Source organism: Salarias fasciatus, chromosome 7, assembly GCF_902148845.1.
Source record: "Salarias fasciatus chromosome 7, fSalaFa1.1, whole genome shotgun sequence".
Classification (NCBI taxonomy): Eukaryota; Metazoa; Chordata; class Actinopteri; order Blenniiformes; family Blenniidae; genus Salarias; species Salarias fasciatus.
In genome coordinates, this window is record NC_043751.1 from 3,149,600 (window position 1) to 3,210,547 (window position 60,948).

At 45.8% G+C, this 60,948-nt stretch overlaps 4 protein-coding genes across 4 annotated transcripts in view; 1 reads left to right on the forward strand and 3 right to left on the reverse strand.

The window, feature by feature from the left end:
- Window positions 1-2,917, reverse strand: part of LOC115391504 (mitogen-activated protein kinase kinase kinase 14-like) — a 6,925-nt gene extending 4,008 nt beyond the window's left edge. Inside the window, exon 1 of the mRNA XM_030095778.1 lies at window positions 2,884-2,917. Within this exon, the coding sequence (XP_029951638.1) occupies window positions 2,884-2,917 (34 nt within the window). The remainder of the gene's footprint in view (window positions 1-2,883) is intronic.
- A 9,761-nt stretch (window positions 2,918-12,678) lies between these two features.
- Window positions 12,679-16,944, forward strand: rnf141 (ring finger protein 141). Its single transcript, XM_030095922.1, has 5 exons — window positions 12,679-12,822; window positions 14,149-14,346; window positions 14,584-14,692; window positions 15,056-15,345; window positions 15,444-16,944. The coding sequence occupies exons 2-5, from the start codon at window positions 14,210-14,212 to the stop codon at window positions 15,592-15,594; spliced, it is 687 nt and encodes a 228-aa protein (XP_029951782.1). The 5' UTR covers window positions 12,679-12,822; window positions 14,149-14,209; the 3' UTR covers window positions 15,595-16,944.
- A 4,771-nt stretch (window positions 16,945-21,715) lies between these two features.
- LOC115391635 (AMP deaminase 3-like) lies at window positions 21,716-41,016 on the reverse strand. The gene is given in 17 exon segments (XM_030095921.1): window positions 21,716-23,423; window positions 23,520-23,630; window positions 23,706-23,879; window positions 23,993-24,113; window positions 24,300-24,463; window positions 24,577-24,703; window positions 24,893-25,056; window positions 25,506-25,637; window positions 26,026-26,220; window positions 26,303-26,432; window positions 26,511-26,730; window positions 26,972-27,023; window positions 27,025-27,138; window positions 27,666-27,819; window positions 27,900-28,121; window positions 38,619-38,683; window positions 40,806-41,016. Coding segments are annotated over 15 exon segments (2,238 nt in total). The 5' UTR covers window positions 28,100-28,121; window positions 38,619-38,683; window positions 40,806-41,016; the 3' UTR covers window positions 21,716-23,243.
- A 13,975-nt stretch (window positions 41,017-54,991) lies between these two features.
- On the reverse strand, window positions 54,992-56,365 carry LOC115391505 (ADM-like). Its single transcript, XM_030095779.1, has 4 exons — window positions 56,263-56,365; window positions 55,959-56,061; window positions 55,464-55,586; window positions 54,992-55,212 (listed from the first exon to the last, which is right to left on the reverse strand). The coding sequence occupies exons 2-4, from the start codon at window positions 56,051-56,053 to the stop codon at window positions 55,014-55,016; spliced, it is 417 nt and encodes a 138-aa protein (XP_029951639.1). The 5' UTR covers window positions 56,054-56,061; window positions 56,263-56,365; the 3' UTR covers window positions 54,992-55,013.
- Between the last annotated feature and the right edge of the window lie 4,583 nt (window positions 56,366-60,948).

Here is a 60,948-nt window from a genome sequence, read left to right on the forward strand (position 1 = left end):
GAAGGAGGAGATGGAGGTCTGGACAGGTTTAGCTGTGTGTCAAAGGGGCCGCATGTTTGCCATGCTGCATTGCACACAAGAATAGGGGACAGAAAAAAATCCCCAAAAAGTGCAGTAAATAATAATAATAATAATATTGCGCATGTTCTATCCGCAAGGAATCTGGTCTTTTCAGTGCAGGAACTACTTGTAATACAGCTTAGCTGCTACTAAGTAAATAAAATGTGCAGAAACGATTGTTCAGTTCTTCTCTTTTACTGAAAAAACGCTGCATCGCATCATTGAACATTTCACCACGTCCTGCCGGCTTTTTTCTCACAACATGCAGAGAGAGTCAGCACTTCAGGGGCCCTTCTTCTTATGTGGCGTCTGTGTAAAATAAGGTTGAACATGCAAACAGCACACCTAGTGGCATGAAGTGCAAATGCAGTCATGGCCCCATCAGGTAGGTTCCCGTCGTGTCATTGTAAATTATACGGGGGATTTCAAGTAGTGTCGCTGATATCCGCCGTCTGCTGGGGCCCCCTACCAGCAACTAACCGGTGAGAACTCGGAAAGGGCTCCGTGCAGGGGATTTTCGACACGCTGTCGTTGCAGCTAGTGATGGCAATCTGAAGCTTTCTGAAGCAACAAAGCTTTCAACACGATTGTATCGAAAAAAGCTTCAGTACTGGAAGCTTTTCAAATCAGAGCCCAACAGGGACCCCTGGTGGTGAAAGTCAAGGGAAGCATGCCATGTGTCAGAGCTGAATGAATGAATGTGATGTATGAGTAATTACATTTTTTAAACTATTGAATGATTTGTCCACATCACTAAAACCTAGTAGAGCTAATATTTTTATGTCAGCATTTCTATTGTTCATAGGCCAACTTGAATAAAGATGGGGATGAAAAAGCAGAGTGTTCATATGCATGACTGAATGTGTCTGAAGTGACCAGTACATTTGCTGTGTCTCACATAACAAGTCAGCAGCAAGCTGACTTATCATTTGAGACACATTAATTATTTAGGTATCATGAGAGATAGTGGAAGTGAATTGACGTTGGCAGATGCTGGCCACGAACTAAACACTGGACCTAGAAAAATAAATTACAAATGAGGGATGTTTTTTAAAGAAGAGATTTGGTCTGACAAAACAATACTTTACAGATGACATATTGTTGCAACTGGCAACCAACCAGCCCAAATATATTTCAAAGTCTAACATTAAGAATGAACAAAATGTAGGCATAACACATTTGCTCATAACACCCTTGTTGGGTGAAATGAAATCAAATCAAAGTGTTCCAAAACTTCAGAACGTCCTCTTTTTGCCACAGGCTCCATATCAAATCTATATTCACTGTCTCACACTCTCTCTCGACTCACAAACCGCCTCCGCAACCCTCAAACAGCTGCAGCGCCTTTTAAACCTGTGAAGCAGCGGCTGAAGCGTCACGTGGGTGTGCGCGAATGAAGCTTCAGACGTCACGGATCACGTGATTGTCAGGAAACGAATCAAGCTGCGATACAAAGCTCCAGTGAGAAGAGGTTCATTTTTTCAACACATGCTTCGAAGCTTCGGTGTCACGGTTAACATCACTAGTTGCAGCATCTAGTGTAGCGCCTTTAATTTGTCATTGAAACAGACTGATGTCAGCCGTCCCTCGGGGCCCCCTCCAGCTCGGGTCCTATGTGTAGTAGCGGTGCCTCTGGCCGGAGAGAAGCAGCAGCTGCTGCTGCGCTCATTCCACCTCGGATTTAAACAAACAAACAAACAAACAAATTAAAATCCTCTGCAGTGGATTTCACCAAAATAGGGCCTGTGGGTTTTCATAACCCAACAACCCTACGTAAATTACGCCTCTGCCTGGGTTACACGTTACACGTTTGGGGGCCCCCTCGTGGCTGCGGGGCCCTAAGCAGCTGCTTAGTTCGCTTATAGGGAGGGCCGGCTCTGAATGAAAAAGCACAATGAAAAGCACACACACAACTTGAAGAATTCTCAACACTTTCTCTTTCTGAAGCCACGCCTCCCCTGAAGCCCTCTGGCGCCCCCCAGGGGAGGCGCACCTCACACTTTGAAAACCGTTCTATACAGTAAGGGCGCCATCTAGTGTCAACGCTCAATAGTGTGCAGCTAGCATCCATGAGCGACAGCTGATCCATGGCAACCACTGCTTGTGACGTAAGCATTAAATACAGCAGTTAACGCTATAATAACGCCCCAGGAGGGGTGGTTCAATGGTGTAGTACATTGGCACGAGGTAGGTCACAACTTCAATACACGGGTTCCAATCCAGCCATGGTCTCACTGTTGAATGTGCTTGTCTGTTCCCAGATGTTCACAAGTGACATCTGGAACAGCACGGAAGATGAAAGAAGAACAAGGATGAGCATCGACAAGCATCAATGAAATCAAGCACATTCAATAAAAAAAAAATAATTCATAGGAATAAGCAGCGGGAACTAAAAAAAAAAATGTATTATGTATGAAAGTGGTACAAGTGTAGACTTTCTGAACAGAGGTTCAGTTCACTCTTAACCTCTGGAATATTCTTAAAGTTCTTCATTGTAGCAGAGGTATTTCAATTGGAGAAGGTTGTTTCAACATTTCAATCAATGAGGTAGAAATATATTATTGGTATTCCACATCAGAGGCAAAACATTACTTTCTGTTGAATTTTTGGACTGATCATCTGTGCTCACAATACTTGGACATTCTTCTCAGTACTCTGGCATGAAAAGAAAACTACAAAACTTCAGTCTAAGTTTGTTCAGCTAAATCAATTAGCATAAGTTAAATTACCGAAGTTAAACAACTCTGCTGTACAATCAACAGATCTCAACATCTTCTACGTACAAATACATGATCTCCGTGTTTCAACTTGGTTTAGGGTTACCTAAGCAAGATGGTGTGATGTGCTGCGGGCACATCGTGTTTTTTTTACGTAGTTTCTCTTTTGTTTTTTTCCGTTCAGATATTTAGTGGATATTTATTCAGTTTTGTGTTTTGTTGCTTTTTTGAAGTAATTACCTTTTTCCTTTTTTTTCGGTGTTGATTGGAGCGAGTCGCGCCGCCGCGCTATAAACAGCAGCGTGGAGGCGGCGCTCTTGGTCGGGTCTCTCACTCTGGGTTTGTCTCTCTCGCACCTCGTTACACCTGCCACGCCAGGTGCGCTCCCCGGCGCGCCTTGGACTCCGGCTCCGTCGGGCAGCATGTTGCTGGCCAGGGCATGCTAGCCAGCTGGCCGGCGTTGTGTTTTCTCTTTCCGTTTTTTCCCTTTTTTGATCGCTGCCTTTTTCCGTCCAGGTGTGACCAGCCGTCCCGTTTTCGCTGTTCTTTTGATCGGGTTTAGTTTGTGTCTTTAGTTTGGACGAGGGATCAGCTTCGACGGCTGCATAGCAGTCGGGCTGTGAACTCGTCTTTTTCTTAAGTTTGGCTGGCGCATCTGGGCCTCCTCTCGTTTGATACTTTGTTTCTTTTTTGATATTATTTTTGGGGCACGGGCGATGAGGGTTCCCTTTCCTCCAGAGCCTCGTCAATTTCCAGCTCGAGGACGGCGTCTCTGTGGAAAGTACTAAATAAATGTTTGAACCCTCATCCGGTGTTTGTCCTGTGTCCTTGAATAATATGTGTGACTCTCTGGGTCATAACAGATGGCGATTTGACCCATCTAAGATGGCGATTTGAAACCCAGCACAGCCAATCCTGTCCTGTTTTCTCTGACATCACACCCTTACACAAGTTAAGCCCCTCCCAAAAGAATGTGCAACAAACGCCCCTCGACCAATCACGGTTAGAGCCGCAGGGGCTCTTCTGATTGGTCAAAGATATTGGGAGCGGTCGAGATTCCTTTTCAGCTCAGAACAGAGACAGATGGAAACGCTGCGCCCTCGCAGTAGTGCAATTATGCGACACTCCGAAAGGATTATCAATGGATACTCAAACATATAATCCAAATAAAACATAGAAAAATTAGCATTGACTAGCAAAATCCTGCCTACAGCACCTTTAAGTCTCGGAGACTTATTAAATATTCATTAAGTTGTAAAACAGGATGATCAAGTCATTTTAAATGTAAAAACGATGAGCAGAAAGAAATCCTCCACTCGCTGTGCACAGTTCAATGTTTATTGAGTTCATGTAAACATGACATAAAAAAGCACAACTTGTAAACATCTCTGGAAGAAAATCCACCATGACACTGAAAGCTGAAATGTAACAGCAAATGTTGGCTGAACAGCCCGAATGAGAGCGCAGGGCGCCAGAGATGAAGGTCACACCTCAATGGCTGATCTGAGGCCGCTGCCGGGCGGAGAGCAGAGCTGCTGGCTGGACCTGGTCTCCAGCACCCCGTCTCTGATCCTCCACCTCCAGCTGTGGCTGGAGTCTGGGGCGGAGACGCAGCACAGCTCCACGCCAGAGTCCTGCACCTCGTCGTCGTGCGCCACGTGCCAGCCGTGCGGGGTCTGCAGCGTGAACACCCTCTCCGAGATCTGGATGGGAGAAACGCACGTGTGATCTCTGACCTCTGCTGACTGATTCGGCGAGACGCGAGTGTGTGATGCTGCCGGTCCTCACCTGATCGCTGATTCCTGTGGCGATGTGGCCCACCCACAGCGACTTGTAGGCCTGTTCAGTCACATGGTAGACATCAGTTGATTGATTGATTGATTGATTAGCCTTTATTCATCCCACAACGGGGAAATTCACATGTATACAGCAGCAAGAAGGGCAACGATTTCAGGCAGTGTTACACTGAAATAATCCTATAGCTCAAAAACAATATCCGACAGAATATAAAAATAGAATATAAAAATATAAAAATATAAAAATAGATTCATATTGCACATTATTACTGCTAAGGTGACTAGGTGCCATTTCACATTGAGTACACTAAAGTGCCAGATTTTCAGACTAATTGGCTGTTGTGGAGTCTGATAGCAGCTGGGATGAACGACCTGCGGTATCGCTCCTTCCTACACCGCGGGTGTAAAAGTCTGCTGCTGAAGGAGCTGCTCAGAGACCCCACAGTGTTGTGCAGGGGGTGAGAGGAGTTGTTCCTGATGGATGTCAATTTATTCAGCAGCATCCTCCCCCCCACCTCCTCTATGGAGTCCAGTGGACAGCCCAGGACAGAGCTCGCTCTCCTGATGAGTTTATTGAGTCTCTTCCTGTCTCTGTCCGTGCTGTCCCCTCTCCAGCAGACCACGGCGTAGAAGATAGCAGAAGCCACCACGGAGTCATCAAAGGTTCTGAGGAGGGTGCTGTACACTCCGAAGGACCTCAGCCTCCTTAGCAGATGGAGACGACTCTGGCCCTTCTTGTGCAGAGCATGGGCATGGGTGTTGTCGGTCCAGTCCAGTTTTTTGTTTAGGTGAACACCCAGAAATTTGTAGTTATCCACTACCTCGATGTCCACCCCCTGAATGTTCATTGGAGTGGGCTGTGATGACTTCCTCCCAAAATCGATCACCATTTCCTTTGTCTTGCTGGCGTTCAAATGAAGCTGGTTTAATTTACACCAGCTGACAAAGTCTTTGATGACCTCCCTGTACTCCTGGTCATTCCCCCCGTAAACACATCCAACAATGGCTGAATCATCTGAGAATTTCTGGAGGTGGCAGTTTGTGGTGAAATCTGAGGTGTAGAGGGTGAACAGGAAGGTTGAGAGCACCGTACCCTGAGGGGCACCTGTGCTGCAGAGCACCACATCGGACACACAGGTCTGGAGCCTCACATACTGTGGCCTGTTGGTGAGATAATCCGTGGTCCATGCTGCCAGGCGTTGGTCCACCCCAGCTCCTTCCATCTTCTCCCTCAGTAGTGATGGCTGGATGGTGTTAAAGGCACTGGAGAAGTCGAAAAACATGACTCTCACAGTGCTCCCAGGGTTCTCCAGGTGTGACAGTGACCTGTGCATCAGGTAGATCACTGCGTCATCCACCCCGATCCCAGGCCGGTAGGCAAACTGAAGGGGATCCATCTGTGTGCTCACCAGGAGTTGTAGATGTCTCAGGAGGATTCTCTCCATGGTCTTAATCAGGTGAGAGGTCAGTGCTACTGGCCTGAAGTGGTTGGGTTCCCTGGGACGAGGAATCTTCGGGACAGGGACCACACAAGAGGTCTTCCAGAGGACTGGTACCTTCTCCAATTCCAAGCTCAGGTTAAAGATGTGCACGACCACCCCACATAACTGATCCGCACAGTCCTTCAGCAGTCTAGGGCAGATACCATCAGGACCTGCAGCCTTCCTAGCCTTGATCTTCTTAAGCTCCCACCTCACCTGGTCAACTGTCAGGGAGAGGGGGTTAGGGGGCTGGTGTAGATCAGGTGATGAAGAGGGCATGCAGTGTGGGGGAGGGGGGGCTGGCCAGGGAAGGTGTGAGGAGGTTCCATTTTGAACTGTGGGGGTAGGCAGGCCTGGCCCAGGAAGGTGTGAAGTGGTGGCAGGGCGAACGATGGGGGGAGGGGAGGCGGGATTGAATCTGTTAAAAAACAGATTCAGTTTATCTGCCCAGTCCTTGTCCCCATTGACTAGGTTTCTCCCCTCACCTCCTCCGTGGCCTGTGATGTTCTGCAATCCTCTCCAGACGTCCCTGGTGTTGTTCTGCTCCAGCCGCTCCTCCAGCTTCCTCTTATTGATGTCCTTTCCCCTCCTGATGATCCGCTTAAGTTCCTTCTGGACACTACGCTGTTCCTCTCTATCCCCCGATCTGAAAGCCTGCTTCTTCTTGTTCAGCATGGCTTTGATCTCAGGAGTCACCCAGGGTTTGTTGTTAGGATAGACCCGCACCCATTTGGATGGCACAGTGTTCTCCACGCAAAAATTAATATAGTCCGTAATGCAATGGGTCAGATCATCAATGTCCTCCCCGTGTGGGCTGCAAAGTGCTTCCCAGTCAGTAGTCTCAAAGCAGTCCCTGAGCCTGTCCCTGGACACCTCAGACCACTGCTTCACGTTCCTCCTCTCAGGTGGCTGTCTGTTCACCACTGGGGTGTAATCCGAGACCAGGAGGACAAGATTGTGGTCTGAGTTACCCAGCGGGGGGAGGGGTGATGAGGAGTATGCATCCTTGATGGTTGCATACAACAAGTCCAAAGTTTTATTGTCCCTGGTGTGGCAGTCCACATACTGGGAAAAGGTGGGGAGGACCAAAGACAGTGATGCATGGTTAAAGTCACAGGATATGAGAATAAGAGATTGGGGGTGCTGAGTCTGCAGCCGAGAGACAACAGAATGGATCTGTTCAGTGGCCACATTAGCGTCGGCCGATGGGGCGATGTACACCGTTAACACGAGGACACAACTTATTTCTCGCGGGAGGTAGTATGGCCGGATGCCAACGGCTAACAGCTCCAGATCTCTGGAGCAGAGCTGTTCCTTGACAGTAATGTGACCCGGGTGAGCCCATCTCTCATTCACAAACACAGCGAGTCCCCCTCCTTTCCTCTTACCACATTTCACAGCGTCACTGTCCGCCTGCACGAGCTGAAAGCCATCCAGGGTGACGTGAGAATCTGGAGAAAGTTCATTCAGCCACGTCTCCGTTAGCATCATCAGGCTACACTGCCGGTAGACTCCCTGCAGCCGGGTTAGCGCCGTTAGCTCATCCATCTTGTTGGGTAGAGATCTGACATTCCCCATGATGACCGACGGTAAGCAGGGTGTATATAGTCTCTTCCGCTGTCTGCGCTTCACACCGGCTCTGCAGCCTCTTCTCCTTCGCCGTATATTCACGGGGATCACCGGTCGTTCCGCATAGTGAAGCCGTGCGCAGCTAAGGGCTAACAGCTGATCCCGGGTGTAAACAATGGAGCCGCGAATGAATGGGTTTCCCAACGCCGCATCAAAAACTCCAAAAAACAGCAAGAGACAAACCGCGATTGCAAAACAATTCACATTCATGGTTGCACACTTGGTAGAAGGCTTGATGTGGCACAAAAACGCAACTAAAAACTACTCATAAACCTACTTAAATACATTATACTGCCTAAACAAGCTAAGTAGCTGCTGCAACAGGCTGCCACTAAGCCGGCGCCAGGATCCTGTGAGTGAGCAGAAACAGAGAATGAGGCAGGGCCGGGTCTATGCAGGGGCAAGAGGGGGCCTGGCCCCCTCAAATAAAAGTTGTGCCCCCTCAAACTAAATCCCCCAAAATATAGTCCCGGTTCTGACCCCAGACCTGAAGGAACCACCGATCAGCTGATCAAGATCCACATTCTCCACTATGAAGACACACATCTGTTTTATTGACAATAAAAAGAATAAAATAAAAGAAATCCATCGGCTGGTCGGTGAGTAAATACCTGCTGGAAGAGTCTAGAATCCTGTCACCCCTGACTGGAACTCCGGCCTCACGTCGGTTTCAGACCCCGTTTACACTGAAAACATTTTCAAGTGAAAACGCAAAACTCCCCACAACGGTGCAACCATAGACAGTAAATAAATGGACAGACCTTTCATGACGTCACCCATATAGTTCTCAACCGCCGTTCTGAAGACCACAAGCGAGTCCAGCAGGACGTCTCCACATTGAATATTTGAAACCGAATGTAAATGTGATTGGTCCAGTCCGTCACGTGACGGCATCACGGGGACAGAGGAGGCGCTGTGATAGGGCGATTTATGCAAAACTTTAACTCGTAATATAAAATCAACAGATGATTTATGTGAAAATCAGAGTGTGGTGAAGCCAACACGGTGATAGAAACTAGTGATAGAGACCAAAATATTTTCTGAAACTGGGCGCTTTATATGTTTATTTGCACTCTGAAAATCGGCATTTTTGAATGGGTTCCAATGAGACCGGGGCTCTTTTTGAAACCAGCATCATCGCCCCCTGCTGGAATTTATCTGGAATTACAGTTTTTTTGCACTTCCGCATTATCTTCATGATTTATGAGCGGAGGTTGGCGCCTGGGTGCAACGGACCTTTTTGGACAGCTGCTCCCAAAGTGCAACTTTTCGAAAATGGTCTGTCTGCATGGGAACGAGGAAAAACAACACTTTGTGGCAACGTTTGGGCGGAGATGCTGACGGCTAACCACGTCGTTTTCAGCGTCTCCGTGTAAACATCAAACCTTACTGAAACAAATAAGCTAAAACTTTGGTTTTCACCTGAATCGTCGTCGTGTAAATGGGACCCTTCCTCTCTTGGTTCTCAGAAATGGACAGTCTGTCAATCAAAAGACGTTTCCTGATTCGTTGCTCCTGACTGAAGGTGTTTTACTCTCGTCAGATCAGACTGAACATTTCAGACTCTGGTTCTGTGGTCCGTGTACGGACAAGGTACCTTTTGTTAGTTTGATTTCCTGTCAAATTGACATCATCAGATACCAATAAATGGGTCATTTTCTCGTTTTTTCGTTTTTGGGCAAAAACGAAAAAACGAGAATTCAACTCGTTTTCTCGTTTTTCCGTTCTCACTGACAAAATGGATTTTCCACTGTTTTTTTCATTTTTGACAGGGCGGGGCTTAGGCCACTCTCGTCAAAGTAAAAGTCTTCTCAACACAGCGGTAAATGTCTGTCTGCTGGAGGAGGGTCCAGCCTTCTGTCAGGACTGTAAATATTTCATAGCAGTAATAATACTACTACGCACACATGATCACTCTGTGCTTCACTGCTCTTTGCTTCTAATTGTCGGACAAAAAAACTGAATTTTTTTCGATTCACGACTTCATGAAAGTAGTTTAAAAAAATGACCAGCAGGGGTCGCCCTGTATTGATCTCCTCATCACATCGAATGTATAAACTTGATATCTTAATAATCAATAGATATGCTGAAAAATAAAAACATCTCCTGTGGTTATTTCTAATTAATCCAGCCTCACTGGACTGTAGCCTTCATTTGTGATCAGTGGAGTAACACAGTTTATTGTCATATTTCATGTTTTTACCATGTAAATATCATAAAACCAGGACAACAGCTTGCTTCCATACATATTTCAAACAGTACTTCTGACAGAAGTATCATAATTCATTTCCACAGATGACATGAACTCTGAAACTGGAGCCATTACAGTCAGAATGGTCTCTTTGTTGTCACAGTGTACAATGAGATTGGAGAATTTCTCCTTGCAGGCACAGCAAATATTACAAATGTAAAAAATATACAACATAAATGTCACAAAGGATTAATATTCTTTTTTTAAGTGTGAAAGAATTTTGAATAACAATGTAAAAAGGTGAATTGTACACTTTAGTGTGACTGTATTGCAGGAATTGAGTGGATGGGACTCAGTGAACAGCAGCAGAGACACAGCTGCATTATATTGTTGAGCAGTTGTTTCATGGGAGAGTTTAGGATGGCGATGGCTCTTGGAAAGAAGCAGTTTTGCAGTCTGTTTGTCTTCACTTTAATGCATCTGTAAAGCCTCTCAAAGGGCAACAGGTCAACGAGCTGAGAACTGGATGTAGTCTGTCCCTGATGAGGTCCTGAGTTCTGCTGAGGCACCAGGTACAGTCGATATGAGGGAGGGGAGGGGACAGCCAGCAGGCCAGTGTTACTGATATATGCCATAGAGGTTTTAGAATATACAATCATGTTAACCCAGATTACCAGTATTTTTGCTTAGAAATTAATAAATCAGAGACCCCATGTGACCAAAGATCAAAACCAACCATGAACCCAACCTGGACGAGCAGTTCCTCAAATCCTCACCAGGTCAAACTGTCTCTTTTAACCAAGTTGAAACTAAGAAAAGGCCGGTTGTTTGCAGTGCTGTCAACAAAGCAAATGGTGCAAACTTTGAGAAAAGGAAAATATAAAACATGCTTTGTCTTATTTCACACTCCATATGTATTCATTCATAGCTTTGATACCTACACTATCATGTAGACAGTCATGAAAATAAAGAAAAGAAAAAAACACTGAACGAGAAATGTGTCCAAACTTTAGACTGGTCGTGCTCCTCAATGTCAAACAACCACTGCAGCTTCCTGTCTTTGTTGTCACTACTGGAAATATCCTGATTAGTTATATATCAAAGTTTCAGACTTTGCACATGGCAATTTCTACATTTAGACAAACTCCATAACTCCTGTTAGAGCTTAAACTCTTTTTGCAGGCAACTGACACTCCAAAGGAGTGAGATAAAAGATAGAATTTATTAATTTATTGAATGTTCATGTGATTAGAAATATGCAAAAGATAAATAAACACATGCAAATTGGTAGGGGAGAGTTTGGGATTGAGTCTTTCACTTTAGAAAGACTCCATCTACATAAATCCATACCACCACCCTACACACCACCAGTATGACACAGTCTGAGAGCATGGGTTCACACTGCTGACATGAGACGACCATCAGAATGGATACTGACCATTCCCAAGCACATTAAGAGGACTAATACTGACTCATCCCAGATATTATTATTATGGTCCGGAACAAGGGAAATGTAGTACTGTTATATTTGTTGTGCCTGCACTGGTAAGAAGAAATTCTCCAATCTCATTGTACACTGTACAACCACAAAAACGAATATTGTGATTCTGATGGCTCCAGTTTCAGTGTTCATATCTGTGGAAATGAAGAATTCTACTAGAAGTTCTGTTTGAAATATGTATTGGAGACAGATTTTGTACTGGTTTAATGATATTTATGTGGTGAAACATGAAAATAAAAATATAACAATAATCTTTTTTTTCATTTTTAGTGTATCTATCCACATTTCTATTGATTAAGATATTGATCACGGAACACGGAGTGATGAGGAGATCCACGTAGGGCGACTCCTGCTGGTCATTTTTTTAACTACTTTCCTGAAGTCAGGTGTAAAAAAAAAAAAAATGCAGTTTAGCATCTAACAATCAGGACAAAAGAGCAGTACAGCACAGAGTGAGCTTGTGTGTTTAACACTAATGCAACTGCAGTACTGACAGGAGGCTGGAGCGTCAGTCAGGCAGTCATACATCGTTTTAAGACAGACCTTTACTCTGAAGAGCACGGTGCAAACATGAGCCAATCAGGAGCGAGAAGTGTTAAGCCCCGCCCACCTGTCAAAAATGAAAAAAACAGTGGAAAATCCGTTTTGTCAGTCAGAACAGAAAAACGAGAAATTGAGTTGCTGTTCCTGCAAGACAGGAGACAGGAAATCAAACTAACAAAAGGTACCTTGTCCGTACACCGACCCTGTTTGAGGCTCAGCCTTTTTTTATTTCAGAATTTTTTTTTAATCAATATTTGTACTGCATTCTTGAATAGTGCACCGGGCCGAATTGGTTTGCTGGGAAGTACTTAAACTTTTTCTTCTTTTGAATTTCTTGAATGAAACACACTGAAAGTGTTATTTAAGTTGCCTGATTGAGCTTAGAATTTATTTTGGACGAGACGTCCTGACTGAGCTTCATTCATCATTAACAAAAATGTGGATTTCAGATCTTCTCTCAGCGTTTTCATTTGATGAGTCCTGCACTACAATTCTGTAACGTCCCGGAATTTGAATTCTTCACTTGGGGACCTGAAGCAGATATGAGATTAAAATGCGATTGATTAGATTAATTAATTACAAATCCTGTAATTAATTAGATTTTTTTTTGATCGCATGACAGCACTAATATATATTATTTTTATTGAGGAATAAGAAACTAGGAAAATTATTTCTCGTCGGACCGATTATAGAAAAAAAATAAAAAGAAGTACAAACAAACATGTTGTCGACGCCGCGGTGACGTCATAAATAAGCGCCGCTGTCGTGTCAAAACATCCGCAGCAAAGTGAAACAAGCCGAAGCTGTCTGTGAAGTTTAGCTCCAAACCTTCTGCATCGATGAGTTGTGCAGGCTGAGGACCGCGGCCCCGCCAGCGGGACGCTCTGCTGCCGCCCGCAGCTCGGTGAGTCTTTGGTTTGGTTTAAACGGAGCCGCCGCTCGTTAGCTCGCTGCTAACTGTAGCTCCGTGGTGTCTCTGAGCTGCTGCGGTATGTGGCGATGGAGACTGGTACAACACGCTTTTCAGAGGTAGGATGCGCACGTACCACAAAAAAAAAAAAGAAAAAAAAATGCTGAAAACACACCTAAAGCATACTGAAGACATGGTGAAAAGCAGCTGTGGACATGGTGAAAACACAGCACAACAACACAACACAACACAACAACACAAACAGAAACGGTCTGCGTGTTGAAAACTGTTAAACTCATGTTGAAATCCTGTTCACCTGGCTGCTCTGGCATCTGAGTTTCTGTTCTAGAAACACATGAATCATCAACTGTAAATTAAGTTTATTCTTACTGACGTTTCTCTCTCTCTCTCTCTCTCTCTGTGTGTGTGTGTGTGTGTGTGTGTGTGTGTGTGTGTGGACACGTCAAAAGAGACTGAAGAGTCAGCATATGTTTGCTGATCACTGACGGTTCTCCTCTTGAACTGATTATTTTTGTGGTTAACCATTAACTTTAACGATAACTGGGTGATTGTTAAAGCCTCCACGTGGTGACTGATTCTTCAGGATGTTGAATGAAGGATCTTTGTGTATTGATTTATGTTCATTAAGAGCTGCTCGGTTGTGCAGCTGTTGGAGGTGTGTTCGTCTCTGTTCTCTTGTCAATGAGGTTATTGTGTGCTGGTGTCCTCTATCCCGGCGTTCCCAGCCCGGTCCTGTCCGGCCGCCGTGCCAGCTCCCAGTGGAAGCTGCAACAGCAGGACAGTCCCAGTCCTTATTGAAACAGCAAAAACTGTTCTCAAACTAAAATGTTCCCAATAATGTCATGTTGATCACCTGAGCTGCAGAACAGGGCAGGGAAAGAAGGTTTACATGATGTTTTCCCGTCAAAGACCACAAATGTCTGTGTGTATGAATGCTTATAGCATGATATTCTGTGTACGTGCATCATGTGGTTCAATGCAAAAACCACTGATGGCTCAACATGTTGAGTGTTTCTGTCATTTCAATATGTTGACAGGCGAAAGCCAAACTTGTCAGAAGTGAAAATTCAAAAACGATGCGTGTTTATTTGAAACGAGGCCAAAACTTTGACTGCTGCCGTCCCTTCAGAGGATGTTTAACCTTTTAAATGAGCATGCAGAGCTTTGTTCCATCACAATAACTGCATTTTAGGTTGAATTTACGAGGTTTTGGATTCAATTCTCTCGCCGTTGAAGGCTGATTTCGTGTTTTCAGCTGTTCGTTTCTCACTGTTGAACCAGCTGTTTCTTGGCCGTCAGGCTCCACAGACCTGAATGAGGAGCAGCCCTCTGCGTCTGCCGCTGCGTTCCCGCCGCCGCCATGGGCCAGCAGCTGTCAGGCCAGGCGGTGAGGAGCCATCTTCCTGAGAAGCTGGTGAAGCACGCCGCCCTGGTGCGCGACAGCGGCTACCTCACCTACGAGGAGTTCCTGGGAAGAGTGTCGGAACTCAACGACGTGTGAGTCAGACATTCACAGGAAACTCCACGTCTGTCCGGCAGTCAGTCCTCTGCAGCAGACCAGTGTCTTCAATCCAGTTTTGTGAACTTCTCTCTTAGCTGGAATGTAATGTCCTGTAGTTTGACACCAGACTCAGACTCACAATGTGACATGGCACAGTGTTAGAACTCAGCAGGTTTCCTGAGGAAACAGAGAGTGGTGTGTGCTGAAGGGTGTGTGTCTGCTGTCTCTGTCAGGACGGCGAAGCTCGCCGCTGGGCAGCAGAAACACCTCCTGTTCGAGGTGCAGCCCGGATCGGACGCCTCGGCGCTGTGGAAGGTGGCCGTCAGGATCGTCTGCACCAAGGTGAGGAACCGGGGGAATTCCCATGGAGCTCGGCAGGTTCAGACGAAGTGACGCTGTCCGTCCTTCTTAAAGCTCCGGCACTGAGTGAAGTGTCCTGGTTGGAGCTAGCGATGTCCTCTGAGTGAAAGCAGCTACTCAGTGTCGATGTGCTCCAGGACAGAGGCGTAGCGGGGAAATACGTCACTGAAGAGAATACGATGCTCTGAGTTTCAGTCTTTCCAACAGCTGTTCCGTGCCTCCGCCCTGTCAGCAGTGTTCACTGTGTTCAGTTTGCAGTTGTCCCGTCTTCACTTCCTGCCATGTTCTCTGGTGAGTTAGAGAGAAGTGTCCTCACAGTCAGACCGTCGATGCTCCTGCCCTCAGATCAACAAGGAGAACGGCATGGTGGAGGCGTCTCGCATCATGAACCTGTACCAGTTCATCCAGCTGTACCGCGACATCACCAGCCAGGCGGCCGAGGTGCTGCCAGCGGGGGGCGCCAGCGAGGGCCCGTCCAGCCAGCCCCCCTCCAGTGACTCCTGCCAGGCCAGCATGTGGATGGGCAGAGTGAAGCAGCTGACCGACGAGGAGGAGTGCTGCATCTGCATGGACGGCAAGTCCGACCTCATCCTGCCCTGCACGCACAGCTTCTGCCAGAAGTGCATCGACAAGTGGTGAGCCTCTCTCTCACACACACACACATACACACGCTCCCACACACGCTCTCACACACACTCCCACTCCTCCTCACCCGCCCCTCCCCCCCCTGCAGGAGCGGCCAGAGCCAGAACTGCCCCATCTGCCGCCTGCAGGTGACGGCGTCCAACGACTCGTGGGTGATGTCCGACATCCCCACCGAGGACGACGTGGTCAACTACATCCTGAACCTGGCGGATGAGGCGGGCTGCCCCCACCAGCCCTGAGGCCCGGGCCGGGGCCGGCCGCCGGGACGCCTCGGTCGTCCTCCAACAAACCGATGGAAATCAGACGGTGTCCGGCGCTTCCAGAGCCTCATTTCCTTATTTTCAAGGTGCAATATGTGATCTGTAGAGATGAAACTGAACGTTCTAACCCTGATCAGGCCCACTGCGCTGCTGGCGCTGGTTCAGTCCCCGTGTGGTGAAATCTATTGAACCAGAAAGGAAAAATATTCTTAAAACTCAGTTGATGTTAGCACTTATTTAGCTCTGTTGTATTTTAGCTTCTAATGTATGATAATAAAGCTGTGAGTTCCTGCAGTACTAAGCTTTAGCCCCGGCAGTGCAGCTGATCCTGACGTCACGCGATCGATGGGATCGGTTCTCTCTGGGAACATCCACGCTTTATTCAGGCTCCCAGGGGAACCCGCAGTCTGCTTCCAGCACAGAGAAGCATGCAGGCCTTCAGCCCAGCTCCACCTTCACCTTCCATGATTCCACACGGACGCTTCTAATGCACAAACTGACTACAAATGAGTGAAACATTAATGTTGTACAGCCACAGGATGAAGGTTTCCCCAGAGGCGTTCATTTCAAACTGACAGGAAGAGTAAAGAGGAAGCTTCATGTCTTTACTGTTTAAAACACACTTCTGATTTCACCTGAAACTGAAAGCTGGGAAACACTGAGGCTGTAGGAGATCTGACACAGTCTCTCTCTCTCTCTCTCTCTCTCTCTCTCTCTCTCTCTCTCTCTCTCTCTCTCTCACACACACACACACACACACACACACACACACGGCAGCAGTGTGGATTAGAAACCAGGGCAAGCTCTATTTTGCACGGTTTGACCTGAGATGGAACGTTCCGGGTTCCGAGTTTGTTCATGTAGGGAATCTGACCCGAAACCCTCTGACCTGATGAGGGGATCCATGCTGGTAGACTGTGACACATTTATTCTCCACCAAAATGTAACTTATTTGAAATTATTTTAAGAGCAAAAGTTATTTCTCTATTTTTTTGTTCGGGCATTGAGTTCAGCCAGATTTTACTGGACCTGCAGCTCGTCTGGGGTCTGCGCTGACATGATGATGATGAAGATGGTGATGGTGATGGTGAACTCCTCACAGCTTTGTGTCTGCTGGAGCCATTTAAAATAATTTTAAGATTTGATAACAGTATAAGTTTGATAATCCCTGAGGGTAAGCTGCGGTGTAGTGACTGGACTCGCCCCGCAGGGGGCAGCACCAGCTCACTTCTGTCAGAAATGTTTGTTTTTCTCAATGCTGATTCCAAGGAGGTATTTTTTTCATTCTTACTGTAATTTCTGAAATAAAGACATGCTCACTTTTTTGCACTTTATTTTTTTTTAGTCTCTTATTGAACACTTACATTTATCAAAGAAATAAGAAAATAGAAACCCCACCCCCCCAGACATTACTGTACCACTCAGTTTTATAAGTCTGTTTGCAAATTATAGTCGTATAGAAAAAAAGAATTGTAATAATTGAATTACACTGGTACAGATTCAAAATAATATAAATAAGTGGAAGTCAAGAATATGAGACTCGAAGGAAAAAAGAAGCTTGGATTCTTGAATACATACAGGAGAGGCTCAATCATAAAAACATGTCGGCTATCCTGGTTTCTTTATGTAGCTTCTGGACGGAGTCCAACAGGATCAAATTGTTGAGGACAGCTCTGGGCAGAAAAGCAGGTTTTCACGGTCATTGATCGCATCTTTAAGGTTGGAGGGAATTGATCCCTTCTTTTTCTTTCGAGAGACCCATCAGGTTGACAGTGTTTCTGCAAGATATTTTTCCTTATTCTTTTTTGAATTTCATAAAAGTCTTAATATCAGTTTATTCACATCTGTTAAGAAGGATTTAGGTAAGCATAAATGGATGCAATGAAATCCATCCATCCATCCATCCATTTTCTACCGCTTATCCGGGGCCGGGTCGCGGGGGCAGCAGTCTCAGCAGGGATGCCCAGACTTCCCTGTCCCCAGACACTTCCTCCAGCTCCTCTGGGAGGATCCCAAGGCGTTCCCAGGCCAGCCGAGAGACATAGTCTCTCCAGCGTGTCCTGGGTCTTCCCCGGGGTCTCCTCCCAGTGGGACATGCCCGGAACACCTCCCTAGGGAGGCGTCCAGGAGGCATCCTAAACAGATGTCCGAGCCACCTCAGCTGGTTCCTCTCAATGTGGAGGAGTAGCGGCTCTACTCTGAGCTCCTCCCTGGTGACTGAGCTCCTCCCCCTGTCTCTAAGGGAGCGCCCAGCCACCCTACGGAGGAAGCTCATTTCGGCCGCTTGTATCCGGGATCTTGTCCTTTCGGTCATGACCCAAAGCTCATGACCATAGGTGAGGGTGGGAACGTAGATTGACCGGTAAATCGAGAGCTTCGCCTTTCGGCTCAGCTCCTTCTTCACCACGACGGACCGATACAACGACTGCATCACTGCAGCCGCTGCACCAATCCGCCTGTCAATCTCACGCTCCATCCGTCCCCCACTCGTGAACAAGACCCCAAGATACTTGAACTCCTCCACTTGGGCTAGGGTCTCTCCACCAACCTGGAGGGGGCAAGCCACCTTCCTCCGGTCGAGGACCATGGCCTCGGATTTGGAGGTGCTGATCCTCATCCCTGCCGCTTCACACTCGGCTGCGAACCGCCCCAGTGCATGCTGTAGGTCCGGGTTCGATGAAGCCAACAGGACAACATCATCTGCAAAAAGCAGAGATGAAATCCTGTGGTTCCCGAACCGGACCCCCTCCGGCCCCTGGCTGCACCTAGAAATTCTGTCCATGAAGATTATGAACAGAACCGGTGACAAAGGGCAGCCCTGCCGGAGTCCAACATGCACCGGGAACAGGTCTGACTTACTGCCGGCAATGCGGACCAGACTCCTACTCCGGTCATACAAAGACCGGACGGCCCTTAACAAGGGGCCCCGGACTCCGTATTCCCGGAGCACCCCCCACAAGACACCACGAGGGACACGGTCGAATGCCTTCTCCAAATCCACAAAACACATGTGGACTGGTTGGGCAAACTCCCACGAACCCTCGAGCACCCTATGGAGGGTATAGAGCTGGTCCACTGTTCCACGACCAGGACGAAAACCGCATTGTTCCTCCTGGATCCGAGGTTCGACTATCGGTCGGATCCTCCTCTCCAGTACCCTGGAATAGACTTTCCCGGGGAGGCTGAGGAGTGTAATCCCCCTATAGTTGGAGCACACCCTCCGGTCCCCCTTTTTAAACAGGGGGACCACCACCCCGGTCTGCCAATCCAGAGGCACCGTCCCCGACCGCCACGCGATGTTGCAGAGACGTGTCAACCAAGACAGTCCCTGCACATCCAGAGACTTAAGGTACTCAGGCCGAATCTCGTCCACCCCCGGTGCCTTGCCACCGAGGAGCTTGCCAACCACCTCAGTGACTTCAGCTTGGGTGATGGACGAGTCCACCTCTGAGACCTCAGCCTCTGCTTCCTCCACGGAAGACGTGGCGATGGGATTGAGGAGGTCCTCAAAGTATTCCTTCCAGCGTCCAACAATATCCCCAGTTGAGGTCAGCAGCTCCCCACCTCCACTGTAAACAGTGTTGGCGGAGACCTGTTTTCCCCTCCTGAGGCGCCGGACGGTTTGCCAGAATTTCTTCGAGGCCGACCGATAGTCCTCCTCCATGGCCTCCCCGAACTCCTCCCAGACCCGAGTTTTTGCCTCCACAACTGCTCGGGCTGCAGTTCGCTTGGCCTGCCGGTACCCGTCAGCTGCTTCGGGAGTCCCATGAGCCAGCAAGGCTCGATAGGACTCCTTCTTCAGCTTGACGGCAGCCCTTACTTCCGGTGTCCACCACCGGGTTCGGGGGTTGCCGCCACGACAGGCACCGGAGACCTTACGACCACAGCTCCGAGCAGCTGCTTCGACAATGGAGGTGGAGAACATGGTCCACTCGGACTCAATGTCCCCAGCCTCCCTCGGGACATGAGAGAAGCTCTCCCGGAGGTGGGAGTTGAAAGCCATGCTGACAGAGGGTTCCGCCAGACGTTCCCAGCAGACCCTCACAACACGTTTGGGTCTGCCAAGTCTGTCCGGTTTCCTCCTCCGCCAGCGAATCCAACTCACCACCAGGTGGTGATCGGTCGACAGCTCTGCCCCTCTCTTCACCCGAGTGTCCAAAACACGCGGCCGGAGGTCAGATGACACGACAACAAAGTCGATCATCGACCTCCGACCTAGGGTGTCCTGGTGCCAAGTGCACTTATGGACAACCCTGTGCTCGAACATGGTGTTCGTTATGGACAAACTGTGACTAGCACAGAAGTCCAATAACAGAACACCACTCGGGTTTAGATCGGGGAGGCCGTGCGATCCAATCACCCCCTTCCAGGTCTCACTGTCACTGCCCCCGTGGGCGTTGAAGTCCCCCAGTAGAACAATGGAGTCCCCAGTCGGAGCACTGTCCAGCACCCCTCCCAGGGACTCCAAGAAGGCCGGGTACTCTACACTGCTGTTCGGCCCGTAAGCCGAGACAACAGTGAGGCACCTATCCCCGACCCGAAGGCGCAGGGATGCAACCCTCTCGTTCACTGGGGTGAACTCCAACACATGGCGGCTGAGCTGTGGGGCTATAAGCAAACCCACACCGGCCCGCCGCCTCTCACCGCGGGCAACGCCAGAAAAGTGGAGAGTCCAGCCCTTCTCGAGAGGTTGGGTTCCAGAGCCCAGGCTATGTGTGGAGGTGAGCCCGACTATATCTAGCCGGTACCTCTCAACCTCCCTCACAAGCTCAGGCTCCTTCCCCGCCAATGAGGTGACATTCCATGTCCCTAGAGCCAGTCTCTGTGTCCGGGGATCGGGTCGCTGGGCACCCTGCCGTCGGCTGCCACCCAATCCACACTGCACCCGGCCCCTACGGTTCCCTCGGTGGGTGGTGAGCCCACCGGAGGTCAGGCCCACGTCGTCCCTTCGGGCTGAGCCCGGCCGGGCCCCGTGGGCAAAGACCCGGCCACCAGGTGCTCGCTTACGAGCCCCAACCCCAGGCCTGGCTCCAGGGTGGGGCCCCGGCTGCGCCATACCGGGCGACGTAACGACCTTTGTTCTTTTTCTAATCATAGGGGGTTTTGAACTGCTCTCAGTCTGGCCCGTCACCCAGGACCTGTTTGCCATGGGAGACCCTACTAGGGGGCATAAAGCCCCCCGGCAACATAGCTCCTGGGATCATGCGGTGAAATGCGTATGGAAATTCTCCCTTCCTATGAAAGAGGTAATGGACACCAACGCTTCAAATCCTCTTTAAATTGAGTTTATAATGGTGACTAATTGGCTTTAAAAATGTCTTTGAACGAATGTGTTACCCATCCCCTAATGATTTAATGTTTATGGACTGACTCTTGACTGCACCAAAGAAAATTAAAGACACAGACAACAACTTTCTTTCATACATTGTTTAAAACTGAATATTTCACATTTGAACAGTATGAAAACAGCATTAACTGAAAGGGAAAATGGTCTATGATATACTTTAATAGCAAAAGTATTTTTAAAAACTTCAGTTCTGTCAGGGAGTTTCTGCAATTCACTCATCCCTTTAGCCCAACTGCCATTACAGGAACAAGGTTTAATATTGATAAAGGAATTGAATTTTGTATAGACGCCTTTGAATGTATCACTGGCATGATTTCATACACATGTAGATTGAATTTGTATCGTGATATTTTCCAAAATTCCTCTACTAATTCAAGATAATTGTTAGCCTATTTGAAGGATCAGACAAGTACAAGAGCATGTCATCAGTATACAGGGATAACTTATTCTCTGAATCATGCCTCTTTATTCCTCATTTATTGACGTCACCACAGTGCTATAATGCTAGCGGCTCAATCCCGATGGTAAATACATTAGAAGGGCTGAATCGAGGGAAAAGATACGGTTTGCTTTTGCTTTAGGGTGAAGATGAGAAATCGTCCCTCTCCATCTGATATATATAGCAAGTAAGAGCTGTGATAAATGACTCTTCTCTTCCTTGAACCAGAAAAAAAGTTGTTGGAAGAAAATCTTTCTTGCTGCAGCTTTTATTTTCTGCTATGAAAAGGTAAACGAACAAAACAAAAAGCCCAGTGAGAAGATGTAAAAAACATTTTATTAGTTGTTGTCTGAATACACACGTCGAACTTGAGGCCTCATTCGAACAGGAGTGTTTTAATAACAGCAGGTCATCTTTAGGAAATTGCTGCTGCAGACATTTTTTAGAAAACAGGAATATCACACAAGAAAACCAAAAAACACAACATGGTACCAAAATGAATTTCCGAGAAACTGAATTCTTCACATCACTGCTGCATGTTGATGTAATTAAAACATGCAGTTATCATATAAAATACACCAGGTAGAAAATCAAGTAAAGTCTGGTTCACACTCAAACGTCGTCTGTAGAGGTTATTGCGAGACACGCCCCCCAATGTGAAACCATATTCTACATCGAAAAGCACATATGTTTAAAAGAGAATTTTATATCAAAAATATCTCCAAATTATTTTCAGTGAAACTAAATTTATCTAGACAATTGAATATTGAAAGTTTTTCATGAACTTGCTTAATTCTACCTCAGCCCAACTTCAGTACAATCAGTGGGGCAGTTGGCTTGTGAGATAAAGACAAGTGTGTCGTGGGCCACGCTTTAGGAAACACATTTTATTCTTCATTTATTTGGATTAATTATATTTACTCTACTTTTTTTCAATAGATCAGTCATCTTTCTTTTTAAGGCTGTTGAATGAACACCCAGTTTAGTAAAATAAAACGATAAAAGTTCTTATGTACGACAGTCTGAAAGTCAAGTTTGTATAGGACACAGCAGAACAACAGCACCATCAGCCTGAAACAACACCGAAATAAATCAGAATGAAAAAAAAAACCTGATAAAAATGTAGAAAAAACCCAGAAGTCTGAAAACTTTTCATCAAACATAATGTAACTATTAAACCTGAAAAATAGAACACAGCTCATCCACTGACGGAGGACTTACCTTCCCCAGCTATTTTAGCTTCTTTTTTTAAAATTATTACTGTTACTTTAGGCTGACTTTCAGAGAGACGCTGCACTGAAACATTTTGGTGAAACTATCAAACTGTCTCCTGCAGAGCGTCAAACCTGTCGCCTTCAGCCTTTGTCTGAAAGACAAAAATTATAAAAATCCTTTCTTTCCATAGAATTTTGTGAAGACGGGCCTCCAGAGGCCTAATGCCCACAGAGGGGCAGTAGAGCCTCCACAAGGGGCCTGCAGAGCTCGAAAAGAGGGGCCTACAGGGTGTCCATAGAGGGACATTCAGGGCCTCTACAGTGGGGCAATAGAGCCTCCACTGAGGGGTCAACAGAGTCTCCATAGGGGGGCTGCAGGGTCTCCATGGGGGGGCTGACAGAGGTTCTACAGAGGGGCCCACAGGACTTCCACAGAAGGGCCTGCAGGGTCTCCACTGAGGGGCAAGACAGCCTCCACTGAGAAGTCCACAGAAAGGCTGAGCGTCCATGGGGGGCTGCAGAGCCTCCATAGAGGGACCTACAGGGCCTCCATAGGGGGCCGAAAGGGCCTCCATAGGGGGCCTGTAGTGCCTCATGTGGCCGGGGGGCCCAGTGAGGTTTCTGCTTCTCAGTTACTGGCTCCGCTCTGGTTGAACTCCGTTTTCACAGCGTCCACCAGAAAACTGAGTTCGTTGCGTAGAGTCTCGTGACGGTACGCCATGCGGATCTGTGCCACGTTGGTCCGCCGGATGTCGTTGCCCTCTGGTCCATCTTGAAGGTAGTTGGCTCCGATGAAGTGTTTCTTCTCCTGTGGACGGGACAAATGGAGAAGATCCCTCAAGTCCAAATTCCTGTTCTCAGACTTCATGGAGCGCAGCGGCAGACTGAGGTGAACTGACGGTACCTGGTGTGACAGACCGCTCTGCAGGACGCTGTTCCTGGCAATCTCACACAGATCACAAGTACTGAGCTTCCACAGCTGGGCTGCGATGGCGTACTCCTCCATCAGGGCCTCCTGAGTGGTTTAAACAGGAATACATGAGGTCGGGCCGGAAGCATCATGAAGGTCCAGGTCTGGGGTGTTTCTCACCTTGGTGTAGTGGAACTGCATGGGATCGTCGGTGGACAGGGACACACACAGGCCTTTCTGCAGGAACTCTCGCAGCGGGTTCTTGGAGTACTGCAGGAACAGGCTGTTGTTGCTCAGAGGAGACATGGCGATGGGCACCTGGGCCAGGTAGTACAGGTACTGCAGCACTGGACTCTGAGGGGAGGACACATGGAGACTATTCAGAACTTCGGGCTGTTTCTACACATCTTGTCGTGTGATCACGTGAAGACTGAGACTCTCCAGCCGGCATGTGGATGAGACCGCACCTTCTTGAGGTTGAGTCCGTGGGAGATGTTGTCGGCCGTGAGGAAAGCAGACACCAGGTGGGTGATGGAGCCGGCCTCGCCGCAGTGGGGACGAAACTGGAAGGTGTTCAGGCCTCGCTCCCTGCGGAAAAGCAAGGCAGCAAAATCACGTCTCACCATGAAGTTCTCCACAATCTGTGTACCAGCATGTGCTTCAAACTTCTCTCATGATTTTGTCAGTCTCTTCACTGTTTCAGAGGATTTCCAGCTTCAGATTTTAAAGAGTTTTTCTTGATGTCTACTCTGTTTGTCAGCAGCCAGGACTCACTTGCGCAGGTTGTTGAGCACCATGATGTTGGCGTACATGTAGAACAGGTAGTAGGTGTAGGGGGGGTTGTCGTCGGTGGTCCACGCTTCAGGTTTTGGGCTTTTGTAAGAGAACAGATGGTCGCTGTGTTTGGACTCATCGTCCACGCTGTCGAATCCGGTCACCTGCAGAGAAAACACACCTTTGATTTTTCAGGAGTTCTGTCAGTATTCTTGAACCAGATCTGGAAGCTAAAGGTTTAACGTGAGCTGTATAGTTCTGCTCACTGAGCACTCACGTATTTCAGGAAGACGTGGATGCTCTTGTGCTTCTGTGGGTTCACTGTAGCCTCAAACAGGGGAAGGAAAATGTTCTCCAGCATCTTTGCGAAGTTTGGCACTAATTTCTTTGACCTGAAGATGTCACTGCAGGGAGAAACAGGTCATGTCAAGCCACCACATTCACATTTTTAGACAGTGGAAGTCTAGAAGGTCACTACTTCACCAATTCTCCAGTCAAAGGTTTACTCATGAACATGAAGCAAGTCTTTCTTTTCACCATCCTGATCATGCTTTGGAGGAACTACATCTTCTTGTTTCCAGTGAGTTGCTTACTAGATCCTGGGCACTTGGATCATCCATCTCATGTTGGGTGAGTGCACCTTATGCCGGATGAACCAGGAGGACAAGCTCTCCCACTCGCTGGTGGAGCGGCCGTAAATGGACAGACGAGGCTCGGCGTGCTGGTATTTACTCTCCTCCAGCTCTTTGGCCACTTCCTGAAACAAACAGAAACCTCATTGCCATCGTGTGGTTTTCTGAGTAAAGCAGAAGTGACAGTTGGTAATCATCCACCGGTCTGTTGACACATGTGATTGCAATAACAGCTTCACTTGTTTAGTTTCACCTCAGAAGCATTCAGAAGTCACATGGAGATAACAAGATGGAAATTTCTAAACTCAGTTGTTCATACAAAGAAAATGCTTGATTTATCACATGCTAACAGAGCGGAGACAGAACTGGAATAACTTTATCACCGTTTGAAACGAACCACCAGAGAAATTTAAGAAAAATAAAAGAGTTACTCTTTCCTGAAAGCGAGGAAAGCTGAACAACAAAGAAGCACTTTGGGACAACCTAAGCTGCCGTTCAGATAAGCTCTTTATGATTTCTCTAATTCATCGTCGTCCACATTTTCTGTCATTTCAGCAGCTCTGCAGCCGAGTACCTTGATGAGACGTGCGAAGTATTCTCCTTGGATGTAGTTGTCCGTCTTCAGGTAGATCTCTCGCAGCTCGCTGGCTCCCACTGGATTGTACTTGGAGTTGAACTTGTCAAAGCGGTGAAATGTCTGTCTTCCCTAAGAGTCAAGAGAGGAAGAGGAGGAATCGTCTCATGTTCATCACAGTCAGGTGTGTACATGCAGATCTCTCCGAGTCCAGAATCTTCTCAGGTCAGCAATGACTCTGCGCTTTTTGCAATACGTATGCACAGAGAACATTCTGATGTAAAGCTGTCAGCTCCGTCTGGTAGAGGACCACTCAGTATCTGTGTGGCAGAAATGTGTCTCCATGTAAACAGATCATGTAATCAGACCATCGTCTGAACGTCACGAAGTCTCGACTCCGCTCTGTGTTCCTGATGGATGGAAGGTTTTCCTTCTAGAACTGACTGTCGGCACGTCGTCAGACGGTGTGTGTGTGTGTGTGTGTGTGTGTGTGTGTGTGTGTGTGTGTGTGTGTTCTTACGGCGTGCACGTCCAGTGAGTCCACGGTCAGGTCGTAGGGGTCCATGTGCAGGTTCTCGAAGACCTCCCCCAGCGTGACTTTCCGACCGCCTTTCTCCAGGATGACGCGGTCGGCCTCGGTTTGGAAGGAGGTCTTTATGAACTTCAGGAGGTGTTTCTGGTTCATACAGGCTGCAGCGTGGATGTGTGTGTCCACCTGTTCAACACAAACACAGGCGATGAATGAAGACACACATGAGAACAAGGCAATACGGGGAGTTTCCATTTTCTAATCCAACCTTTCTAACGTTGTAGAAGTCTCGGTGAGGAACGCCCTTCAGCTCCTTCAACTCGGCCATTTCGTTCAGCATTTCATGAAGGTAGAATTTGGAGGCCAGGAAGTTGAGCCGTCTGTGACAGTAGGTTTTCCTGCGAGGCCACAAGATGCATCGTCAAGCCACGGTTAAGAATTCAGTTTAAAAGTTTCATAAAAAGGCGTGTGCTCACGTGGGGCCGTCAGCTATCATGGCCAGAACGTGACTCAGGTCGATGGCGAAGGTCTCGAGGTCGGGGTAGGGCAGGCTGTGTGGCCGCTGCTGTGTCAGAGCTTCTGCATCCTCATAGACGTGCACGATGCCGTCCTTCATCTGCAGCTCGTAGTTCAGGTCCTCAGGAATGCCCTCCATGGAGTACGGGTCCTGCCCCTCCTGAGGACAAGGGCTGATGTCTGCACACAGCGGCGGTGGAAAGATGCAGGGAGTGAGGGAGCCCGGTTTGAGAATCAAGACTTCACAGTCTGGATAACGCCGATTCCAGTGAGTGTGCTCTGCTCTACGGGAGGTTTAGGTACTCTTATCGGCAAGCTTTGCGTACCACTGCTGGGACACGTACCACAGTTTGAAAATCAATGTGATGAGAAAGGACGGAGCAAAAGGAGGCTCCTGTCTGCACACTGAACAGGTCTTCACCTGGTAGGACCTCGTCCTCTTCCTGCCACTTCTCATTCTCGGCATCGCGGAGGGAAGCGAGCGATGGTCCTGGGGAAGCGGTGGTACGCCAGCCTGGAGTACTTCTCTCGGATGAAGAGGGCCTTCAGCAGACTTTTAGCTGCCTGCTCATAATCCTCCACCGTGATCTGAAAGCAACATCAAGAGGTTTTTCTGTTAAAAACTGATAAATCACAAGGTTACTGCAGCGGATCAGCTCTGCTGTAGAGTGAAACACATGAAGAACATACAAGGCTGAAGATTAATGTGAAATTACACTGTGCAGTTTTGAATTTATGCAAAGTTGCACAAAAAAAAATACAAAACATTTGATTCTCAAGCAGCTTGATGCTCTTAGAAAGTCTGTTTTTTTGTTTTGTTTTTTTAAAGAAAAAATGATCATATCTAACTTTCTAAACTTAAAACTTAAACAGGCAAACTACAACTAGGCCAGATTCAAACCCACAACCCTCTGGTTTTGAGGTGAGAGTGCAAACCACAGACTGACTTCCAAACCCAAACCTCGCTCCACCTGCCTACACCTGTAGTGCCTGAGTGTGTGTGTGTGTGTGTGTGTGTGTGTGTGTGTGTGTGTGTGTGTGTGTGTGTGTGTGTGTGTGTGTGTGTGTGTGTGTGTGTGTGTGTGTGTGTGTGTGTGTGTGGTTGAAATCTTTACCCCTGCACAGTAATCTCCACTGATGGTGACTCTCTGAAACTCGGGGACGGTTTCCGGAAGGCCGCCGTCGGCAGGCAGTGGAGAGAGCGCGGAGGGAAAGCCGTCCACAGACATGGACACGGACTGTGAGCGCTTCAGCATGAAGCTCTTCTTCCTGGAGGGCAGAGGAAGCAGTGGATTCGTCAGCTCTGAGACGTGAAGGCTCTCCTCTCGGAGGGAGCGCTGGTTTCTCACTTCTTGGCGGACTCCTGGGACTGCTGCTCGGCCATCTCCTTCTGCAGCGCCCTCTCGCGGTCCTCGTGCAGCCCGATGGGACAGTCCTCGCGCACGCTGAACAGCGCCATGGCGTCCTTGGTGTCTTCCTCCTTCAGGGCGGAGGCGTACACCTTCTCCGCTATCAGGCGCACCTTCTCGTCCACTTCACTCATCGACATTCTGGGAAATGTCGCGGCATTTCTGAGCAAGAGGAGACAAAGATTTGATGAAGGCAGATATTTGAAGATTCATCCCAGAGAGAAGCAACAGAAATTTAATCTATGGACCCGGTAGAATGTGACAGCCTGTAAAAGAAGAAATAACATCACGTCATCCCGGCTCCCAGCAGGAATCAGGTCTCACATTGCCCTGTTTGCTGCTTCACGTCACACCAGCTTCAGTAAACACATTTCACCAGTGTCCCGGCTCCTCCTGGACGACCTCTCGGCTTTCCAGGGAACTGGGGTCAGACTTCGTGGAATCCTCGGAATGGGACCACAAACACCCCTCCACCCCACGGTGACGGAACGCCACCCTCCACCCTCATCAGATTAGATCAGCGCCACCATCGTTGAAGCGAGGCTTCTGATTATGTGCTTTATCCGAGCGGTCTTCCTGTGTGACGGGGTCAAAGGTTTAAACTCATCATCGGCGGTGAATGAATCAGCAGCTCCAGTTTGCTCCGTTCACACCAAACGCCGCTGTGTCCAAACTCACTTCCTCACAGTGCAGAGCCGTCAGCCTAGCATCTCCAGACAGTTTCACCTGGAGACTGCCGGCTTATCACAAAGGTCAGCTTCCTCCATCAATGAGAAGAGTGACGTCTGGGCTGCTCGAGGGGCTGAAAGGTCGAGCAGTTAAAACAAAACAAAAACATGTTTGTGTGGGATCATCCACATGTGAGATCTTATTCTGGAACAAAACCAGCTCAGCAAGGATTTTCACACCGGCCCAGGAGGACATACTGTACTGCGTCCAGGGTCAACACCTCGGGATGAGGTGCGACGTCTCGCCCTCCGAGCTGGAGGGGCGACGACTCGAGCGCTTACACTCACACACACTCAGGATGTTCAGTTTGTCCTTCAGGAGGACGGAAACAGAACTTAAAGACACTGAGTTGGCAGTCCGGTCGATCCAGCTAACGGCGAAGGCAGGTTCAGCTGGACAGGTGAGTCCATCACAGGATCCACTCAGGTTTCATGCTGTGGGACAAAGGTCACGTACGCACAAGCCGAGTCCACAGACAGCCTGTGAAGGTGGGACCCGAGCCAGCGCTGTCTGAAGGACCGACTGGACCAGCCATCCCGAGATGCTCCTGCTGATACCCGACGTGGGGCTGATTTATGAAGTTTGGCTCTGATGGGAATGTTTGTGCTCGAGATCATCGCCGCATGTCGTTGTTTTGGCTCTCAGGACGTTTTGCTGGGAAAGCGAGTCGTGTTTATTTGCACTGACCTGATTCTCTTCCACAGCCACCACATGAGCCAAGAGGCTATTTTTAAACTGCACAGCGAGCTCGGTATACAGTGATCAGAGCAGATGAAAGATAACAGAGTCTTCACTCCTGATGTGGGAACAACTGTTGCCGAGCGGCACGTTGTCTGCGGCGGCGGTCTATTCTGATCACCCTGTCATCACCGGCTCTAATAAAAGTGATGGGGCAGCCGTGGTGAGCGGGCCGAGGTCGGCGGCCGGGCTGCATCCCGATACTCGATCCCTCCTGAACACCAAGTCTTCTCAGATCACCACCGTCGCAGCTCCTGCACGTGCAGCTGAGACGCCTCTGTGGCGACCTTGACCCACATCGCTCCGCGCCCCCCCACGGCAGAAACATGACGGGCAGTCTGGCGCTGCCGGGTCAGGCCATCAGCACTTCAAATAAAAATTCTCGCCTCCTGTCCGTTGTGCAGCACTGTCAGAATTGGTCCCGGATTTATGATTTCACGAGCCACAGCTCACTTTTAGCTTCACGGGAGACATAAATAACCATCGGTTGCTGTTGCATTTGCTGATCATAAATCAGAGGGTTGTCAATCATATTTAATACAGCTGTACCTCAGACAGCGCTCATTAAAAGTTCCACTTAAATAACTCAGTTGTCATCACACCGTCACGGTTTTACGTCCGTCTTACCTTCGGTGGTGACTTGGGCCATGTTTGACTCTGGGTTTGTCTCGGTTGAGAGGAGTGTTTCAGTGTTCCTGTCTCTTCGGGCTCCGCTCTCTGGACCGCCGTCGGGCCTCACGGCAGAAAGCTCTGGGTTCTGATGCCTCTTCCACTGCGACTGCCCCTCTGCAGCCTGGCCCTGTTGTTTATGTGTCCCGGCTCTGCGTATAATGCAGCTGCCGGTTGTTGCTGTCTTGAGTATCCCTCTGTCTCTATTTTAGGGCTCTGGGAGCGTCACAGTAATGGGGCCTGTAAATCTAAGCCGGTATGTCACAACTGGCTGCTAACACGAGAGCAGCTATCGCAGCGATGGAGCAGGAATGGGGTCATGAAACGCTGCAGATGTCCGGATCTCAGCTCCATCCCAGGAATCAGAACTCAGAGGACACTCACATCCAGGTTTCTGCCAGTCCAGCGACTGTTTCATTGGTTTGTGCATTAACTGCATTTACAGAAGGCTGATTTTCAGGGACCTGAATAGCTAACAGGCCATTACTCAGAGCCCTTCATGCTCCGGTAGGAATTCCTTCAACTCAGATACAGAAACAGGGGAACATGTGCCAACGTGCGCGGCTGAAAAACACGTGTACAGGCTGGAGAAGTACATCTACTGGTAGATCAGCAGAGCAGAAGAAGGAAACTAACCTTTGATTTAATCTCATCTGGCAGAATTAACCGGAACAAAGCTCACTCAGTGTTCAGTAAGCTGTTGGCTGAATTCCATGTCACTTTACTCAGTTTTCAAATAGCCATGCCCATTTATAAAGCACTCTGACACACGGATGGCCAAAAACACAGCGCTGTGCACATGGCTGCCATCAACAGAACAGTGGAAGGAGGTGAGAGAAAGAAACATGCAATCAAAGACACAAGGCAAGACATCAGGAAACAAACAACAACGGAAGACTAAAACACAATCCAAGCAGGAGAATAACTAGTGAAGGGTTTTTCTACAATTCTACAATTTCATTCAGCAGACGCTTTTGTCCAAAGCGACGTACAACACAAGCAAGAATATAGACATAAGAAAGAAAGAAACCCTTAGTAAATGCTTCAATTGCTTCAAGTGCGATTGGTCAAGGGAGCTGCCATCAAGTTGCAGAAGAGGAGCCACTATACCCCCCCCTTTTTTTTTTTTTTTTTTTGTGTGTGTGTGTCAACTTAAGCCGGCCACACACTACAGGATTTTTTTCAATCTTCCCCGATTCAGACACCACACACTACAAGACAGCAGAGGACAGATCGTAACCAATCTTCCTCTCCTGATCGTCTAGTATGTGGTGTCACTCCGGAGCAGACCACACACTAGCAGATTCTTCAGCCGAGAATCGGCTCCTCACTCCTCCAAATCTCACGTCGTCCGACGTGACTTTGTGCTGTTTCCCTTCATTGCTGTTTTTACATTCATCTCCACTTTCAATAATAAGTGGAGAACTCATTCGTTCCCTCAGTTCATTCATTCACATTGGTATCGCTCCTTCAGTGCAGACCCCCACCCGCCGTGCGCACGGAGCACGGACTGTCAGCACCTTGTTAGAAAATTTAAATGTTCCAGTACAGAAGAGGGAAACATAGTTTCAGATCATTTTATTATAATTTACATTTAATAATAATTCAGCTTATTAGCTAATCTGTTTGTGTTTTTTTTTTTTTGTTTTTTTTTACTTTTGAGTCCCGAGTGCAGCAGTAGAATAAAGTTATTAGCAGACCGTGTCAAATAAAAGCTACTTTTTTAAATCTTTTTTAAATCATCAAATATCTTAAATCATTCTTTATGTCCACAGATTTGATAGTTTAAATCAGAGTAAAAATACGTTGATTAGGAAAGTTTCATTATAGTCCGCTCTGTCTCTGAGGGCACGGAATCAGTGGAAAGTTTTTTTTCTTTTATTATTATTTTTTCTTCCCCATTCTTCCGTGATGGTTAATAACGGAGATTAATTAAAACATTGGGATTATTGCAGGACTGGCGGAGATGCAGATATTAGATCGGAGTTTGGGTCTGAATGGAGGATCCAGTTCATCCAGGAGCGACAGGATTAACCATCACTTTCTGCACGGCTGAGTTTAGAGCTCTGGCTTTTCTGTTTCACTGTCATATAGTGAATATATTTCACAGACATATATTCATCATCCAGCTCTGACAGCTGTGAGTGGATGTTTTTAATCAGCGGCACCTTGGTGAGACGGAGCTGTTCATCCAATCAAAGAGCTTTATTTCGAGGGTGTGGACAGCTCTACTCAGAGCTGATCGGCGCCTCTCGGAGCGCACCACACACTACAGGATTTGCGATCGGAAATATTGAACATGTTCATTATCTCCGATCTCCCCTTCCGACGCCTCCCGAGAGGCTCCGACCGGAAAAAATCTCTCGGAACACACCGCACACTACACGAAAATCGGACCCAAACTCATTTGCATACTCCCGACAATCGGACCCTGTCGGCCTCGATCGGGAGGAGAGGATCGGGGCAAAATTCGGCCCGATTATCCTGTAGTGTGTGGAGGCCCTTAGTCAGTGGTACATAAGTGCTGGGTTTTAGAACACCTGATCTATTCTTCCCCGACCATGGGGTCGGATTAAGACCCTAGGTGTTCTCTGAACAATTGAGTCTTCAATTGTCTCTTGAAAGTAGAAAGTGACTCGGCGGAACGTACCGAGTTAGGAAGTTCGTTCCACCATTTGGGAACAACAGAGGAGAAGAGTCTGGCTGGAGATTTAGGCTGAATCCCATTTCACCCCTTAGCCCTTCCCCTTGGCCCTTCCCCTTAGCCCTCCGCCTATGAAACGGAGTGCTAAGGGGTAGGGGAGAAAGTCAACCCCTCCGAATTGGGACACCCCTTCGACAATCGCGTACGTCATCAGTAGTCGCCGCTGCTGATGACGTAGGCAGATGCGACAATTATCGGCCGAAGAAGAATGTTTTTCTTACATTTTAAAACTTTATTAATTGACAAAATACTGACATTTATGAACGTCTTTCGTTGCGGACGCCGCCATCTTGCCGATCTTGGAAGGCTTTCTGAGAAATCTGTCATCCAGTGGCGCCGGTGGCGAGGGGCGCTTGTTTTGTTCACCTGGACCGTGGGGTTAGTTCACTTCCGCATTGGCGGGGGCGCTCGTTTCCCACCCGCGCATTCCAGGCGGGCCGTGTTGAAGAAACCAGTTTATTGAAAATAATCGTCTATCTGTTGTGTTTGGAATGCGCCTGGAATGCGCGGGTGTGGAAACGATCACTCCAGTCAATGCGGAAGTGAATTAACCCCGCCCGCCAGGCATGATCTAGGCTGAAGAACAAGCGCCCCTCGCCATCGGCCGATACCCCTCCGTTTGGAGTGTGCCTCTCGAGAATCTCCTTTTGGAGGGGTGACTGGCCCTCTTTCTTGGCCCTACCCCTCCGTCATAATGACAATTGGGACACTCCTACCCCTCCACGTGAACGCGCAAAACGAGGGGTAGGGCCAAGGGGAAGGGCTAAGGGGTGAAATGGGATTCAGCCTTAGAGTCGTGCTGGGCTGGAAGCACCAGACATCTCTCACATGCAGAGCGAAGAGGGCGTGAAGGAGAGCAGACCTGGATCAGGGAGTCCAGGTCGGCCGGAGCCGTTCTTGTAAGCGATTTGTAAGCCAGGAGGAGAGATTTGAATTTGATCCTGGCTGCAACTGGAAGCCAATGAAGGGAGATGAAAAGAGGAGTGACATGAGCTCTTTTGGGCTGGTTGAAGACCAGACCTGCTGCATTCTGGGTCATCTGTAGAGGTTTGACTGTACATGCAGGGAGACCCACCAGAAGAGAGTTGCAGTAGTCAATGCGTGATATCACGAGAGCCTGAACCAGAAGCTGTGTGGCCTGTTGGGTCAGGAAGGGTCTGATCTTCCTGATGTTGTAGAGGGCATAACGACAAGACTGAGAAACTGAGGCCACGTGAACCTTAAAGGTCAGCTGGTCATCAATCATGACACCCAGGTTTCTGGCTGAGTTTGTGGGCACAAGTAGGCTCGAGTGAAGTTGGACATTGATCTGAGGCTGGACAGATGGACAAGCTGGACAGACCATGAGTTCAGTCTTGGACAGATTTAGCTGAAGGTGGCATTCCTTCATCCAGGTGGAGATATCAGCCAGACATGCTGATATTCGAGCTAAGACTGTCGTGTCGTCAGGTGGAAAAGAAAGGAAGAGCTGAGTGTCGTCAGCATACAGTGGTAGGAGAAGCCATGGGAGCGAATCACTGCACCAAGTGAAGTGGTGTACAGAGAGAAGAGTAAGGGGCCAAGCACCGACCCCTGAGGGATCCCTGTTGATAGGCCATGTGACCTTGACACCTCCCCTTGCCATGACACTCTGAAAGATCTGCCTGTGAGGTAGGACTTGAACCACAACAGAACGGAACCTGAGATGCCAAGGTCAGAGAGTGAGGAGAGGAGGATTTGATGGTTCACGGTGTCAAAGGCAGCAGACAAGTCCAGCAGCTGGAGGACAGAGGACTGACCAGCAGCAGGAGGACAGAGGACTGACCGGCAGCTCTTGCCAGCCGCAGAGATTCTGTGACTGAAAGGAGTGCAGTCTCGGTGGAGTGGTCGCATCTGAAGCCTGACTGAAAAGGGTCAAGTAGGTTGTTGTTCCGCAGGTGTTCAGAGACTTGGTTAAATACTGAGCGCTCCAGTATTTTCGACAGGAATGGTAGACGTGAGACTGGCCTGTAGTTTTCAACCTGGGCTGGGTTGAGATGAGGCTTTTTTAGCAGTGGGGGGGACGTGGGCTTGTTTAAAAGTAACAGGAAAAATGCCGGTTTCCAGGGAGGAATTGACAATGTGCGTGACTGCAGGTTTGATTATGGGCAAGATGGTCTGCAGGATGCTGGTGGGTGTTGGATCAAAAGGACATGTTGTCGGTTTTGAGCTCAGAAGAAGTCTGGAGACCTCATCGTCACTCAGAGGAGCAAACGAGCAGAGAGAAGGCGCAGTAGTGGGTTTGAGCTGACTGGGCCGGTCAGGCTCAGAGAACTGATTGCTGATTGCAGCCACCTTTTCAGTGAAAAAGGAGGCGAACATATCAGGAGTCAGCTCAGTGGACGGCTGAGCAGCTGGAGGAGAAAGCAGGGAGTTGAACGCCATAAACAGTTTTCTGGAATCAGAAGCTGCACAGATCTTGTTCTGATAAAAGGCTTTCTTTGCGGACTGCAAGCGGGAGGTAAAGGAAGCAAGTTTCTGTTTGTATGAGGACCAATCAGCGGGCTCTTGGGATTTACGCCACTTTCTTTCTGCTGCCCTGAGTCCAGCTCTTTGTTCTCTCAGAACTTCTGAGAGCCATGGACTTGGTTGTTTTTTCTTGGCTGGTTTCGACACCCGGGGGCAGAGTTTGTCCAAAAAGGATGCCAGAGAGGAACAGAGTGTTTCTGTAGCCTCATTAACAGGAAGCGATGAGAAGTAAGAGTAGTCCGGCAGGACAGAGCTCACCTCCTCAGACAGCTGAGCTGCTGTGAGGGACTTCAGGTTTCTGTGGAAGGAGACCATCTGTGTCGGTGTCTGCAATGGCAGAAAGGCAGCTGCAAATTTGACCAAGAAATGGTCAGATAGTGTAGTGGAGTAACTGTCACCTCTGCTATGGAGCAGTTATGAGTCAGCACCAAGTCAAGGATTTTGCCAGCTTTGTGGGTGGGAGGAGACGGAGCCAGTACAAGTGCAAAGGAAGCCATCAGTGCCAAAAAGTCCTGTGCCTGAGGTTTGTCAACGTGAATGTTCATGTCTCCCATGACAATCAGTGGTGTGCCATCATCAGGGATGTCAGAGAGTAACATGTCCATTTCAGAGACAAAATCATCCAGATTACCCCCTGGTGGGCGGCACACAACCAGAATATATGCTTTGATGGGAGTAGTGACCGTTAAAGCATGATATTCAAACGTTGTGTTGTTGTTCGACGGGTACAGTGAGGAGAAGGACCAGTTGTCTGGAATGAGAATGCCAGCACCGCCTCCTCGGCCAGTAGAGCGAGGGGCGTGGCTTAGCGCAGCGGACGCAGAGAGTGCAGCTGGTGTAGCTGAGTTTTCTGGGCGGATCCATGTCTCAGTCAGGGCTAGGACCTGAATGTCTGAGAGTTTCATCAGAGAACTGATGAATTCTGTCTTATTAACTGCGGACTGACAGTTCCAGAGACCGAAGGTAACTGAGTGTGGGCTGGGACCACTTCCAGAGAGAGCGGACAGGTTGTGTGGATTGCGTTTGCGGAGGACTACGCGTCTTTTCCGGTTGCCGACGATGACTGGGATACGTAAGAAACACATTGTGCGTTAGACTGTGACAGACAGACCTTAGTGAAGCCGGTGTCCTTGCTCAGTGGACTCGCAGGTCTTTACCCTCTGTGGTCTTTACCCTCTGTGGTCTTTACCCTCTGTGGGCTGACGCCAAAGCGCAGTCTGTGCTGTGAAGTACCTGACGGAGTCAACAGCTGTTTCCAACTTGACTGATCGCGCCCGGCTGACCCGCCCCTGTCTGATGTCACTGGAGCCAGACAATAGAAGGTGTGACCTGCGTCAACGACCTCTCTACTGGGCAGACAGAAACCAAAACTGCAGTGCAAGCACTTAACCACCCCCAAACACAGCAACAACAACACAATAAGCAATTCAAACTCACCAAAGCTCGCTCTAACTTTTAGCGTTTTTAAATTACTTCTAACGTTTTTAAATTAAGCTAATAAAAATACACACAGAACAGTGTATTTTGCAATGTTCCCATATTGATTTTTGGCATTTGAATTCGCCTTGTTTCTTCTGACTCTGAAACACTGAACAAAGCTCCTCCTGAGGACCTCAGAGGTCTGGATGTTTCATATTCTACCAGTAAATCTGAGATGTATTCAGAACCGAGACCATTCAAAGTTTTATTGACATGAATCTTCAGACTCTGAAGCCAGAATCCAGAGAGTGAAGCTCAGCTGAAGTGCGCTCCACCCTCTGTGTGGATGAGCTGTAGCTGTCTGACGCATTTTTATTTTGTACTGAGGCCTGTAAACACTCCGTTACAATAACCCAGCATGTTGAAATCAGGACCAAGTCTCTCTGAATGTTGTTCGCTCAGAAATCCTTTAATTCTTGCAACATTTGTCAGATGATAGAAATATGATTTTGTTAATGCCTGAATGTGGTTCTTGAATTTCAGGTCTTCCTCCATAATTCCACCCAGATTTCTGGCTAGAGTTGATGTCCTGAGTGACATGGAGTCAGTAGGAGTGCTGACCTTTAATCTTTCTTTTTCAGAGGTGAAAACAATGACCTCAGTTTGAATTGTTAGGAGTTCTGGCACATCCACCGGTTATTTTTATATCTGCTCTCACTCAGCAGCTTTGAGAGGCTGTGGGCATTCACTGACAATGATATATAGAGCTGTGTGTCACCTGCATTATTCTGATGATGTTCATGACCTGAGCCAGACGGAGATGGATATGTTAAATGAAAGAGGTCTGAGGATGAAGCCTTGAGGAACCCCACAGGTAATTTTCATTCACTTAGATTGGTAATTACTTAATCACACAATAGTCACAATGTTGCAAATAGGATTTGACCCAGAAATGATCAACCGTTTCTCAGGTCTGATGATCAATATGTTTTGGTGGTTTGTAACCGCAGCACTAAAGCTGAAACTTGAGATGTGTCACTGCTCATGTAGATCTCATTCAGCACTTCAGTAAAAGCTGTTTCGGTGCTGAGGTTTGACGTAAACCCAGACTGGAAAACTCTGAGAATAGTGTCCAGTGGAAGGAAATAGAGAGAAAAAAACAGGGGCTCTAATAGTGAACCCTGCGGGACACCATATGTATCATTTGAAGACATTTGGGTCATACTAACAACCAATTATTTTTCATTCAAGTGGAAAACTACAATATTTCATAGAAGTCACATTCTGAAGCAAAGCTGAACCGAAGGATGCGTCCAGCAGAAGGCCTCATGTTCCAAAGCCAGACTTTCAACCTCTGATGAACAGAAAACAAACAGCATAAAACTGTTTCTTGGTTCAGAGAAAGTATTTTAACTGAAGAATTAAATGAAAAATAACAGCATGAACCACAATCAGCCTGTGACGGGGTGTCCACACAGTCTCTGTCACCATTATGAAACAAACCGAACCATTCTCTTTAAGGCAGACCTTCATTCATGTCTGTTTTCACTCTTTTGTACATTTTATTTGCAATCCCGAGTTCTCAGCTTGTAAAAATGCCTTCAGAAAGTCTCAGCAGCCCAGCACGGAGCAATCTCATTGAAGTTATGAAAGATCTGTTGCATAATATACATCATGAAAGCTCCTCAGATGTGTATTTTAACATAACATGGCGTGTGGTCGGTGTTTTGTATTTTTTCTGTTTACGGTTCTTTGGCTGAGCGAAGGAACTGGACAGAAGATGGAGAAACGTGAAAAACCCTTGAAGGAACTAAATGAATAATAAATCGAAGGACATGGGGTTTGAGCATGTCTGACTCTATTGACAGCAGATTTCCTGATGTTTCCAGCTGTGCTGTGAGGCTGATACTCACCCCTCCCTAAGCAGGGCGTGGACTGCTGCTTGCACAGGGACCCCCTCCGGCTCATTCTGATGGATCTGAAAGAAGCAGAGCTGGATCATCAGCTGAAGGTGGGATGGCAGCTTGAGACCACTGAGGCATTTACTCACAGCAAAATCAGTGACGTTTCAAAGCATTTGGACTGTTCGTTCACTTAGAAACGCAGCTGCAAGTCACTAAAATCGATTATATCTGAAAACTCAGTTTTTTAATTTGCAGGACAGAGTCAGTAGAGACAGGAGTCATCAGGGTCGTGTGTGGCCGCTGTTTACAGTCTCCTTTGTGTTCTGTTCTGAAACCATGTCCTGAGACTTCGACACCGTTCCCAGTCTATATTTTCTTGTCTTTTACTTGTTTCACATTTAGGAGGAGCCCCACTGCTCTCTCAGTCCAAACAAACAACCCTCGCTCTATTATCTCTAACGGAACAGAAAGCAATTACTGCCATTTCCTGTTTTTTCCAGGATTGGGACTAGCTAGAAGGCTTCAGGCTTCTCGTTACACTGCCCCCTATAGGTCAGTCCTGTTCATAACAGCTCTTTTCCAAGTTTTTATGCAGGTTTGGGTAAAGAAAAGGGGAAATATCTTTTTCTGTATGTACCCGGCTTTGTGCAAACGTGGCTTGAAACCTGGACCTCTGAAGAAATTACGTGAAGGATAAAACCAGTTAAAATATTATAAAATAGTCAAAACAATTAAAAATAACTGAAAATGTATAAAAATACTGAAAACATTTTGAACGATTAAAGAATCTCAAATTCCTAAAAATGATTAAATCAACTGTTAATTCAGTTGGTTTAAAGAATCTTCTTCAGATCGTCTGTTCCTTGAGCCTGAGTTTGGACTGAAGGGGAATATCTGATCTTCCTGCATGAGGAGCTGAAAGCACCTAAGAAAAGGACCAAACAGAAAGGAAGTGTCTGTCAGTGCTGTTTGGTTCTGCTGATTCCCTCTGGAGCCATCGAGACGGCGCTCTCAGTCCAAACCGTTATTAATAAACTGGGACGCTCAGTGGTCTGACACAGTGTCGAGCTGTGGTCCAGGTCCAGGTCCAGGTCCAGGTCCAGATCCTGGTCCGGGTCCTGGTGACTGCCCTCTCTTCCAGATAACAGCACTGTGGTGTGGCGCTTTGGGGAATGTGGAATTTCCTGTTTGTATTTGTGTGGGCACTGATATAAACCGACAGCACAACATGCCAACAAGATCTCAGCATCAGTGAAGCAGAGAAACGAAAGGAAGAGGAAAAAAGAGGTTATGACCATAAACGGTCTTGTTTTGTTGTCAGTGAAGCGTAGATGATATATCCTGTGTTTAAATTCAGAAACTAAACGTTTTGAGACCAGTTTCATTCCATTGTATTAAATTTAATAGTACTAGCAGTGGGTGCCGACTTTGCGATGCCAAGAAGAGACAATAGTGTCATGATCTTCTCCTTCGATAAAACACTTCCTGATATTCTACAAGTAGAGTGAAAATAAATTTATTTAGCTGCAGCATTTGTTCTTGAAACAGATTAGGAAATATAAGAGACTCCTTGACTGATTAAAGCTGAAAATGAACCTCAGTAAATAGTTTTTGCTTCAGAGATGAAGTTCAGACGATGTTTCTGCCGCCGTGTCTCAGGATTGTCCCTGCTCCCTGCAGGACGGACGCAGGACGGAGACGCACTTCAGAGTGTGCTCTGGCGGCTTGCTGGGATGCTGTGGCTGCATGGCGCTCACACCTGCCAGTCTGCAGACTCCTCAGCAGAAGATGTTTCTTCTAAACCTATTGAGGAGGACACAGCCTCGTCTGAAGGATCGCAGTCGCTTCACAAACCCTGGATTCCCACATTTGAACAGCGAGGCTGCCTCAACATGCCTGAACAGGTAGAAACTCTCCTCTGATGTCTTAAAAATGCAACTGAAGCCTGCTTCTTTTTATTCAGAAAATGGTCTCACAGAGGTCATTTTATTTCTTCCTTTTGCAATCAGAAGTGAAACACTGAGACTTTTGAAAATATTCACCTTACATCTGTGTGGGTCTGATGGACAAACTGCAGCTTGACTGAGCAGATGAAACCGAATGAATTCGAGGAGGGAGAAGGAAAGTGAGGGGACAGCAGACAGAAGACAGACTTAGAGGCTGAAGGTGAAGAAGAAGGAAATAGCGCGTACTCACTGTTTTCAGGCTGACACGCAGTAAAAGCTCCTGCGAGTGCAGACGGGGAGTGCGAGCAGCCGGGTCACTCTTCGCAGTGCTCTGACACACTCCGGGACTTTCAGGAAGTGCTGTGTGTGAGTGTGATACAGGAAGCTTGGGCTTGTTTGTCTAAGATGCGTGCAGAGTTCAGCGGCCGGCAGCAGCTCCTTATAGGGCAGCGCCGCGCTGAGAGCCCCCGGCTCTCCAGATTCCTCCGCTCAGATAATGAGCCCTCATTCAGTCATCCAGTCAGGTGTCGGCAGAGGAGGCGCCTGAGGCATGCAGAGGACCCGCTCCACCGGGAGCTCAGGTATCAACCCCTCAGCTCTCCTCCGGCACGCCTACAGCCACACAGTCATCCAGTATGATTTCTAAATCCATGTGGGACAAGAATGCTGCTTTACACAGTCTCAGAAAGAAACCTGAACCATGATCGGATCAAAAAATGTCCCACTGCAGTTAGAATTGGTGTTTAAACAGTCGTCCTCATCACCGAACAGGGACAGCTGATCAACCGGACCTCCACGCTGGGGGGACTTTGTCCACGTCCCTCTCTAAAGAACAGACCTCTGTGGAACCAGAAGATGAAGGAGGACAGAAGCTCCAGGTGTCCATCAGTCCATCAGAAACTGTTTCCATCAGTGTGGTCTGAGAGCTAGACCACCTGCAGGGTCCCTGAACACACCACCAGGCACAGTCCTCATGGTCTGCATGGACCAGGGTCCAGTGGGCCTCGGTGCTGTTCTCTGATGAAAACCCAGTCATCACATTGCAGACATCAAGGAGAGACATCTCAGTAAGTCTTCATGTGACCAGCATCAAGCTGGAACTGAAGCTCAAGGTCACATGACCAGTTACTGACACATGACAGTTGTTGTTGTTGTGGTCGAGTCTCCACTGTTGTTGGCTTTAGTGTCTATAAATTATCTGAGACGAGGAAAAAAATCATTCTGTGTTTTGACTTGAAGTTCCTACTTTTATCAAATATTTGAATTAATTTAATAAGTAAAATTTTATTTGTAGATTATTCCCCCCCCCCCCCCCCCCCCCCACTGATTCTACATGGTTATTAATTTATTAATAATAAAGTTTATTTTCGAACATCAAAACATCAAAACAAGGATATATAAGAACTGAAAAGAAAAACCACAAGGTTACATGTACAATTGTACATTAGATTTTCATACAATTGTTCGAAAAGGAGTGGGTTAGAAGTGAAACCTTATAGAGGCCCACCCCTTTCACTACAATCATTATATGCATACACCGATCATACATACACTTCATGAACAGTGGTTACATTACTTCATATATCAGTTTTAGACAACCACTTTTATGAGTATCACAATTTCTTCCCGGAACACAGTCTATTGAGAAATGTTTGTTTCAGTCTCGTATCCTGAGAAGACACTGGCTTTCTAAGTTGTTTTGAAATGTTGAATGGATCTACAGTGTTTAAGTTCCTCATTCAAGTTATTCCACAGCCTCACTCCACAAATGGACAAACAAAAGCTTCTTCTCGTGGTTCGCAACATCTGAGTGTTGAAATTCGATTTTCCCCTTAGTTTATAGCCCTCCTCTTGTTGAAAAAAAGATCTCTGGATATTTGCAGGTACAGAATTATTTTTAACTTTGAACATGAATATTGCTGTATTATAATTTATCAAATCCTCTAATTTTACGAAGTGCGATTTTATAAAAAGAGCATTAGCATGCTCTCTTTAATAACCTACCCAGTGTACTATCCGAATCGCTCTCTTTTGGAGAATAATAAGTGGCTTAATTGTGCTTGTATAGTTATTGCCCCAGATTTCTAAACAATAGGACAAGTGCGGTAGGACTAGTGCACAATATAACATACGTAGGGATTTATAATCAAGTACATATTTAACTTTATTCAGTACTGCAACACTCTTAGATATTTTTGTTTGAACATATTTAATATGCGACTTCCAGTTCAATTTGTTATCAATCAACACCCCCAAAAATTTAAACTCATCAACCTTTTCAATTATTTCCTGATCGATAATGAGTGTTTGCTTTGTGATCTTTTTGCGGTTACTGAAAATCATATATTTAGTCTTACTTAAATTGAGTGATAATTTGTTACAGTCAAACCATACTTTCAGTTGGTGCATTTCAGCTGTTACCTTGTCAAGTAACGTGTCTATATGTTCATCTGAGCAAAAAATGTTTGTGTCATCTGCAAACAACACTAGTTTCAGCACCAAAGAAACTTTAGACATGTCATTGATGTATAGAATAAACAGTTTAGGGCCAAGCACTGACCCCTGGGGGACACCGCAGGTTATGTTTAAGCAATCTGAAGTAGTATTGCCCATATTGACAAATTGCTTGCGATTGCTTAAATAATTTTTAACCCATTCCAGTGCCACTCCCCTAATCCCATACCTCTCCAGCTTATCAACCAAAATCCGATGATTGATGGTATCAAATGCTTTTTTGAGATCTATGAACAGCCCAATTGCATATTTTTTATTGTCCATTGCGTTACTGATTTCTTCCATTGCTTCAGTTATTGCAAGGGAAGTAGATCGAGTTTTCCTAAACCCGTATTGGCTGTTAGTGAGGAGGCTGTGTTTATCTATACATTTTTCCAGTCTATTGTCAAATAATTTTTCGAAAATCTTTGAAAATTGTGATAATAGAGCGACAGGCGTATAATTTGTAAATTGGTGTTTATCCCCACTCTTGTACAGTGGTATAACTTTTGCAATTTTCATTGAATTTGGGAAAGTTCCAGATTTGAATGATAGGTTGCAGAGGTATGTGAGAGGTTTTGAAATGCTCAATATAACATCTTTGACAATTGCCATGTCAATTCCATTACAGTCTTGAGATTTTTTGCTTTTGCTTTTCAGTACAAAATTGACCAGTTCATTTTCTTCAACATCAAAAAGAAACATAGAGTCAACATTGCGTTCTACTAAATTTTTAAATGTTCCAGAATCCGTATCAGATTTTATGATTTCTGCAAGATTTGGACCAACGTCCACAAAGAATTCATTAAAGCGGTTAGCAATAGTTTGTGGATCCACTATCTCGGTGGTGCCCTTCATAAAATACTCATGGTAATTCTTATGCTTTCTTCCATCCTTAACTATAGTATTCAATGCTTTCCAAATACCTTTTATGTTCTTTTTATTAGGGACCGAGCCCCGGAGGGCAAGGTGGCCGCAGGCCACCTTGCCCGTAGGGCAAGGTCTCTATTGTTATTCGTTCGTTTCTCCTTCTTCTTCTTCATTATTATACTGACCTACCAACTAAACGCGAATTTGACCCCCTAAACATGCACGAAAACTCACCAAATTTGGCACGCACGTCATGACCGGCGAAAAATTTTATAAAATGGAAAAAATAACCCAATCTGCTCTTTAGCGCCACCTAGAAACAGTAAAATTGTCGCCACAGTCCGCACGAATATCGCAGAGAGATCAAACCAACACTCACGCGTTCGTCTCATTGAGATCTAAAATTCACGCGCTGACACCCCTGACCTAAATCCGACAGGAAGTCCGCTATTTCCCTTTCAAAGTAAAAGTTTGCTCAAAATCACGCCTCAGGAAAAAATTATCTCCTCCGAGACCGTTTGTCGTACAGACATAAGAGTAATGCGACGTGAAAGAGGACAAATTTCTCTACAAAAGTTGTGAACAACTTTGTCAAAAGTCCCACGGTGTGGATTTTATTAGCGTTCAAAGTTGGAAGTCTGAAATCCTGCCTTGCTCCGGCCCTCATCCGTTATAATGGGGAAAAAAGGAAAAAAGTCGCCTTTTTTCAGCATCTCGAACAAGTGGCGACTGCGACTAAACCGTGACTCCTATCAACAAACCGAGCACACGTAAAGTCTCACCAGATTCTCCCGAACAAGATGATGTAACATAAGTGGGGAAAATGTCATGATTTATGTACGTTTTCACAGGTATAAGTTGGTGTGCGCTCTGCATTTTTTTCCCTGTCAGTTATAATGGAGCCGGATGGGGAAAAATCTCGCGCTTCTCACAAACTGAGGCCTCTGAGGTCCAAACGAAAAGTCTGACTGCTCTGAAAGCCTCACCAACTGAAAGACAACAAATTTTCCTATCAAACGTGATATTTTTTGTTGAGTTATGCCAAACAGCAAAGGAACAAGGAGCAGTTGTTTCCCCAAAAAAGACTTTTATTTTCTCCTCCCTCCACTCTAATTCACATTACCATATATGGGCATACAGTGCAGTTACACAGCTGACAGCAGCTGTCAATCAAACTCTGACACTCAATGACTTCATTCAGTGACTCTGGAAAGCAGATGGCAAAAGCTAACTACTCCTTGTTAGTGGATGGGAGGTGCTAACTACTCCATGTTAGTGGATGGGACATGCTAACTACTCCATGTTAGTGGATGGGACATGCTAACTACTCCATGTTAATGGATGGAAGATGCTAACAACTCCATGTTCGTGGATGGGAGATGCTAACTACTCCATGTTAGTGGATGGGAGATGCTAACTACTCCATGTTAGTGGATGGGAGATGCTAACTACTCCATGTTAGTGGATGGGAGATGCTAACAACTCCATGTTAGTGGATGGAAGTTGCTAACTACTCCATGTTAGTGGATGGGAGATGCTAACAGCTCGATGTTAGTGGATGGGAGATGCTAACTACTCCATGCTAGTGGATGGGAGATGCTAACAACTCAATGTTAGTGGATGGAACATGCTAACAGCTCCATGTTAGTGGATGGGAGATGCTAACTACTCCATGTTAGTGGATGGGAGATGCTAACTACTCCATGTTAGTGGATGGGAGATGCTAACAACTCAATGTTAGTGGATGGGAGATGCTACCTACTCCATGTTAGTGGATGGAAGTTGCTAACTACTCCATGTTAGTGGACGGGAGATGCTAACAGCTCAATGTTAGTGGATGGGAGATGCTAACTACTCCATGCTAGTGGATGGGAGATGCTAACAACTCAATGTTAGTGGATGGGAGATGCTAACAGCTCCATGTTAGTGGATGGGAGATGCTAACTACTCCATGTGAGTGGATGGGAGATGCTAACTACTCCATGTTAGTGTATGGGACATACTAAATACTCTGTATTAATGGAAGACGGATTCTAACAGCTTCATGTTAGTGGGTGGATGTCTCAGTCGCTGGCCGGCGGGGAGGCTCGGTCCCGACCAATGCCGCTTGCGGCTTTAATTTTCAGTTGATATTCTATTATAATAATCTTTTTTACTTTTCCTTAAAATATTTGTAAGCTTGTTTTTGTATTTTTTATATCAGTCTTCACTTTCCTTCGTTTTTTGTTTAATAAATTCTTTGTAGCGAGAGTTCTTTTTCCTGCAGGCATTTTGTAGTCCATGGGTAATCCATCGGCATTTTGAATATGACCGTCTCCTGCTTGACCTCTTTAAAGGACAGTTTATGTTATATAGTAGAATGAAAGTACTCAGAATTTTAACATATGCAATGCTGACATCATGTTCCTCATACACAAAATTCCAGTCTTGGGCACATAATTCTTGTCTAAAGTCCCCAATGGATTGCTCCGTTCTCAGTCTTCTATACTCTTCAATCTTTTTTGGCATTTTAGTCTTACATTTGCAATCATATACAGTGAAAATTGGTAAATGATCACTTATATCTGTTATCAATAATCCAGTTTTTGCTGACATTTCAGTATCATTAGTAAATATATTATCTATCAATGTAGCGCAGTGTGAAGTAATCCTGCTTGGTCTAGTGATTAATGGGTAAAGGTTCAAACTTGTCATTGTGCTTTTAAATTCATCGGTTAGTTTGTGTGTGTTTGAATTGAGGAGGTCTATGTTGAAGTCGCCACAAATAAATACGGATTTATTACTAAATGTGGAGAAGGTTTCCTCAATCCATTCATTAAACTGTATTAAGTCAGAGCCTGGAGCTCTATACAAGCAGCTGATCAGCACATTTTTAGCTTTTCCTAAGGATACTTCTATAGTCAAGCTTTCAAGCATATTATCAATAACATTACCCATTTTCTCTATAACTTTAAATTTGAAACAGCTGTCAATAAACACTGCAACCCCCCTCCCGATTTAATTTTCCTCTGAGTATGTAAGAAGTCATACCCTTCCAAATAAAAATCTGCTCCTCTTGCTTCATTGATCCATGTTTCTGAAATAGCTATGATATTGAAAGGCTGTTTGAACTGTTTCAGATATTCTTTGATGCTGTTGAAATTTGCATATAAACTTCTGCTATTTATGTGTATAATGGATAATTTCCCCATGCTATTTACTGACTTATTGTACTGTTCATCAGTCATGTAGCAACATGTAGATTCCTCTGAATAGAAAAAGTTATTATCAGGGTCAAGGTCCTGCTGGGAGTCATAAGACTCAAACTCTGTGTATTCAAATGTTTTAATATTAAAGGAATACTCCACCCAAAAAACGATTTGGCCTCATTTTCTACTCACCCTCATGCTGAGAAACAATCTGGAGCACTTTTTTGATGTTTCAAATGCAGTTGGAGATGTTTGGGGATTTTCGTTGTCAACAAACAGGGACCGACAGAGCCCGACAGAAAAAATGGTCCATAAAGTCCACAAAACGTTCCCATTTTCTTTCATACTGATGTTAGCCGTGCGCTCCGGTGTGGCTCTGGATCTTCAGGCCGATGTTAGCCGTGCGCTCCGGCGTAGCTCTGGATCTCCACCAGGGCCTCACTCGAAAACACTTGAAAACACAATAATTAAGGCTGTGACTTTAACGCGTTAGTTACGATTAATTAATTACAGAAATTTTAACGCGATAAAAAAATTATCGCAAATTGTCGCGGAACGTTTGTCACCGGACGAGTTTCACCCGGACATATTTCGCTGTGACACAACAACGAAATAGCTCCCGACTTGGTGACTTTTTCGTTAAATCTGGCGACTTTCCAAAGCCTTCTGACGACTTTTTTTGTCAAAACCAACTAGCAACAAATTTAGCGACTTTTTCTGGTGCTCTGGAGACGTGACAGGACGTCTCGTTCTGCAGCTGCTGTCCTCAATGAGCTGCGGTGCTGCGTGAGCCCCTCCCCCGTCCCAAAGCACTCACAGGCGGCCAGTCTCAGCAGCGCCCCCTGCTGCAGGCAGAGCAGAGAGGAGACCCACACCACTCCTCCACACTTCAAATGAATCGCGTGTGCGCAAATACGCCACTGCTCACTTGCTGACAAACCAAGAATAAACAGAAGAAAATTCATTTGTAGTTCTAAACATCTTTAGGGTGTTTTTTTTAACTCACAAATTGCTTCTCCCATGACGTTACTCCTCTCTCCTACAGCGTCCATTACAATTACATGCAAATTGCAAATTAGGTAACGACCTCATCTAGCGACTTCTGTCGACTTTTAGGACAGCCAACAGTGACTTTCCTTACTGGGGAGTTGGCAACACTGCTCCCGACGACAGCGCACTACTTGGTCTCGTGCACAGAAAATTTAGATTTAAAAAGCCAGCGGATGGCAGCGTGGATAAAACCAAAGCTGTATGCACATTGTGCAGCAAAGAATTTGCATACCATTGCAGCACATCGAGCCTGCTATATCATCTGAATGCTAAGCATGTCGCAGCAGCGGCCAACACGCAAGCCTGGCATACAGCTAGAGTTGAAGAGGATGTCACTCCGACTACTTCAAGGACCCTCGCCCAGCCCAACAAAAGTTGCACTAATCAATGTGTATTGGTTTATTTGTCTTGGTTAAATTCCTCCTTCCTTGCTGAAAAAATGAACAGTTTTTTGTTGCTTAAGCTTATGTATCACTATATTGATTCACTATGCCAAAATCCATTAGAAAAAGAAAGGTTCTCACTGATCTCGGGTCAAATATCGATATGCGATTAATTGAGATTAATTAATTACAAAGGCCCTAATTAATTAGATTAATTTTTTTAATCGAGTCCCACCCCTAACAATAATACATTATTAATGTATTTCACGGGGATCCCCAATCTGTGGCTCATGGACTCCTCGGGGTCCAGGGATTCAAATTTTCCAGTGTTGAATTAACTCTGAAAGTGTTAAAGAGTGGTCTCATATATACACTTTTGCAGTACTCTAATCTTAACACCGGCCAGTGTTAATTTTCACATGCTGACACTCTGTAGAGGTATTCTAAAGGGACTGTATCATGCAAAATTAGCTTTTTGTATGTTTTAACCTTGTTATATAGTTATGTACTCATCAAAAACAACCCCCCCCCCCCCCCCCCCCCCCCCCCAACGGAGATAAACTTTAACCATCGTCTGAAAGCAGCCATCAAGCAAGATCAAGAGTCTGAAGGGTCTGAAGGGTCTGCGCTTGGTGAGTTTCTAACAGGAAAAGACGTTTTCACGTGTCTTTGTGTGTAGAGAAGCTAGAGCTAAAGAGCTAAAGCTAGCCAGCGTATTTGTTTTGAAGTGCTGATTGGTTGAAGTACGCTGTCAGTCAAAGTCCACAGGGGGAGAGGCGGGATCTTCAGTGAAACAGAGCGTTTTCTCTTCCGGGTTTCAGAATTAACCCCAGAAAATCTTTTATTTCTCACAAAATGACTTTTCCTTAGCGCCAAAAATAAACTATTACCATGTTAATGCCATTTCTAGGGTTTGGACTAGCTAAAAAAGCATGATACAGCCCCTTTAATATTCCTCTCTGTTGACCAGTGTTCCCATTTGCCTCTATGCAGTGTTAATTCTTAGAATGAACACTTTAAAGTGTATATTTTAACACTTACATTTAACACTACAACAGTCTATATATGAGTCCACTCTTTAACACTTTCAGAGTTAATTTAACACTGGAAAATTTGCAGTGCAGAGTTAGAGTATTCCTACATAATCTTAAGTGTGGAAAACTCAGAGATTGATCACCTTGTGTTCTACAGATCATCATCACACTTTTTCCAGCATTATATTTGATGTCATAGTCTAATCCATACTTGGTGCACACATTAAGCAGTTCCTGGAGTCCAGTGCTGCTTGGGCTCAGGACAACAAGATCATCGGCATACATCAAATGATTTACAAGAGTAGAACCAATCACACAACCAGCCCTGCATGCATTTAACTGCTGCGACAGTTCATCCATATAGACTGAAAAGCGCAGGAGAGAGGATTCCACCCTGTCTCACTCCAAATGAAGCTGAGACACAAGAGCCCCACCTCACCTGCATCACCTGGTGGGCATACCAGTAGGCTTAGATCCTCAAAATATACTCAGGAACTCCTCGCTGACGCAGTTTCATAAACAGCTATAGGTGATGAACACGGTCAAATGCTTTTGATGCATCAATGAAGCATATTAGTACTGATGAGTTTTGACCATGATACCTCTTGACAATCTCTTTGAGAGCAAATATACACAAGTCTGTGCCATGCTTTGTCTTAAACCCAAACTGATTGTCTGCTGTATTCTACCCAGCAGCACCTTTTCTGGAACTTTAGATGCAATGCTAGTCAGGGCAATGGGCCTGGAATGGTCTGAACTTCCCAGCCTCCCCATTTTGTCCTTTATGGCAGGAACCAAAGTAACAGATAAAAGTGCATCAGGCAGGACACCATGCACCATACAGCTGGTGAAGAAAATGGCCAGTAGAGGAGATAGTCTAATGCTGACTTGCTTTAAATGCTCAGCATATAGTATACCATCAGCTCCACAGGTTTTATTATCCGGCAGCTGTTTTATGGCTAGGTACACCTCATGTGCTGTTGTATTCATGGAATCAAGGCTGTCTAGAGTCTCACATTTAAATGATTCAGAATGAATACAGTTAAAATTACTGCTGTAAAGCTGTTTCCAGTGCTCCGCTATGTTATCTGGACCAGAGATGCCATCTAGAGCACAAGGCACGGTTGTCTTGTTGCTGTTAAGGACATGCACTTCTTTCCAAAAGTCCATAACATTGTTCATCAACAGCTTCCGAGCCAAGGATTCTGATCTCATACATTGCTCATTTTTTGTAATAAATCTAACGGCACATTTGTATCTAGTATTAGTGAGCTTTTTGTTTTCGAACACAGAACCATGTCTGGGTCTTCCAGCCTGAACCCATTCTCTTGTGGCTTCTCGGGCCTCTTTATAAAACTCGACAACATATCTGTTCCAACCAGGACGCTTAATAGTATTTTTCCTACTCGTCTGTTTACAATATGGTTTACCACTTTCAACAAGAGCACTAATTATTTCATCATAAAACATGCATATGTCTCTCCTGTGGTTCACATCAGCACAGTTCGGATCAGTACATCTGATTACGTCATAAGGAAATTTAATACTGTTGAGCAGTCAGTATTCGAATAATAGGACATAATATTTTCCTTCTTCAGGGCTGACCAGTCCATCTTCCCACTGCGCTCATCAGCATTACTTTTAAACAGCACAGGCAACTTCTCAATTTTTACTGGAAAGGAAATGGGTGTATGGTCGCCTGTTACTAGACGATACAATATTTCCACTGAACCGAGAGAGAGGCATGTGCATCTGATGTCTTTACACAGTGGTCTAGCCACGATGTGTTATGCCACACTTCACTTCCTTATTATCACATGTAGACTGTGTACACCAAACCAGTCTGACAACATTTATGCATTTATCAAGTGCTTTTCTCCAATGGATTGGCACACCACCTGATCCTGCCTCTGACAATACCCCGATCATAGTGAGCAGTGGATTCTCCAGCTCCATGAAGAAAAGTCATTAAAGAGTTCAATATATGCAAATCTTGCCGTGCTAAAAAAGTCTTTATTTATTTAATTTACTTTCCACCTTCTTGGTATGAGGATGCTTCATCTTATAGATCGTGCTCCCCATTGTTTGTTTACGTAGTTTATATGCGAGCAGCTTAGTTGACTGACTCCCAAGTTCATAATATCTGAAATCGGGCTGTGGTCTGAAAGGTCTTCATTCTACAATCTCTTGCTCTGAAACATTCTTTACTGAACACAAAAAAATAGTCTATTCTTGAATAGATTCTGTGTGGGCAGGAGTAGTATGTGTAATCCCTGCTTTTGGGGCGTAGTTCTCTACATCGATGATTTCAAGTTCTTCATCAATGGATTAATGAATTTTCTTTATTAATTGATTTTGATACATCAATCAATCAATCAATCAATTTATTTTTGTATAGCCCAGTATCACAACAACAGTTGCCTCAGAGGGCTTCAAGATGTTACATTGGTCGGTAAAAGTAACAGTAATACATCTATTTGAGTATTTAGTAGTGGAATATTAAAATCTCCTCCACAGATTACTACTCCTTGGGAGTTTACCATTAAGTGAAATACCTGTCTACAAAAGTTCCAGTCACTTCCAGGTGGAACATTTAGAAGTGTTACGTCTTGTCCTTCAATTCTTCCCATAATTTTGATAAACCCTCCATCATCGTCTTGCGTTTCAGAAATGTGATCATAATTGAGAGAGTTTGAAATCACTATTGCAACCTGTAAGAGGGCCTGGTTTATAAGATGAAGAAAATACACATTTAAAGCCCCGTCTTTTTAATTTAGCATCTTTTGATCGACTCAAGTGAGTTTCTTGGATAAATGCTATTTGCGCTTCTTCGCATCTCAAATTTTGTCAAAAATTTTTCTTCTCTTAGAGTTCAAAACTCCGTTCCCATTGAAAGAAACAATTTCAACCGGTTCTCCGTGCATCTAAACATTTAGCGTCCATTTGCTGACCCGATGCTTCCATGAGGGATCGCCTCTGTTCCGCCGACATGTTCTTCATTTTCATTTATTAGTTCACTGGCAGCTCAGGGCCACCATGCAAACTCTGTGATGCATTCAAAGACTCTCGTGAACTCTCAAAAACCAGCATGGTGCAGAGCCTGCTGGTTTTATCTATTTATTGTTTACAATTGTTTACAGTTTTTTTTCCTTCTAGTTTGGTTTTTCATTTCTTTTTTGTTTAGTTTTTTATTTTTATGTTATTTGTATACTGTACCTTTGTTGGTTCCTGTGCTGTAGTAAATGTTAGGTAGCTACGGACTCCTGGGCATTTTGTGTATTGTTATTGTTTTACACCTCTAGAGTTAATGATCTGTCCTCAGCAGTGATCCCAAACACTTGAAAAACAAGCATGATGTTCAGTACTTCCTCGTATTTCTCATTAACAGTAGGCTTCAAACAGAATCAGTTTTCCACCAACTGTCAAACGAGAATAAAATCCTATAAATGCTCCAGTAAACATGATGCGTTTTGTGTTTTTCCTCTGATGGATTCTTGCTGGTTCATCTCAGACTCATCCCAGGAGCAGACGGAGTGTTTACCCTGGATAAATGAGATGAGAGCGTGAAGTAAGGACATGAAGAGCTGGATGTTTGCAGACCTTTCAGTGCCCCCTGCTGGATGAACCATGTACTGACATCCTCCACCATGGCCCCGATGTGAGCTCCTGTTCAGAAATCAGGACTGTGTGGATTCCCGCAGTCACAGCAATGACCGAGAACCTCTTGGTTCTTTCTAATTATTGCATTTAATAAGTTATAAGTAAATGTCCGACTTGAAGGAATTCATGTTTTCAAAAGTGGATACAAACAAAACATAAAACATTATGAAATGTTTTTAAAGAATAAAAGTGAAATTCGTAACAAATTCGTTTTTGAGAACAACATAACATAAAGGAATCAACAGACTGACACAAAGCAAACACGTCTTTTTAATAGTTTATTTTCTATGAACCGATGGTAGTTTTCAAACTGTCCACAGTCCTGCTCTACAGCTCCTCAGTGGTGACTCTATATTTCCTCTATAGTGACTCTGAAAACCTTTTCAATAAATGTAAATAAATCTTTTCATGTTATATTAAAGCGGTTTCACAGCTGTTTCAGGGAACTTTTTTTTTATCTCAGAGCTCCAGGACAAAATTTAGTTGAATAGTTTCTCGGAAAGGTCTTGGAACATTCCATAAAGAACTGAGAGGGACAAACAAAACGACATAAAATAAAGTTACATTAAACGAAAAAACGACTACAACTAAACAATAATGAAACAGATCTGTTGTTGGGTTAAATAAGTAAAACATGGTTTCAGATTCAGCTGTTATCCAGTGGAGTTCAATGGAGCTGATGTGCAGTTGGGAAAGTAATCCAGTACGAGCTTTAGCCAGTGTTATGTAACCATTAACCATAATATAGTACTTGCAAATAATATTTCACTGATTATACTACTTTCCCAATGCTGGCAGCGGCTGTGCAGTGGAGTGCAGTGCAGATGAGCAGCGTTCAGAGCAGTGTGTCTGATGCAGAGTGCAGTTCATGTGCATCACAGCTAATGTGCTCCGGTCAGTACACTGCCGCTGTCTCTCAAGCAAGCTGTGGATTTGCTTTGTGTGTGTGTGTGTGTGTGTATGTGTGTGTGTGTGTGTGTGTGTGTGTGTGTGTGTGTGTGTGTGTGTGGGGGGGGGGGGGGGGGGGGGGGGGGGGCTACTGTGATCATGTTGATTTTAAGGAGTAGCACACTCCTGAGCTAAATGCTCGACAAGTGTCACTAAACAAAGCTTTCATTTGATTTTTGAACTCATTTATTGAAAAACAAGCTGTTTCCATCCAGAGGCATCGATCAGACAAAGAACAAAACATTTTCAAGTAATTCCAGCAGAGTTTTTAATAAAGTGAAACTCAATACATTCAAATCGATACATGTTTAAGCAATGGCTTTATAATACCAGACATTTCTAATAAAACATCCTTTTCCAGATTCAGCTCATCGTGCCGGTTCACTCAGTGGTGGTGAAGCTAGAGGGCAGCACAGATCCACTGGTAAAGCAAAACGTTAACACACCCACATGACCACACACCCTCTCCTCTGCACACACACCTGTAACACACCTCAGCATGATTAACACCACACACTTCTCTGTTGCTCAGTGGTTAAATACTTTATGCTCAAGCAGGACAGAAGTGACATCAAATACTTCACTGAAGTTAAAACATTTTTCTTGTACAAAATGATAATGATATATGTTTAAATATATATCCAGGTTTCCAGTCTAAATATGTGTTTGTTGGTCGCATTCCGCTCGCTGCAGAGCCTCCGGGATCCGCTGAGGACAGAGAACCGTCTCCTCCTCGCGGCTCAGACGCTGCTCAGTTCTGTCCGAGCTGCAGAGCTCCGGAGCAAACGGCCAATCAGGCGCCTCCTCCCCTGAACCCGCCGCCGTCTCTGCGTCACAGCTGCGTCCGGGCGGAGCGGCGGCGCCGGCCGTAGCCGTTGCAGCCCAGCTTCTTCTCGGGGACTTTGTCCTTGTCCTGCTTGTTGCTGAGGTCGTGCAGCCGGTGGACCAGGTCGTGGTAGACGCACGTGATGAAGATGCAGCCGCTGGCTTTGGGCGGCGTCGAGCGCTTGGGCCTCATGTGGGGAACGGCGCTGAAAGACGGAGAGGAAGTCAATAAAAACCATGTTGGGGTCAGAAGAGACCCCTTCTCCAGGGGCCCCAAAGCTGGGCCCCTGGAATACATTGAAATTTACATACAAAATAAGAACAAATATGCCATTTTTAACGACGCCACCTGCAGGAAATACAGAGAAGCCTGACAGACGAGCCTCCTAGTGTGTCTTTATGCTGATGATACGTCATTAATCGGACGGTTTTCCTCTCCCTGTCAGTCCCTGGTTACCTGGTTGGGTCTGAGAGGGACTCTTCCTGCCGTCCCTCGTTCTGGTCTGAGCTCTGGTCCCTGGTGGTCTCCAGTCCGCGGAGAGCGTCTCTCTTCATGTGGCTCTGCAGACGTCCTCTCAACCTCCACAGGCAGAGCAGAGTCCAGTCAACACATCACTTCACTTCACTTTCACAAAGATTTCAGGAATTTTTTTATTGAGAAAACTCGACTTTTCTCTTCTCTTTCTCTCGCAGACTAATTTTCTGACAGATTATTTATCCACTGTTCAACTGTTTTAATGTATTGCAGCAATCTTCGTCCCCGAATAGAATAAAATTCAGTCTAATCTGAGGAACTGAAGAGATGCAGGGACCAGCAGTGCTGGACGGACAGTCTGCATCATAAATACCAGGGTGAGTCTGGATGTGTTGATCTGGATGTTGTGATCAGAGCGGCGGGCCCAGCGGGGGGGCTTCTCCCCGCCCAACGAACACAATGTTCTGCTCCGCTCACCTTCTTCTCAAGCCGCCGGGCTCCTCCGACGATCCTCTCAGCAGCACGGTGGCGAAGACGCAGCAGCAGAGGAAGGTTTGCACCGACAGCCTCATGCTGAGAGCTGAAAGGGAGAATGGAGCAGGCGTGAGCAGGTCCGCTCTGCTGCCCGCTGATGCTGGAAAGACCCTGACAGGTCGACCTACTGTACTTTGAGGTCAGGTTCACAAGCAAACAGTCTTAAACTGCACTCCCCAGCTTGACAGAACATGCACTGTGGTTCTTTAAAAGATGGATAAAGATTTTAGTGATAAATAAGTCTTACCTGAGCCTGGAACCTGATGGACAGAAAGGACAGAAAGGACAGAAAGGACAGAGTGGACAGTCACACTGCGCTGAGCTCAGAGTGAGAAGAAACGATATTCCTGCTGGAAAAGAAAACTGTTCGCTCAGAGTGATGTGTGAAGTTTGAGAGGCTTTATAGAGGCAGAGAGGGAGGGAGCTGCACCTGAAGGACAGACCCACTGGGAGGGACCCCACCGAGACGGGGGGCGGGGGGACAAAGACACACACACACGCACACACACACACACACACACACACAGGTCCAGGTCATCTGATGTTATGCAGGTGGAAGCCTTTGTTTGGTCAGAGTCTGCCTGTGTGTGCGGAGCGGGGATAAACTGGGGCTAAAGAGCTGAAATCCATCTGAAGAGTTCCGCTGGTCCGGCTGAGCGGGCTCAATTCAGCCTTCATTAAGGCTACGTTATCACGGAAACTACACGAGCTGCAATAACTTAAGAGAGGCCGAGTCCTGCTCACAGAGACGTGTGTGTAAAGATTAACTATGTGAACATGTCTGCATCAACATTCACAAATAATCCTGCCAACAGGAAGCAGAGGAGCTGCTTTCCAACACGATACTTTTAACACAATTTACCATCAAGCATCCGGTAAAGCCGACTCTTTTCTTTAAGTTGTAATAAATTGGTGTTTTTCAGGAGTATTGGACCAGATATGGGGGTTCAGGAGAGTCTGCTTCCCAACAGGATTTTAGAAAGCAGATCAGAATTCATAAGTTACTGTGATGTTGCATCTACCAGACTATAGCACAGATTAGATGTGTTTATCTCTGTGGGTCAAAGTTTTATCATTGTTTGTAGTTAAATCAGATCAGTATTTGTGAAAAGCTTGTCTCTTCAGGAAATGTTTTTTTAACTGATTTATTGCTGAAACACAAGGTGAAGTTTTGATGTGTGTATTTACTATGATGGCCACCAGTGGGCGCTGTTTAAGTTTTTTATGAATAAAGACAGCTGGGTGATGTCATAATGGGATGTTGAAACACTAAATATGATAAAATCTCATGTTTTAAGAATCTTCTTCAGGTTTTTCACATAATTACATGTTACATCATATATATAAAGTTATAAACATCATTAAAATAAACCACTTGATAAACATAACGAAGATTTTAACGACATTCTGTCAATATACTGTTTTAACATCAAACTTGAGCACAGTGGTTCATTTTGAGAAGAATGTTTTTGAGCTGATATTGTCGTCAAAACGATTGTTCGATGGTTCTTTTCTTTGACCTGAAACAGGTGTTTCTACCCTGAAACCAAACTCTTTAAAACCTGTTTTTTGTCATCAGTCATATACAAGCACAAAGTCACCAGAAGTAATCTGGCATCCCATCCATGAAGAGCTTTATGTATTATGTTGTGTGGGAACATTTTGAAAGTTTTATTTTACTTTATTTTAGCCTCTATTTAACCAGGTCAGTCCCACTGAGAGACAATGATGTCTTTTTCAAGGGAAGCCTGGCAGCTTAAAAATAATAAATAAGAACAGAGACTAAATACACATACTATATACATGCTCTCATCTGAATGGTGTGCAGGTGAGAGCAGTCACACCTGATTGGAGCTGCAGGATAAAGGGTGTGGCTGCTGCAGTGGAGGGGAGAGTGTGGCGTATGAGAGATCAGAACGATAAGTAAACACACTAGAAAACGATCCTCTGGTGTGTCCATAAACACACTGAGTCTTTAAAAAAAAGTTTGTTCCTTCTGCTTCTCTTCTCAGGTTTAGTGGCCTTGTTTTGCTTTTGCTTTTATAAAGAATGTTTCGGGGAAAAGATCTAAATGTAAAAATATGATTTTTTTTTTGCATAAAGTCGTAGGCCTTAGTGGGGAGTGTGCGGGCCAGAAGCGGTCAGTGGGCCAGGAGTTTGACACTCCTGCAGTAGAGCCACGAACTGAGTCTTTACGCCCCTAAGAGATGTGTCTGGATATTGGCAGGAGTTGTTGGAAACGGCCATGATGCATGTTTTACATGTTAAACTCGGGGAGGCGTGTTCACGGCGCAGAGAGCAGCCAGAGCTCAGCTCAAGTGGAGTTTAGTTCTACTGGATATTTCCTCCGAGTGATTAGATAAATGTGGATTTGAGTATCGTGAAATAATGTTGTGATTTTTTTTTTTTTTTTTTTTTTTTTTTTTTGTATATTTCAGATTTTTGCTTTGTAAACATTTAAACGACCTGGAAGTCATCAGTGCCTGATGGCTGAAATGCAGCCGCTTGACTCACAGCTGCAGTTTTAACACAGCCGTCAGGCGGCTGCAGCTGCTGGTGCAGCGAGGAACGTACAGTGAACTATATGACTGTAAATTGTTTGATGTTATTAGCATCGCCTGGTTATTGCATAAATCTGTATAAAATGTCAGCATCACAAAAAGTGAAAGAAAGTCTTGATGAAAGAATTCAGGGAGACATTCCCAGTAGGGACGGTCGTGAACAATAACTTACAGCAAAAGGGAAACAACTGCGGGATGAAGCAGCTATGAAACAATTTCAAGAAGATAAGCAAACAAATTCAAAGTGCATATGATCCTGTGAATTAAAATTATGAGCCACTCCAACGCATCTCCCTAAACACTGACAACACCGGGCAGGAAATGGATGCTTGTAATAAATACTCTCACAGCAGAAATATGTGATCTTATCAGCAAACAGCTTTGAACATATAATCAGATTGAAGGTGGTGCAGGAGGGGAGTGCAATATCTCGGACCGTGCCATCAGGAAAACCCCACCCATGGATTTGAATGGACAGTGGAATCCTACTGCTTCTCCATGAATGTTTGGTTCCAGATCATAAGATGACAAACTTTCGAAGAAAGCAAAGGCTCTTCATAATGATGCTAAAATCCCACATCAGAAGGTCTTCAGAGGCCATGTCCCCTCTGAGGCCACGCCCCCTCACCGCAGGCTCCACTTCTCCAGACAACTGTGTTTTTAGCGGAATAATTGATGAAGGTTTTGTTATTGAGGCTTGAATGGATGAGCAGATGAAGAACAGGCGAGTCCAGTCTCCTGGTTCAACAGAATTCACAACTTCACCCGTCCTTGATCTATTCATCTTTGTCAATTCTTAAAATTGATAGATGGCTTCATCCTTTTCATATTGTTCTTTTATTGTCAAATATTTCAATTTTACTCTACGTATTTAGCCAGTAATATTTTCCCCAAAAAACTTAACAGAAGTCATTATTTTCTGTTGTAAGGAGCCACATTTTTAACCCGTTTTAACACCTTGGACAAAACACGATGACAACTTCATGCAGCTGCTCGTTTGGGGGTGCCGTCAGCCAAAATGATCACCGACCAGACAGGCAGAAGAAGAACTACAGCTCATTCGACTGGAGTGGACCAAAAGCAGAAGTCCCACCCTAGCTACCGGCTATTGGTTAGCAGCTAATGGCTAACCTGAAACAACCGTGAATTACAGTGTCGTTCATCTATCAGTGAGCGCCTGCTCTTCCTCACCACTCCTCGTCTGACCTCCAGACAGTTTGACTCTTTATTTGCTTCTTCTGACTCGCACCGTTGACTTTGTTCATCCTGCTATCCAAATGCATTGAGGTCCACATGACGTCCTCTCTCTGCAGCCGGTGAATGAACCAATAGTCTCTCTGAGACCAGGGCAGTTCCAGGGGTCCAGAGCTCACCTGAAAGATCTGGACCTGAGTTCTGGGGAGCTTTCACACCCTGGAAAATCTGGATTTTACAGGGCTATAGTGAACAGACCCTAAGTTATGTTGGTACCTGGTTATTAGGTGCTTTATAGGTGAAAAGAAGGATTTTAAATCCTGTTCGAGGAACAGGAAGCCAGTGAAGAGAAGCTAATACTGGGCTGATATTTCTCCTGCTGGTTCTTGTCAGAACTCTGGCTGCAGCATTGGTCCAGTTTACATGGGTGGTTTTTTCAATCCGATTACAAACAATGGTATTAAATCCATTTGTATAAATGGATGGCAGACAAAGCGATCCACATTCAATCCTCGTATACAAGGGCTCCAGGTGAAGTGGATTACACGACGTCCTCCCAAATGGACGACATCTGTGACACTCGCACAAAGTCTCTCACAGAATTTTCAGGTTCTGATCTTTAGCTTTGCAGCCAGCAGGCCTCAGCGCCGAGCAGTGTGTTTTTATCTGCTGGATATCTGCTTGCTAGCTCGCTCAGGGTTTTTATTGAAAAAAGTGGCGGGGCGGGGCGGGGCGGGGCGGCTGTGGATCAGTGGGGACAGCAGTCGTCTAGCAATCGGGAGGTTGTTAGTTCGATTCCTGTCGAAGTGTATACTGGTGGTATACTGAGCGCCTTGCATGGCAGCCGCCTTCACCGGTGTGTGAATGTGTGTGTGAATGGGTGAATGTGATAATGCAGTGTAAAACGCTTTGGGCTCTGCTAATGCAGATGAAAAAGCACTATATAAGTGTAGTCCATTTACCACTGAAAAAAGTGTTCCTCAATCACCGTCGAGTACTTCTACTTGTTTTTCACTTTTGACTTTTAAATCTCTTTATTGGGTAACACTTTACTTGAAGCACCCGGTATAACACATTATAAGTCGTTATAAACACTCATAAATGATCACAATGCTTTATAACCCACTATACAGCACAGGGTCAGGGTTAGGTCCTGATGTTATAGAGCATTGTGATCA

Coding starts and splice junctions, on each gene's coding strand:
- rnf141 (XM_030095922.1), top strand. CDS start 14,210: ATGGGCCAGCAGCTGTCAGGCCAGGCGGTGAGGAGCCATCTTCCTGAG. Junction 14,693..15,055: donor TCAGGATCGTCTGCACCAAG/GTGAGGAACCGG, acceptor TCCTGCCCTCAG/ATCAACAAGGAGAACGGCAT. Junction 15,346..15,443: donor CAGAAGTGCATCGACAAGTG/GTGAGCCTCTCT, acceptor CCCCCCCTGCAG/GAGCGGCCAGAGCCAGAACT.
- LOC115391505 (XM_030095779.1), bottom strand. CDS start 56,053: ATGAGGCTGTCGGTGCAAACCTTCCTCTGCTGCTGCGTCTTCGCCACC. Junction 55,587..55,958: donor CCCGGCGGCTTGAGAAGAAG/GTGAGCGGAGCA, acceptor CTGCCTGTGGAG/GTTGAGAGGACGTCTGCAGA. Junction 55,213..55,463: donor TCCCTCTCAGACCCAACCAG/GTAACCAGGGAC, acceptor TCCGTCTTTCAG/CGCCGTTCCCCACATGAGGC.